The 69,631-nt window shown below is 38.1% G+C and overlaps 8 protein-coding genes and 2 long non-coding RNA genes across 16 annotated transcripts; 4 read left to right on the top strand and 6 right to left on the bottom strand.

Moving 5' to 3' along the window:
- The first annotated feature begins 8,453 nt into the window (after positions 1-8,453).
- On the top strand, positions 8,454-12,705 carry LOC122053334 (KH domain-containing protein SPIN1-like). 2 transcript variants are annotated; one of them, XM_042615351.1, is made up of 7 exons: positions 8,456-8,714; positions 8,796-8,884; positions 9,445-9,596; positions 11,495-11,611; positions 11,684-11,800; positions 11,998-12,141; positions 12,233-12,705. In XM_042615351.1, the coding sequence occupies exons 1-7, from the start codon at positions 8,635-8,637 to the stop codon at positions 12,374-12,376; spliced, it is 843 nt and encodes a 280-aa protein (XP_042471285.1). In that variant the 5' UTR covers positions 8,456-8,634; the 3' UTR covers positions 12,377-12,705. The 2 variants fall into 2 exon arrangements, with proteins under 2 accessions (XP_042471283.1, XP_042471285.1); XM_042615349.1 differs by having other exon boundaries at positions 8,454-8,884.
- Positions 12,706-21,363: 8,658 nt separating this feature from the next.
- LOC122053327 (probable inactive receptor kinase At5g58300) lies at positions 21,364-26,244 on the top strand. Of its 2 annotated transcripts, none has more exons than XM_042615340.1 (3): positions 21,364-21,854; positions 22,998-24,335; positions 25,282-26,244. In XM_042615340.1, the coding sequence occupies exons 2-3, from the start codon at positions 23,084-23,086 to the stop codon at positions 25,944-25,946; spliced, it is 1,917 nt and encodes a 638-aa protein (XP_042471274.1). In that variant the 5' UTR covers positions 21,364-21,854; positions 22,998-23,083; the 3' UTR covers positions 25,947-26,244. The 2 variants fall into 2 exon arrangements, with proteins under 2 accessions (XP_042471274.1, XP_042471275.1); XM_042615341.1 differs by lacking the exon at positions 21,364-21,854 and adding an exon at positions 21,893-22,306.
- Positions 26,245-27,790: 1,546 nt separating this feature from the next.
- On the bottom strand, positions 27,791-28,513 carry LOC122053337 (non-specific lipid-transfer protein 1-like). Its single transcript, XM_042615354.1, has 2 exons — positions 28,116-28,513; positions 27,791-28,030 (listed from the first exon to the last, which is right to left on the bottom strand). Exons 1-2 carry the CDS (start codon positions 28,454-28,456, stop codon positions 28,021-28,023), a joined length of 351 nt encoding a protein of 116 aa, XP_042471288.1. The 5' UTR covers positions 28,457-28,513; the 3' UTR covers positions 27,791-28,020.
- Positions 28,514-30,960: 2,447 nt separating this feature from the next.
- On the bottom strand, positions 30,961-36,426 carry LOC122053333 (prosaposin-like). Of its 2 annotated transcripts, XM_042615347.1 has the most exons (8): positions 36,380-36,426; positions 36,127-36,282; positions 35,916-35,968; positions 33,985-34,095; positions 32,339-32,535; positions 31,993-32,190; positions 31,527-31,586; positions 30,961-31,357 (listed from the first exon to the last, which is right to left on the bottom strand). In XM_042615347.1, the coding sequence occupies exons 1-8, from the start codon at positions 36,409-36,411 to the stop codon at positions 31,193-31,195; spliced, it is 972 nt and encodes a 323-aa protein (XP_042471281.1). In that variant the 5' UTR covers positions 36,412-36,426; the 3' UTR covers positions 30,961-31,192. The 2 variants fall into 2 exon arrangements, with proteins under 2 accessions (XP_042471281.1, XP_042471282.1); XM_042615348.1 differs by lacking the exons at positions 35,916-35,968; positions 36,380-36,426 and having other exon boundaries at positions 36,127-36,265.
- On the bottom strand, positions 34,776-35,909 carry LOC122053338. The gene is made up of 2 exons (XR_006132186.1): positions 34,874-35,909; positions 34,776-34,822 (listed from the first exon to the last, which is right to left on the bottom strand). It is a non-coding gene; the product is annotated as an uncharacterized LOC122053338 (long non-coding RNA).
- A 2,245-nt stretch (positions 36,427-38,671) lies between the features above and the next one.
- Positions 38,672-40,717, bottom strand: LOC122053330 (protein NUCLEAR FUSION DEFECTIVE 4-like). Its single transcript, XM_042615344.1, has 2 exons — positions 39,395-40,717; positions 38,672-39,301 (listed from the first exon to the last, which is right to left on the bottom strand). The coding sequence occupies exons 1-2, from the start codon at positions 40,567-40,569 to the stop codon at positions 38,884-38,886; spliced, it is 1,593 nt and encodes a 530-aa protein (XP_042471278.1). The 5' UTR covers positions 40,570-40,717; the 3' UTR covers positions 38,672-38,883.
- A 137-nt stretch (positions 40,718-40,854) lies between these two features.
- LOC122050883 lies at positions 40,855-43,699 on the bottom strand. The gene is made up of 11 exons (XM_042611751.1): positions 43,418-43,699; positions 43,204-43,317; positions 43,053-43,111; positions 42,913-42,982; positions 42,795-42,837; positions 41,993-42,100; positions 41,866-41,921; positions 41,716-41,779; positions 41,550-41,641; positions 41,246-41,467; positions 40,855-41,129 (listed from the first exon to the last, which is right to left on the bottom strand). The coding sequence occupies exons 1-11, from the start codon at positions 43,697-43,699 to the stop codon at positions 40,989-40,991; spliced, it is 1,251 nt and encodes a 416-aa protein (XP_042467685.1). The 3' UTR covers positions 40,855-40,988.
- Positions 43,700-43,831: 132 nt separating this feature from the next.
- Positions 43,832-47,943, top strand: LOC122053339. Of its 4 annotated transcripts, XR_006132190.1 has the most exons (3): positions 43,832-43,927; positions 44,089-45,286; positions 47,649-47,943. It is a non-coding gene; the product is annotated as an uncharacterized LOC122053339 (long non-coding RNA). The 4 variants fall into 4 exon arrangements; XR_006132187.1 differs by having other exon boundaries at positions 43,843-45,286; XR_006132188.1 differs by having other exon boundaries at positions 43,843-45,286; positions 47,607-47,943.
- Positions 47,944-49,299: 1,356 nt separating this feature from the next.
- LOC122053329 (probable WRKY transcription factor 26) lies at positions 49,300-51,647 on the top strand. The gene is made up of 5 exons (XM_042615343.1): positions 49,300-49,634; positions 49,710-49,880; positions 49,958-50,514; positions 50,619-50,780; positions 50,886-51,647. The coding sequence occupies exons 1-5, from the start codon at positions 49,383-49,385 to the stop codon at positions 51,376-51,378; spliced, it is 1,635 nt and encodes a 544-aa protein (XP_042471277.1). The 5' UTR covers positions 49,300-49,382; the 3' UTR covers positions 51,379-51,647.
- A 293-nt stretch (positions 51,648-51,940) lies between these two features.
- Positions 51,941-52,702, bottom strand: LOC122053336 (LOB domain-containing protein 12-like). The gene is made up of 2 exons (XM_042615353.1): positions 52,509-52,702; positions 51,941-52,411 (listed from the first exon to the last, which is right to left on the bottom strand). The coding sequence occupies exons 1-2, from the start codon at positions 52,671-52,673 to the stop codon at positions 52,154-52,156; spliced, it is 423 nt and encodes a 140-aa protein (XP_042471287.1). The 5' UTR covers positions 52,674-52,702; the 3' UTR covers positions 51,941-52,153.
- Between the last annotated feature and the right edge of the window lie 16,929 nt (positions 52,703-69,631).

Below are 69,631 nucleotides of genomic sequence, written 5' to 3'. Positions count from 1 at the left end.
CGCTTAATGATGATTTCTCTCTCCCCTTTGCTGGTATTTGCAAGCGATTCCCGGAGCCCTTCAGCGGAAGTCTTACTCTCAGTCAACCTCCACGCCAGTTCACTGGTGGTCCACGGCTCATTGCTTCCAAACAAGATCAAATTTGGCGGCGTCTTTGGGAACCTCTCCACCCGATTTGGATTGTGAAGATGGACGACATTGACAAGTTTACAACTGTTACTTTGTAGTAAGAAGATCTAGATATGTTAATGATGGCCAAAGCACAAGTATTGGCACAAAAGCAATAAGTGACTGAACTACCCCTGTCGAAGGCATCAACAACATCGTTTGAAGGGCCACAGGTCACCGATAGAAGATCCAAGACAAGGCAGCAGGTTAAGTTCCTCAAGGCCTTGTTCTGAAGGCTCGTAGAGGACTCAGCCAAAGACAAGAGGTCCCAAGCCTCCTTCGCTACGGATTCGCCTTCCCACAATCCTAGGCGAAGAAAAACTTCTACCGCTAACGATCCCGCTAAGGGGCCAAGTGTGCCCTTCAATCATGAGATTTTTGAAGACAAGTTATCAAACATTTTTGACCTCCATCGATCAGAGAATATGGAGGTTCCATCGATCTTTAAGACAATCTTCGGTGATTTGAAAATGTCACATTGTTGCACCAGTATATGGATGAAGTGAAGTGCTGAGCATTTTTAACCACTTTATCCGGTTCAACACAGAGGTGGTTCGACTGGCTCTCTAACGACTCCATTACTTCAAAGATTTCAAGAGGACCTTCTTGTATCATTTTACCAGCAATCGAAGGTACCATAAAATCAACCTGAGTCTCTTTGCCCTCAAGAAGGGAGCAAAGAAATCCTTGAAGGCGTACATAAATTGGTTTAATAAGGTGGCTTAGGATGTTCCCTCCACCGTCTCTAAAATACTAGTGAGTGCATTTTCTCAGGGACTCATTGATAAAATTTTTTCCCATTCTTCCGTGAGAAACTCCCGTAGGATTTTGATAGTCTGTTGGGACGAACTTGTTGGTGCAATATCCCTAGGTCAAAGCTGACCTAGTTGACTAAGCTTGAGTTGACTCAAACTTGAGTCTTGATGTTTGAGTTTCGATATTTGGGTGCAATCGTCCGATTGGAGAGATGGTTGATACAATTCCATGTGGTCAAGGACTGACTAATTTGATGTGAAAAAGAGTTAAGTAGGTTAAGATTGATCAGATACTTGACTGGGAAAGTCCTAACTGGATATTAGGCAAGGGAAAATCCTGGTGAGTGAGGCCAGGTGAAAGACCTAGTGAGTGAAGCTAGGCAGTTGAAAAATCCTGGTGAGTGAAGCCAGGTGAAAGACCTACTGAGTGAAGCTAGGTAGATGAAAGTCCCGGTGAGTGAAGCTGGGCAATGAGAAAATCCTGATGAGTGAAACCAGGTGAAAACCCTAGTGAGTGAAACTAGGTGAAAGTCCTGGTGAGTGAAACCAGGTGAAAACCCTAGCAAGTGAAGTTAGGTGAAAGTCCTGGTGAGTGAAGCCAGACAGATGGAAAATCCTGGTAAGTGAAGTCAGGCAGATGGAAAGTCCTAGTGAGTGAAGCTAGGCAGATGGAAAGACCTGGTGAGTGAAGCTAGGCACGTGGAGATCCAGGTGGGTCAAGATTGACCGGACAACTGATGTTGGGAAGCCCAAGTAGGTCAAAGGATTAACTGGATACTTGGCACAAGGAAATCCAGATGAGTCAAGGGTGACCGGATATCTGGTGAAAGTCCAAGTGGGTCATGGAGGACCGAATACTTGGCACGAGACGATAAGTCCAAGTGGGTCAAGGTTGATCAGACACTTGGCACGAGGAGAAAAGTCTGAGTGGGTCAAAGGGTTGACCGGACACATGATGAAGAAGTCCCGATAGGTCAAGGTTGACCGGATGCTAGGCATGAGGAGTTCCAACAGGTCAAGTGGACCCGATGTTAGAATTGAGGACCTTAGACTTGAGTTAAGTAAGTCAAAGGGAAGTCAATTGATCAACCGATCGATTGAAGGTGTGATGCGAAGAAGGCTGGCCCAATCGATCAATCGATCAATTAGGAAGTGAAATCACGAGCACAAAATGCTCCCCAATCGATTGGGGTAAATTTTCTCGCGCAGACGCGAGAGCACAAAAGAATTGGCTGAATCGATCAGCCGATCGATTCAAGTCTCCCAAATTGATCAGCCAATCGATTGAGATTCGATCGTTGTGCAGGATGCAAGCCATGGACGGCTGCGATGGCTGGGATGTGACGTGGTAAATGAAGGCCAATCGATTGGGAGCAGCAGGAGTGCACAGTATATAGCCGTTTCGAGCATTTTTTTCAATAGCTTTCACGTGCGATTCTTCTCGATTCTTCACGCGATTTCTCCACTGCTCACAACCAGTTCTTGGAGGCCCTTGGGGACAAGTGCTGGTGCACTTCCAATGTTCAAGAGGCAACAACAAGCGACAAGTAAGCAAGAAGAGAGGAGTTTTCATTTGTATTTATTGTATTTTTCTTCTTGTGTTGAGTTGTTGTATGTGTGAGTGTTGTACGAGATTTCTCCACTTCCAGTAATTACCGAGAAAAAGTATTTTTATTAGTGGAGTGAGTGTCGTGTGTAAATCCTTAGATTAGTCATCTTTTCTTGAGGTGGATATCAAGTAAATCTACTTGTTACTGTTGTGAGTGTGTTTTCTTGTTCTTTATTCTGTTGCACATCATCGAAGAAGCACATTACCGAAGTGCGACGAGCTATTCATCCCCTCCTCTAGCTACAAATCGATCCTAACAGAACTGTCAAATACATTGATATGAAAGAAACTCATGCTACTTGGAAGAAGGAAACACCTAGTCTAACCCCCTCCTCCCCCCTTGTGACATGAAGAATCATACCGAACCTTCTCCTCGTGGCTCAAGAAGAAAGAATAGTACAACATGTGGAAGTGATGCAAATATCTAGAAAGGACGACTGTCTCCCTAAATTGTTCCAAAGCATATCAAATATCTAACATTGAGTCTCAGTGTAGCTGGTCAGTTGGCCAATATGGGATCGCTATCGAGCAACCTCTCTATTAGTGCAATTAGCCTCTAGGATTCGATGTTTGACAATTTAATTAACCGCCATTTATATAATTAAAAATTAATAATTAATTAAATAATCCTAAATTAATTATTTTAAACAATTAATTAATCAAATCAATCCTAAATTAAGTTAATCAATTGAATTAAGTAAATAATAATGAATCAATTTAAATTTAATCAAAATAATAATTAATCTAATAATTATTTCATCCCAAAAATTAATTTAATTTTAACTTAACTATTAATCCAAAAATAATTATAATTTATGTATTAATCCAACTTAATTAAGTTCACTTAATTCAAACTTCATAATTCGAAATTAATTAACTTAATTTTAACTTAATTAATAATAATTTGATATTAATTTAAAATTTTAATTAATTTCAGGAATAATTAATTTAAACAACTGTTAATTTAATCTAGAATGAATTAATGCTTATATTGAATAATTTTATTTTCACTATATTGATACAAAATAAATTAATCAAACTTAAAAATTCTAAGTTAAATCCTTAATTTAAACTATTTTAATTGAATCCGAACTTAAATAACTTAATTCAAAATTTTGACTTAATTAATCAAATGAATTTTACTCCATCGGAAATCAGTTTAATCCGAAATAAATTTAATTAATTTTTAACTTGATTAAATCAAAAATTGATTTTAAGTTTATCTAAATTTAACTTTAATTGATAATTCTTAATTAAATAATAATTTAGATTTTGATCAGATCGACTTTCATTAGATTAACATAATCCTTGACTTTGCCAAATAAAACACCTATCAAATCAATCTAAATAAATTAATTAATAAAAATTTAAATTTAATTAATTCAGAAAATTTAAAATTAAATAAATTCATCAAATCCAAATAAATTAATAAAATCTTTAAAAAAATAGAAATAAATAATAATTTAATTAATCCAAAAATTAAGATAAATTTGAATTTTGAAACTTAAATAGTTAATCAAGATAATCTAAATTCAAAAAATGACCAAGTTAAAATAAAACTAGATAAAATTATTTATAACCTTAATTTAATTATTAATCAAGATAAACTTAAAGATATAAATTTAAAAGATCAAATAAATTCTAATTCAAATATCAAAAATTCATATTTAAATAATAAAATTTTTACACTAAATCTTGAAATTAATAAAAATTAAAATATATCAAATTGGGTGACATATTTATGGGTTTGCATAAAATATATATAGAAATCAAATTGAAAACTGTTAGACTTGATTGACCATGTATAACTGTGGTAAACATGTATATATTTAATTAATTTTTATATTAATAAATATTATGTCATTCAGATTAATCTTTTATTCTTTAATTTAGAATAGTTAGATAAAGACAGTAGGCTTGCTTGACACTTACCTAATCTAGTACCAAGATGAGACGAGATGATAGTTAGGGAAACTTGGTCTAAGGAGTTAAGTAGGGTAAGATATATCCTACTTGGTCTAATTAACTAAGTGAAACTAATCGAAACTATCTCACTAGATTCTGGACTAGTTAGATCAGAGTTTTTTTAAGAGGAAGGTTAAGTGTATAATTTGTTTTAAAGACTTTCTCTAGAGTGATCATTGCTTCGATATATAAGAAGACTTTTGTGATTCGTCATTGTTTGCAAGTTAATTTTTGAAATGTGTACTTAACTTACTAATTATTAAATCTAAATTTAACTCAAATGTTAATCAATTATTAGAATTGAATGTAGAATAAGATGGATTATATTTAAAAATGTAGAATGAATGAGATGTTAAGAAAAATAATTAAAAATATTTTAATTTTCAAAACTTGTATGATTAAATGATTTAAAAACATATATTTTTTAAAATAATTAGTTGACCAACACTTAAATACAAAATCTCTTGGTCAACACTAAATTTCTAGATCTTTAAGACACATAAGTAGATCATCCTTATTGATAATAAAGAAAATTAGGGTGTCTCAAGTTAAGTGGGAGGGAGTGTTTAACATTTTGAAAATGCTTTTGGTCTTTGAAATAAATAAGGGTTTTTGAAAAATCATTGGTTCCTGGAAAATTTTGTTAGTATTATATATGACACATAGAAAGTTTTCCTTATGGTTATCGAAGATTCCTAAGGGTATATGTCAAGTTGAGGAAGAATTCTAATTGAAAAATAGGGAAGGGTCCTTAGTGAGGTTCATAGGTCAATGAGCCAGCATGAAGGGCAGTCAAAGTCGAAAGCAGGTGAAAGGTTAAGTAGCTAGCCTAGCAGGGCCACCTTCTCTCGATCAGCTATAGTCAATCGAACAAGTCCTCAGGGGCCTAGCTCCTCAACCATGTCGGACACCTATGGGGCTCTGCTCCCCACCTTGTCTCGATCGGCTAAGGTCGATCGGACAGACTCTCAAGGAGCCCCATTCTCTAGCTCTACTGGACACTCACAGCCTCCACTCCCAATTCTCTCCTAATTGGCTAAGTTGATCGGATAAACTCTTAAGGGACCCCACTCCTCGGTTCCGTCGGACACTCACGGGGCTCCGCTCTTTGTTCTCTCTTGATTGGCCAAGTCGATCGGACAAGCTCTCAAATGGTCTCACTCCTCAGCTTTGTTGGACACTCAGGGGGCTCCGCTCCCCATTCTCTCCTAACCGGGTAAGTCAGTTGGATAGGTTCTTAAGGGGCCCCACTCCTCATCTCTGTGGGGGCACTCACTAGGTTCTACTCTCCATTCTCTCCTGATCAGCTAAGGCCAATCAAGCAGGCTCTCAAGGGGCTAGCGTTGTAATTTGCTAGTTGCCTCTAAAGCTCTATTAAAATGTGGAATCGCCACATCAGCGGCCCCCTAGAGCCGGTCCCACGGATATGGAAGAAGGTAAATGCAGGTATACAATTACAATTCATTTAGGCCTCCTAAGAAAGTGAGCTCCCTATGCTGGGCCTATTTTCTAACTATCAGCCCAATAGGTCTCCTAGTTTATGGGCTCATTTTGCTATTAATACAATACGTGAGTTTGTTAAAGAGTCAGAAAATCATATTTGTGTATAGATACACAATACATCCTTCTATACTCATGATGTGACTATTAGATACGGTAGAAGCATGATGATTAGACAAGTTGTCTGGCAGTGAACTGATGTCTCATTTTATGCGAAAATTGTGAGAGATATTATAAAAGGGATTCTTCTCTACTGGTATAGGTACACACGCGCATAATCTCATACTTTCTTCTATTGACATTACTACTTTGCTCCCTTCGCTTCTAATTTGATCGTCAGAGTAGCTGCGTCAGAGACCCCTCACTGCCCTCTTACTGACGATTTTTCTCCCCCTTTAATAGTATTTGTATGCAATTTCCAGAACCCTTCAGTGGAAGTCGGTCACCATGTTAATTCATCGGTGTTTCATAGTTCACAAAAGCGGAATTAATAATCCAATTATCTGGTCTGAAAATAGATTATTTATTATAATCTATAAACTAATAATTTCATTTTTTTTCTAGAATTCGTCACTAAATGCTATAATATATTGAAAAAATGATTTTAGTTTAAATGCCAATAAATGCCGATGCTTGATTATTCTTATTGTAAACTAGTCCTCAATATAAAGTATCCATTTTGGCCGTAGAGCATCCCATCCTGCAGGGCTTCGCTTCACTGCTCGACGCTACTGACTCCTTAAAATACACCCCAAAGAATGGCAAATGTTTTCATCCGAGAAGACAGTTATATTCTGCTCATATTTTTTTAAATATACGGCAATTGCCCAAACTCTGAAATAGCTATTTTGCAGCACTGTTCGTGTTGTACGTAGGCAGACAAAGATGACACACACCATGACAACTCCCCTCCTCTCCAAATCCCCTCCTTGGCTTTGACGAATAAAATTAAATATATATGCTGAATCCCTCCAAAATGTATACAACTTTCAGCAAAGTTGTTCCTTTGTCATGGATTCAAGCCAACTCCAGGCACAACCCATCCATCTTGAATATCCCCATGAAACAGCAGAGCCCTCACCTTACCTCACCGCACCTCACCTCACGTGTGCCATCCTCGTGCGCTGCACGCCGAACTAAGTAGCCATTAACAATGCCATCAAGATTCGGAGCCCCCAGTGTTAGAGAGCAGAGAGCTGTCTGGTTGTTTGTTTGTTTGTTTGTAATGGACTTCCCACTCCCCACCAACTGCTATGGATTCACACAAATTTAACTTTATTGGAGGGGGGCAATGGTGGCACATGTGCGAGGCCGAGGAGGTTTGAGAAAAGGAGGGAGCTTTTGTGGGCGAACCCCTACACATCTGTCCCTTGCCCATCTCAACGTGCCTTGCCATGTGCTTTTTATATTACTTCTCCAGGGAATCCTATGCTCCACCAATATCTACTCTTACTCTACACTGCCACTGTCCTTCCTTCCTCACTCCAATTATATTATTTATCAGCTTGTTCTCGCACTGCACCAGCTTTAATGCGTTCCTCTCTGGTCTAATTTGCCATAATTTCTCTATTAAACACATTGGAGTATCTATCTGAACTACTACGTCTACGTACGCGAGCTCGGATTCTTAAACTCAGCTGCGTGTTAATATGTAATTAAAAGAAATACTCGCAACAGTTGTTTGATTATGATTTATGAATTATTGGTGGCAGAGATGCATGATACTTTAAGGAACTGAGCAGGTCTACTGTTTACCGATGTGATATGTTCCTAAGTAATCAAAACTTGCTTGACTCGGCGATCATATACTGATATACAGCGTACGATTTGGGCCTAATACTCTGCAATTTTTACTTTCCTCGAGATGGGAAGAAAAGGCTAACAAGGAAGGTGTGATGTTAATTATTGATTGCTTCATGGGCGATGTCATGTCCCTGCACCTGCAGCCGCTTTAGCCAAAGTCTTTCATTCTCATGTGAAAACAATAAAAACTCTCGTCGATGAGCCCAACCATCTTCTTGGCCATTGACTCCGTCAAGTCTCGCAAGACTACTCCGTCCATTAACCATTTCACATATGTCTCCCAAAAGGGTGCATCTGATATCGTATACAAAGTTGGAGTCCCTTCAAAGTCAGCAGCAAGATTCTGCTCTCCTCTTTTCCAGACGATGGACACATCAACCAAATATATGCAAGGTATTGAGTCAATAAACTCTACAAAATTAATTTCATGTTCCGGGACCATTCTGACAAACTCATGTGTTCTATCGAGACTCTATGGATGATCTCTAGCTACTGAGATTGAGATTCCATTATAGTATTGTAGCACCATCCCAAGTTATTAATTTTAGCACAATGAAAAGATAAATTACACTACTTTTTAATCTAAATGACAAGCTTTCAGCAGTATGCCTCTCTTCCCGTATCCATGCACCTATTTATACCTGCTCGGTTCCTCAGAAGCATCCACAGGACCGCTCTATAATCTCTCTCCTAAGCCTCTTTTTACTCCCTGCTATATATTTCTTCTGTGAGTCATAGCGCTGTCCTCGCACCGATAAAGGGGGCTGAGGTCTGAAGCCTTCTTCCGGTGCCCAAAGCTGGGCGCTCTCTAATTTCTCTTTGCTCTCCACCAGCATGTCTGGCTTATACGGCCACGGCTTCTCCCCTGCCAGAGTTGTCTCCCCACAGATAAGAAGCACAACGGACGTCGACAGGTATAGCAGCAGATTTCTCCCATTTCTTGTCCAAATATTTGGGCTTTGTGATGATTTAGACTCTTCTTATCGCTGTAACAGTCACTACCTAGCGGAGCTGTTAGCAGAACATCAAAAGCTGGGACCTTTCATGCAGGTTCTTCCTATATGTAGCCGCTTAGTGAATCAAGGTTAGGAGTTTTTTTAGGGTTCATAAGGTTTTCAGTTTCGATCATCAACTCGTGATGTGTCTGTTCATCTTCCCCTGTTATACAAGAATTTCAGGACAGGACCTCTCTTCAGTCGATACACACTTCTTGTTGTAGAGTTGATGCTTCTTTAATCTTGTTCTTACATATGCCTTCCTCTTTAGGTTCTTTTTATGATTTATAGCTTATACATATGTATTTACACTTTTGTATGAACTACTACTGTCTTCAATTTTCCAATCACTACATTAGTCATCTATGCATTTCATGTTTCCTTTGGTATTGGATTGTATAGTTTACTGGGAGAAATTTTTATGAATACCATTTCTTGTTGTAAATTATGGATTTTTTTGTTGCCAATAGGTAATTGTCTATCATTTATATTATGATAATTCTTTTTACTACCGAGTGCCAACAAATGGTAGATTGGTAGAGATCATCATGTAAGGCGATCTATTATTTTTTCTTTTCAAGTATGAGTGAGCCATGTATGTTGGATGCTATTTGTCTCACATAGTGTTCCAACAATAATTTGCTTGCAGAGATAATGCGAGTCTCAGGTACGCTTCATGTTCAAGGTTTTGATGACAATAACCAGCTGCGGCATAGAAGTCCCAGTCCCATGGCTATTTCTACCCTTATTTCTAATGCCAGGGTGCCTGGTTATGGTGGCTGGGTTGGATCTCCACAGGAGGTAGCAATGTGTGAATTGTCGTAGTCAATTTAGAATAGACAATGATTTTTCTTTACACAATGATGTGTTGGATCCTGAGTAGGTAATCTATCTCTCTTGTTTGATTATTTGGAAATGTGTTTTAATTTAACAATTTTGTTTGAAAGATTTGATTGAACAGAATTAGTCACTTGAATGCATCTAGAGAAAATTTGGTACATCAGCATAGTTAGGAAACACTACTATAGATCAACTATATGTATGGACAAACTCTATTAACATCTAGGCCGAAGTTGTCTCATGACCGAAGATGATCTAGCCTGTTTTCTCAGGCCTGATTTTTGGCATTTCCAAGTCAGCAACTAATTTGCCATGAGTACAATAGTGTAGAGAGAGAGACTTCAAGTTTTTGATGAAGATGATACAACATCCGAGGAGCCAAAGAAAATGCCACTAAGCTTCTCTACAGCATAAAATCTAATACCGAGGCCTGATAAAGAAGTACAGGATCTAGTACCTGTAAAATCTAATTGACTGATAGGAATGCCTCACTCTCTGCAGCATAAAAACATCTTCAAAGTGACACATGCTGCACAATCACAATGCCAGAATTGTGAAGTACAGGATCTGGTTACTGAAATGGAAGAACTGGCTGCACAAAAATCATGAATTACTGCATTTAGTCAGTGGTTGTCAATTCCTACTGCTTAGAAGAGAAATATCCCCTATCCATAATTGGCCGCCACATAGGCCTAGGTCTTGAAACATTGAGCCACTGGCAAAGGTAAACCTTGTTAAGCATTTGATACAATGAATTCTAAGATTGAGGGTGCCACTTTGAAAGTTGTTGCCAAGGTCAAACATTGAACCACTAGCAAAGGTAAACCTAGTTAAGCATTTGATACAATGAATGCCAAGATTGAGCGCTTTGAAAGATGTTGCCAAGGTCTCTCATAGCTCTTGCAATATATTGGTCGTTGACATATAATGTCCTAGGCTGCTAGATTTCTAAGCAAACACAAATCTCAGACCCATGACGCAGAAGGAACAGATTGGTATTATTTGAACCCTTGGCCTCCTGCTCTAATAGTAGGTTGATATTAATTAGCTAACCACTTATCTGAATTAATTGGCTAACCACTAATCACCATGGGGCTAAACACTGCTCTACTTTGAAAAGAAGACCCACCCAATATTCTCTAATTCAACATCTTTGCAGATAATTATTGTCTGATTTTTAGTCTATACTAATGTTCTGTTAAAAAGGGTGGACACTCTGACATTTATCCAAAGCTAGTTTGGAAATGAACTTGGTTGAGTTGAGACAACCGGTTAATTGTTTATGTAGGCTAATCATCAATAGAGTAATTATTAATTTCTTAGTATATCTACATCAAATTGCTAGACGTGGAACATCTTGTAAGAAAAGATTTACACTAATTCAGTATTTCCTTCCTTTTTTCCCCTATTTGAATGCATGCTTCCTTTTTTATAATGTCCTTGGTGTTAGGAGTCCCTGGAAAACAGATCTGATTAACTAAGCAATATATATAGTTAGCAATTGGATTCATTCATATGGACATACAATGGCTATTTAATATATTACTTCATTTCTTCAATGACAATTGTCTTGATATTTTCTAAATTCCCACAAGTGTTCCAAGTTAAGAAAACTTAGTTGTGAGTGTTTTTAAATCATATTAAGAATCCTCATTAAATTACAGAGAATGGGTTAACAACTGTGAATTATCACTAACATAGTCTGGTAAGGTAAAATGTTCCCTTTTTGCAAGAAATAGAGGAAGCCTTGATATATTCGTTAAACTTTCTAGGTGTTTTGGTTGCTAACTGCCATAATGATTGAAATTGAATATTTTCTCCCTACCTAGCATTGAGAATTACAATTAATCCTTGATAAGAGAATAGGTTTTCCTCAAGAAGTTGCCGTGGATTGGCGAGTACCAACTACATCTCCAAGTTCCTCCACCTTAAAGAAAATTTTGCGTTTAGAAATTCCAGTCGATGCTTATCCTAGTGTATGTCTTTTACCCTATACATCTTTTGTTCTGTTCTTTGAACTGTTGCTCACCCTTTTATATGGCATTTAGTTCAATTTTGTTGGGCGTCTTCTCGGGCCAAGGGGAAATTCCCTGAAAAGAATTGAAGCGTCAACAGGATGCCGCATTTATATAAGAGGAAGTGGCTCAATAAAAGATCCTGTTCAGGTAACAAAAAGTTTGATAACTTCTTATATAGCATTATCTAATGTCCACCTTTCTGGAACTATAAAATAAAAAGCATGCAATATAAAGCATGCTATGAAATATTAGTTTCATCTTGTTGTTTTAAAATCTAATTTGTCTGTGAACGATGGTCATCTCACTACAACAGTATTAAACCTTGAGCTAATGTTCTTTCGAAGGAGAATAAATTGAGAGGAAGATCAGGTTATGAACACTTGAATGATCCATTGCATATCTTGATTGAGGCTGAGTTGCCTGCGAATGTCATTGATAGAAGATTGAGAGATGCACAGGAAATTATAGAAGAGTTACTAAAACCAGTTGTGAGTATTTCTAAGTAACTTGAGCATTCCTTATCTATCCACAGATGAGCATATAAAAGAGACTCATTGAACCGTATAACTATTATCACAGGACGAGTCACAGGATTTCTACAAAAGACAGCAGCTCCGAGAATTAGCAATGCTAAATTCTAGTCTAAGAGAGGTCAGCCCTCGTCCAAATGGCAGTGTTTCTCCTTTCAACAACGGGATGAAACGAGCAAAAATGGGACAGTAGAATTATATGATGTTTCCCAGGGGTTATTTTCATCAAACGCTAGCTCTGTTGGTATCTCATCAAATCCCTTCTAAAGATTAGCTTCTGAAATGGAGTTGTACTGTGACGTGCATGCTTATGTTGATCTAGCCACAGTTCTCTTTCAAAAGAGAGAAGGTTTTGCCGAAGCACTTATGGTGTTGCTGTCCATGTTCAGTAAAGCTGAGTTAAATGTGATGTAAACCAGGAACATTCATTTTATTCATTTTCGCTTGTCGACTTTGATCGACTGATACTGTGCCTCTTGACTGATGAACAAATGAACAATGCTCTGAGGTTGAATGCTTTCATGTTTTAGTGTCAGAGAAGGTACATCTGATTGTTTCCTCTTCTGTTGATGAGCAGTGGGATTTGTTTAGCAAAGAAGCAGACTGGAAGATACAAAGGTGATACTAATTCAAAGTTGGGCGAATAGAATCAGTATTGGTATCAATCTCAGTCTCGATCTTTGTCTCAGCTAACTTCGGTATCAGTATCGTTTATTGTTTTCAGCTCTCCTCTATTTTATGCTGAGTTATGGAGATGAATTTTCTGCTTCCAATTGGTATATATATAATTTAAAATTAAAAAAAAAATCTACAATAGAAAGTTACTAATTATAGAAATTCCTTAACTTCATTACAAAAATCGAAGACGAACAAACAGAGCGGGAAAATGAACGGTAGATGATTTGGTAGCACGAGCGTGATATAATCACAACCCTCGATCAGAGACAATCCCTCGGCCGCACGCAAAGCGTGTGAGATATATCTTTAAAATCCCCTCGCTTGTGGATGGTCAATCACAATCGGTGCGTCCGGAATCCATGAGCACTATCAATCGGGAACTCCTCAAACCTTCTTGTGTCCGTCGCGTTTCATCGTCACTGCAATGCCATCGCCGATGTTTTGCACCCCGATGCCGATTCCGATTCAAGCGTATCCCACCTCAGCCAATTGAGAGGCCAGACGCCACCTGCAATGTGAGTGGTAAAAGCCTAAAACTTTCACTTCAGTGATTTACGTGCAATGTTTGATATTTTCACTATACTTTCATAGTTGAAACCATCCCGTTCTGATTTAAGTATTTAAGGATTAGGGGTTTGGAAAATTCAATATCTCTTGCAAATGAGATGCAGGCTACAAATCGATACTTTTACTTTTTTTAAGGAGACTCTTCCATTTAAATTGCTGAAATAGAGTATTTTTTTCTCTCTTATAATCCATTATCCATCAAAAGACCAAGCAAGCATTGAGATGGAAATAGTCCCTGGTTTCAACATGTATGATGAGGTGGGGTCGGTGATAGTTTGATAACGGTTTTGTTGGATAAAATAATCTATTGCCAAGATTTTAAGAATTAATTGAATTTAAATACATCAAATTAAATTTAACTTATCCGTCGAGATGACCTGAATAGATAATCTTAAGCTATCAGCAGGGGTTGATTTTTACTAAGTGCTGAATGTAGACGAGTGACCGGCCGGGCAAGTGAGTGGACAGCCGAGCAAACTGAGCGAGCGGCTGGCCAAGTGATTGACCGGGCGAGTGAGCAAAGAGGCCGAGCGAGTGAGCGGTCGGATGAGCGAGTCGTAGACCAAGTGGCCGAGCGGCCGAACGACCAAGCGAATGAGCGGCCGAGTGAACTAGGCGAGCAACTGAGCGAGTGGCCGAGCAAACTGACCGAGTGAGCTGAATCCAAATGGGCGTGCAGCCGAGCGGAGAAGGGTCGGGCGAGCAGAGGCTGAATAGGCGTGTAGCCGAGCGGAGAAGTGGCCAAGCGAGCAGCGAACGGACGGGCGTGCAACTGAGCGAAGAAGGGGCTGGGCGACCAGAGGGCCGAGCGAACACAAAGGCCGACCAAGTTAGCGTCCAAGCGAACACAGAATTCGAGCGAGCGGATGGACTGAGGCCTGCGAGGATCGTAGTTTCCTTGAAACATATTCACCCCACCTTCGGCTGTGCTTCGAGGTTTCCTCGGGTCGTCTGTTTCCCAGGATACAACGGTGCACCGTAATTCCCACAAAGCACTAATGGTTATGGCAAACTGAGAGGTACTCGATTGCTATTACGGGCACTGCACTCCGCCGAGCAAGAGATGCACGACAGAAGAGAAGGTGAACGTAGGTGGAGAACTTCAACTTTTTGAGCGTGTAACCTTTTGTCTGTGGTCGCAACCTCCTTATATAAGTAGCAAAAAATTTATGTAGCAAAATGTTGGGCAGCGTTTATGATCGTTTAATGATCATTATTCGCCAGCTGTGAAATGCTAACGTTTCACTCGACTGCATTAATCTTTATTTTAATGCATCCGTTACACCCTTAAATAAGTTGCAAAAAGTTTATGTAACAAAATATTGGTTGTTCCACTTGGACAAATTTTGCTCTGATCGGTCTGGCATTCGGCGCGTGCAGGTCGTGCTCGCACACGAGTCAACTTGGTTCTGTGCAATCTGGGCCCAGGATTTGCATCCCCTGTGCATCCACATGCCACGTGTGATAGAGAGTCTCTCTCTATGCATTTGTTCACATCATCAATGCATGTGATATTGGGACACTTTGGAGTTAGAGGGGGGGGGGGGGGGGTGAATAGCTTGTCTCGGTCACTAGCTCGCTTCGTCGATGTTGATTTTGCAGCGGATAAACTCAAAGCAAGCTCTTAATGCTAACAAGTAGGATTTACTTAGTATCCACCTCAAGATGAGGTGACTAATCCAAGGATCCACGCTGAACACACTCTGCACTATGGAAACAACTTATTCTCGAAACAACCGGAGGTGGAGAAACCTCTACAACTCAAGAATAAGAAAATACAACTCGAAACAAGAAAACAAAACTTAAATACAAATCGAAAATGACTTGACACTTTGAACCTTGAATCCTCGAGTTTTTTTTTGCTTTGAATGCCTCTTGAAGATGGGAAATGCAGCTGCACTTTTCCTCCCAAAACTTCCAAGAACTGGCAGAGAAGATGGAGAAGAGATATCTGACATTTGAACTCATCGTTGCCTTTATATCTGTGCTTTTAGGGCGCATAATCAATTGGGTCTACTCCCAATCAATTGCCACGTCAGATCCTAGCGATCCCAGTCATCCAAACCTCGCAACCTGCACAACGGTCATATCTCAATCGATTGACCAATCGATTGGGGAGGCTTGAATTGATCGACCGATCAATTCAGAGCGCCTCTGTGCTCTTACTGTGCTTCGCAGAAATCTTCTCCCAATAGATTGACTAATCGATTGGGAAACTCACCGTTCGTCGTGAAGAAACGCTCTCAATCGATCACCTGATTGATTGAAAGCTTCAATTGATCACCGAATTTATTCACAACCTCACTATTCACTCCCAAACTCTCCCAATCAATTGACCAATTGATTGGGGAAGATCTTGATTGATTAGCCAATTGACCAAGACATTTTGCCTTGTTTCTTCGTCAACCAATTGGTTGGCTGATCAATTGACTCCCCCAATCGATTGGCCAATCGATTGGAAAGTAGCAAAATGTGTAGAGCTTGAAACGAGCTTCGTTTCACATCCGAGATCACCTCATTCCGATATCTGAGTCAAAAGTTATGACTTTCGAAAGTTTGCTACGTCTGAACTTCCTAGTTCCATACCAACTCCCTATTGGACTTATGACTACCAAGTGTTTGGTCAACCTTTGACTCATCTGGACTTTCTCTTTGCCAACTTCTTGTTTGACTTCCGATCACTAAGTGCGGTTCTCCTTGACCCACTTAGATTTTTCTCATGCCTGATTTTACTAATCATGAGTTTTTACCTAGCTTTACTCATCAGAATTTTCCCAACTGCCTAGTTTCACTCACTAGGACTTTCCAACTATCTGGCTTCACTTACCAGGATTTTTCATATGCCCGCCTTCACTCACCTGGTCTTTCACCTAACTTCACTCACTAAGATTTTTCATCTGCCTAGTTTCACTCACTAGGTCTTTCACTTGGCTTCACTCATCAGGACTTTCAACACCAAGTGTCCGGTCAACACTGACCCACTTGGATTTTCCTCTTCTGCCAACCTTTCTGTTGGACTTATCCTTGCCTAACCTCCAGTTAGGTCGGTCAACCTTGACTTACTTGACTCTTCTTCTTGTCAACCTGATCAAACATTGACCAGTTATGAATTGTTCCAACAATCTCTCCAAACGGACGATTGCACCTGCAATCTTTATACATTGTCAAACATCGAAATCCAAATCAAGACTTAAGCTTAGTCAACCTGGTCAACCTTGACCCATGGGATATTGATCAACATGTGAATCAATATAAACCAACTAATATGCCTTGAAACTCCCAATGTGAGACTAAAGTCTCATTCATAGTGAAGCTTCATGCCTCTTCCACCTCTTTTCCATTCACATATATCTAACAATTTTTGGGTATTCTTGTTATGACCAGGAAGAACCATCAAAACTTTAATCATTTTGGGTAATTCAGTGAACTATAATCCGATTAAAAGAAGGATCTTCAGTAATTGGTTTACCCTACTGAAATAAGTGTGATATGATACATTTTTTTTGAATAGATACGAAGTTTGCTCATTTAATATTTGATTTAGAAGTTGTATCTTAGTAATTGAGGTGATCTTAGCTCACTCAATAATGTGGACTTGTTGTTGGATAATCTGTTGTCAGAGATATTAGGGAAATCATAGAATTGAAATTACACAAAATCAATTTTAACTTATATGTTGAGATACCTGAGCGGATAGTCTCAGGCTGCCAGCGGGGCTGGTTTTGCCAAGCTTCCGATAGTCTAAGTTGCAGAGTCGATGCGGTGCGTAGCAGAATCGGGAGTCGATAGTCGAATTGAGAAGAGAATTTGCCGACTAAGATACCGAGGTCTGTGTTCAATGCAGTTTCCTTGAAACAGATTTGTCCCACCTCCGGCTGTGCTTCGAGGTTCTCTCGGGTTGTCTATGTCCCAGGATACAATGACAAAACCACGCACGCAACTAAGCACTGGTTGTTCGTGGCGAACCAATGATACACCTGAGTGCTATCACAAGTAGTTCAGCGAACGGATGCACGACTGAGAGAAAAGAATCGGGGAACAAATGTGGAGGAATTCTTTCGCTCTGCTAAGATCTAGCCTCTTACATATGAGCTTTCACCTTGTCTGCAATGAATGATCAAATTATGGTTATTTAATGTTGGGTTTAATATTGTCATTAATGGATTTAATATCTTTCTTAATGCTGAGATTACGGAATCATTATTAATCGGTTGAACATAATGTCGCCATTGATACTGAAACATTATGAAATCACCATTAATGAGTTTAATGTCGCTATTAATATCGAGATGTTACGGAATCACCATTAATTTCATATTAATGCTTCCGTTACACTCTTGAGCAAGTAGCAAAAAGAGATTTAGGTGGTAAAATATTAGTTTATTCACTTGGACAAATCTTATCTCGATCAGTCCGGCATTCAACGTGCGCATGTCGTACTCGTACACTAGTCAACCTTGGTTCAGTATAATCCGGACCCTAGATTTACATCACCCCTGCGCACTCATACGTGAGAGAGTCTCTCCCCATATATATGTTTATAACATTAATGCATGTGCCATAATTTAAAACAACAATAAAATCAAAAGACTTTTAATGTGGAACTAACAACTCATGCACAATAAAATCTCTTCGTCTTCACCTCTTTGTTCCATTCACATTTCCAACACTTGTAACATGTGACAAGCATAGATGTCTTAGAAAAAGCATCCATTACTAACAGAAGTATAGGACGGCATACTGAAACTACATCTATTGGAAGGAAGTAATAATTACAGAGCAAAAACTATGACTAGATAGTGAATTTTCACAAACAAACTAGTGCATGCTAAAATATAAAGTAATATTTGGTAAAGCATAATTATTCTATATGTTGATATATGCTAAGTGGCAGATTTTGGTAATACTTTGCTTGCCAAAATATATCATTATTTAGAGGGTGCTCAATTTCTTTTTGATAGTTAAATTTGTTGTTCTTCTCCATCTTGTTTGATCAAGTAGAAAGATCATATATTGGAAATTTGTATCTGATAGTTGAGCTTGGGGCAAAAAGGAAATATTCAGCAGTTCATCTCTATGTACAACAGAGGTCCTTGATATTATTTGATGTAGCCAATTATCTATCTTCTTTTGCTAGACGTCTGCACATAATTTCCTTGATTGGTACGTACATACATTCTTAAATTTTGTAAAGTAGAAAGACATTTTAAGTATATTCTGTGTTTTGTATTTTCGAGGAAGTTTGGTAAACTCATTTGCTACCTTATCACATTGTAACCATAATATTTAGGCGTTTTCTTCAACAATTAGCATCAGGAGGACAAGTTAAGTATTGTGGTGATTGTTACTCTTCTTTGTTTGTACAAGATTTGTGGTACGTTTTTGACATTAACAAATAGGAGATTCAGGAGACCATTGAGTTACCATTAAAATTTCATGAGATGTACAAGCAAATTGGTATAGATCCACTAAGAGGTGTGCTTATCTATTATACACTGGGTACAAGCAAAACCATGCTCACCAAGGTTGACTCATCATAAAATTGCTATTTTTTTTTTTAAAAAAGAGTTATTGGTTCTGAATTTGTTCATAAGCTTTTGGGTGATTGATCGTGCTTTTAGTATAATACTATAATAACAACAATCAATTTTTATCTCGTGAGGTTGATTGTGCTTTTAGTACAATCTAACAAAAACAAAATAATACATTTTTACAGTTTTTTTTGTGTCAATTTCTTGTGTGAATCAATTTATGCCAAAAATTATGGTTGACAAATTATTTAATTAGCAAATGGAATAGTTTTTCCTTGATTTTTGCTAGGTTTTTTTTTATATGCAATGGTGATGTGAGTTGTGAGTTATTAAATATTATTTTTTCTTCCCGTATTTAATGCTTCTCCATGTCATTCCTCATTGTTAAAAAGCTATAGATTTTTATGCAAATCAGAAAGTTAAGCAAGCTCAAGATTAGTTTATAATTGATGTTTGATTGTGCCTGAGGGTCGAGGCGATGAATGTTGAGGAATATGATGTTCTTGTTAATCGTTGGTGGACTCCAAGCTGGAGGATCTTACAATCACAACAGCGTCAGTGCCAAGTCAGGGAGGGGTTCCCTGGCGATGACCCTCTAACCATACCGTCTGTTGGTGGCACGAGTCCCACAAGGATATCGGCTAATCCTCTTTTTGTTTGTTAGTGGACCGAGCGAGCTGGCCGTTCAGCCAGCCCTCAGTCGTCCGGGTGGTTTGGCTTTTGGGTCGAGTGGAGTGACCGCTTGGTCGACATTCTATTGTCAGAGCTCCATTGTTGTGCCGAGCTATGTCTGAGTGACTGTTCGGCGGCGATCCCACTTCGCCGGTTCCGAGGTTCGATGTAAGTCCGAGCGAGCTGGTCGCTCGACGTATGCCTTGCCGGGGGCGTTGACCGATCGAGCGAGTGGGTTACCCGACCGACCAGCGATACAGGAACATTGACCGCCTAGATTTTAACTTCTATCGTGACAACGACCTTATGAGGAATGAGCCCTTATCACCAGATCAATGTCCTTGTGGCTTCTACTTAGTTTTTGCCATATAACGTATGACCTTCTTCTTTGAACTGGAACCTTGAGGCAAAACCTTTGCATTCAACATCCGAGAGTTATAATTAATTTTGTTATTTTGTCTCGCTAAAGAAAATGCTTCTGCAATTATACTCATAGATGAGGTTGTTGCTATCTCCAAAGGCCATTTCAATTCGCGAACTGGAGCTGACAGGGGAGTTCAGTGGATCCTCTCGGAGCTCTTGAATCAGGTACAATAAAAATCAACCACGAAGTGTCGACTCTACTTTGCTACCCCAAACTATCCTACTTTCTATTTTGTGACAGCATTGCTTGTTATGGCTCATGTATTGTCCTAGCTAGTTATTTAACTGTCTAAGCACGCGTTAATAAACTTAATTCCCTGGAATCCATACGAGGTATCTGCTTTCTTTCACAGGCACGAAGAATCATAAACACGCATTCCCTATAAGCTTTATAAGCTTTCACTTAGTTCTTGAAGAATCAAGAATCTTCAAACCACGATAGAACTCCAAGTGGGCCCTAGAATAAACACCGTTCTCGTAGCCACGTCGAGACGTGCTGCAGCAACTCATCATGATCTCACGTTTAAAGCGGATTCATAGTCGATTTTGGCCAACAACCGTGTTCGGTGAATTTATGTTGGTACCGTATTACTATGAAGCAGAAATATCATCAATAAGTTGTCTAGTAATTAGAAGCAAGTTCTTGTTTTGGTCTGCTGCTGGTTTGATTCTGGACTGGACCAGCAGCAAATTGAGTTGGCTACCTGTCCCGGGACGCAAGTAGGTGGATTTCAACTACTCAACCCACCATAATAACCAGTCCTGGGGATGGGTGCACTCATTAGTAGTGCACTGCTGGCAGTGGCGCCCGCCCATCTTCATCCGGGATCGTGCTATCCTACTTGACATGAGCCCAGACCTGAGTGACCCGTAGCTATACCAGCCTAAGTCTGGGCCATTGGACTGCTGCTACTCTACTAGCACCCTCATCTCACTGGACTAGAATGGCAGATCAGTTTATATCCCACGTTAAACGTACAGAATGTTGTTAACGTTATTCCCGGCTCTTTACCCTGTCTGGCTTGCTACGTCAAACAGTGAGTAAATACCAGGAGCGTATGGATAGAGTGTAGGGGAAGTTATTGCTCGGATGGGGGCCACGCTACTCTCATTCAGCATATTTATTTTTTTATTTTATTTTATTTATCTTTTTTTATTCATCCCTTTTTAAGATCTTAGATGGTTAAACTGAAAACATATTATTTCAAGGGCCTCATCTAAAATATATAAAAAATAAAAATATAAAAATATAAAAATAATTATACTTGAAGGGTTCTTTGGCAAGTTTTTTGCTTCATGCTATTGCTGCTGCCCATAAGTTATGCTTGAGTATAAGCACACTGTCGGCGTTGGATCCCCGGCCCTTTTGTTGCGGGAGAAAGAGGGTGCGGTTGGCCGAGAACAGCACTGACGGGAGAGCTTCAATGGAGCTTGATGTGGTTTCGGTGTGCGATCTCGGGATATGGGAAGGGGAGGAACTCTGATTCCCTCTCGGTGTTTCGACGGGGCTGTTTAGGCGTGGTCTTGAAGCAATGCCCTTGTTTTCCTCCAGTGGTCTCTCGGTTTTCGCACACCCAGCTTCGATTTCAGCTCCTCCGTTTCTTAGTGGAACGCCGTAAGTTCGCCGGAGGTTGATCTTGGTCTGTTGGATGTAGCGGAAGTTTTGGAGATTTGAGGACGAATTCGTTGTTGAACGAACGCCTTCGAGTTCCCGACGGATTTTAGATTCGAGTGGAGAAGTTTAATGATTGGGTTCGATTACAGATCTGTCCCTCCGGAGCTCCGAGTTCTTACACTCTGGTGAGTAATATCCAAGTGTCGTTGACTATTTTGCACTTTACTAAAATCGACTTTATCTTGTTTTTCTGCGGAAGAACTTCTTGCGGATTTCCTCTGCATGGATGATGATTGCTTAGAAAACATAATTAATGAGAATAATGAGACCTTATTATACTCAATGAAGTTGAATCGGGTAAGATTTGAGATTATAGATTAATATTTTAAGTTGCTCTGTGGGTTCTTAATTAAGTACCTACTTCTGGTTTTCTTGTCACTGTGTAATAATTTGTTTAGTGCTTTAATTGGTGGGTCTGGTGTGAGCCAGGCTGGGCATGTAATGCCAACCATTAATTACTATAGTGTTGGCTTCCTTCTCCATAGCTCCATGCTTTTCTCTTCGGTTGGTGAAGAGGTTAAGCAGAGAAGAGAAAAGAGGAATGTGCTTCTGCGTTGCTTTGATAAGGGTATTAAAAGTACGGAGCTTTTTTCTTTTGATCAAGTATCTTTTGTTTTTTTTCCTAATGTCCATTCCAGTGTACTTGATTTTCATGTTTCCTCTGAACATTGAGTAGGCTTCCTCTGGGGATTTCGTTGTTTCCTCTTGTTCTCATGACCACTAAATCAAACATTGACTCTGAAGGTGTTTTTTTACATGCTTGTTCAGAAGTGATGGAGCTTTGTATCATGGTCTAATTCTGGAAATGATTGTGGCATCTTAGCAGTTAATGCAGAAAATTTTGAAAAAAACATATGGAATGAAAAAAAGATGAACATTAATTTATAGTTGAGAGATGGTTGGCACTTGCTGTAGTCCCCTTCTGAACAATGACCGGGATACAACTGGTTGTTGTGGTCATTAAACAACTTGCAGAAATAGCAAATGCTTTCCAGAAAATAGATACAATTTATGCTAGTAATATTACGTTGAATGGCATTAATATCATAGAGATCCTAATTCGTGTGCACATTGACTTGGTAGTCATATATTAGTCTTTTAAATGCAATTGCAGTCAATCATGGTCTGTTACTTCTAACATTTGGTCAGAAATCTTGTTCTGTTCTTTCTACTTTTCCTTTGAATAATGTTTGATGAAAAAAGAAATTAATTTTATTCTACTTATTTCAAGTGTATGATTCTCATATCTTTTTCCCCCTTCAATGCAGAAGGACAGAAGAACTCCATAAACTTGACTACTCAGTTTACTTGTGGGATGCTATGTTTTCCCTTTCCCTAACCTAGTATTTTTCTAATGGACCGATTTATGATTTTTATATCAATTCCTTTATCTTTTCTTGTACTTTCCCTACCATTTGCCATTGCTGATTTAAGGTCTGATGAGCAGGCACTTATAGACTTTGCTAATTCTGTCCCTCATGGCCGTAATCTAAACTGGACTTCTCATAATCCAATTTGTTCCTCGTGGGTTGGAGTAAGATGCACACCTGATAATACTCGCGTGCGTAGTCTCCGGCTGCCAGCCATTGGGCTTTTTGGCACAATCCCCCCAAATACTCTTAGTAGACTTGATGCCCTTGAAGTCTTAAGTCTTCGTTCTAACCGCCTAATCGTACATCTTCCTCCCGATGTTCCATCCATTCCTTCGTTGCATTCTTTGTTCCTTCAACATAACAATTTATCTGGAATTATACCATCTTCACTATCTTCCAACCTGACATTTCTGGATCTTTCCTACAATTCCTTTGCAGGAGAAATTCCACCCACTATCCAGAACCTTAATCATCTTAGTGCATTGCTTCTTGAGAATAACTCATTGTCTGGACCCATCCCGAATCTTCAACTTCCCAGGCTTAGGCATCTGAATCTGAGTAATAACAACCTTAGCGGCCCCATACCATTATCCCTCCAAACGTTCACAGCTGAGTCTTTTCTGGGTAATCCTTTTCTCTGTGGATCTCCTTTATCACCTTGCTCTGGAGTATCTCCTCCAGTATCCCCTGCAAGACGAAAAAGAAGCTTTTGGCAAAAATTGAGCACAGGTGCCATTATTGGAATTGCTGCTGGTGGAGCAGTACTTCTGCTTCTACTCGTCATTGTAGTCTTCTTGTGCTTCTTCAGGAGGAAACGTGGGGATGGTGACAGAGAATCAAAAGGAAAGGGATCTCTTGGTGCAAGGAGTGAAAAACCTGAGGAGTACAGCAGCAGTGTCCAAGAGGCAGAGAAGAATAAGTTGAGTTTCTTTGAGGGATGTGCGTACAACTTTGACTTGGAAGATCTATTAAGAGCTTCTGCAGAGGTTCTTGGCAAAGGAAATTATGGGACCACATATAAAGCTGTTCTAGAAGATGGTACAACTGTTGTTGTGAAGAGGTTGAAGGAAGTAATCATTGGAAAGAGAGAGTTTGAGCAACAAATGGAATTGCTTGGAAGGGTCAAGCCTCACCCTAATGTAGTTCCTCTTCGAGCTTATTATTACTCCAAAGATGAGAAGCTTCTCATTTATGATTATGTTCCTTCTGGCAACTTCTCCTCCTTGTTACATGGTATGTTGCTCAAATTCCTGTCTCTGGGCTGGTAGTTCCTGTTCATTCAATAAAACCACTGGACACATTGAATCTGAGAATAATGCTATTCCAAACATGCGTAATTAGTGGAATAAGCAATGGCTTTTGTCTTGGATGAAAGTATTCAACATTTTATTTTGTTTTCCAAATCTTCATTTAGAGAATTTAATTTTTCATGAAGTAAAGCTACTAGTTAATATATTCCTTTATCAACTCTGATTAAGCTAATAAGTCTTGCATTATTTAGTACTAGTAAATTTAGCATCAGTTGATCTACAGGTAGTGTGTTTCCTGTTATTTGAATTTGAGTTGTGGCATAGGGTGAACAAGTAATTTGTCTATAGTATATTAACCAGAGTAGTTTCAATGCACGTAGATGATAAATAAGGAAAACGAGAAAAACTAGTTTAAGATCGTATGACAATGTACAAAGACAACTAATAGATATATAGTTAAATGTTGTTGGTTGTGTGAGTGTAGAGAGGTATAGAAGACTATTTAATCTACATTAGATTGAAAGTGAGCTTTATGTAGAATTTAGTGACCGAATAAGATTCATATCACTGATGCTATATAATTATAGAGTTGAGACTCCTTTATTAACATTCTTATATGCAAAAATAATTGGGTTTAATGTCCTGTGGGCCACATTTTATTTATGATACAACATTCAAAATTTAAGTTCAACTGATACCGTGTAGTATAACTAATTCAAAGAAACAAACTTAAAATTTCATAAATGTCGTAAAATTACAAGTCAACTCCTAATTGGGACGACAGTGTGGGCATGAATCTTGTAGTATCTTTTATTTAACTTTGTATAAGGATATATCATTATTCACTAGGAATATCAAACCATTTGGTCTTTTTGATTTGTTAAGTATATTTTTTTATAGGAACTTCTAATCTTTTGTTTTATTGGCAGGAAGTAAGGGTGCTGGAAAGACTCCGTTAGACTGGGAGTCCAGAGTAAAGATTTCTCTTGGAGCTGCTCGTGGTATAGCACATATTCATGCCGAAGGTGGTGCAAAATTTATCCATGGAGACGTCAAATCCAATAACATACTACTGACTCAGCAACTTGATGCCTGTGTATCGGATTATGGCCTCGCTCCATTCATGAACACTTCAGCAACCCCATCCAGAGTTGTCGTGGGCTACCGTGCACCCGAAGTCATTGAAACCAAAAGATACTCTCAGAAATCTGATGTCTATAGCTTTGGTGTGTTGTTACTGGAGATGCTCACTGGAAAAGCTCCACTTCAATCTCCTGGTCGTGATGATGTTGTTGATCTACCGAGATGGGTTCAATCCGTGGTCCGAGAAGAGTGGACTGCTGAAGTATTTGATGTGGATTTGATTAAGCATCAGAATGTCGAGGATGAGATGGTTCAAATGCTCCAAATTGCCATGGCATGTGCTTCAAAAGTTCCAGATCAGCGACCGAAAATGGACGAAGTGATTAGAATGATTGAGGGCATTCATAACTCTGACTCAGAGAACCGACCATCCTCCGAGAAGTCAAAAGATGACAACAATGTCCAAACCCCACAAGCAGAGACAGAAACTGAGACAGAGATCACAAGTTAACTCATTTAGACCTTCTGGCTAGGTATTTAGTTCTGTAAGTTCTTTGTTCTTCTAATTCGATATTGATGTGTGAAGTTTATTGTGGAGGATGTTTAGGCATAACCATCTAGTTATGCTCAAGAAGTCCATTGGTTTCGGAATTAATTGTGGTTCACGATGTCATTGTTTTTTAGCTATTCTATTTATCAATTCCAAGCCATGAAATGTAAACATGATGTTGATTTTATGTGCGTTGCTGAGGCAAACACACTTGACAAAAAGAACATAATCTTTGGAACAGAACAGTGGAGATTTTCTATTGGGGTGGTCGTTTATGGTGAGTTTGATTAAATCTCTATCTCAGGACAGATAAAATAGAAGCAAATATTTCCCCTTTTTTGATTTCTTGTTCCCATCGAAATTTGTATTCGATCAGAAGATCATTTTTTGTTTCCTAATTGTGAGATTTTCTCTGCGTTGGTGAATTAGAGGAGCATTTGATCGATATCGAGTTGGGCGGTGGATTGAGTGGGAGAAGATGGTAAATCACTAGCATTTGCACGAGAATAGGTGCGATTTCGGTGTGGCTTTCGTTTCTCCTTCGCGACTCTTGTCGTGGAAGATCCGTGGCGGGAGACGGACTGCTCGAGGGTCACGTTGCCGATTCATTGAAAGCCCAAAACTGGAGCATTTGGCGTCTTTCTCCTCGTCGACATTGGAGGTCAGTCAGTAAGTTCATCTTAGTAGACAAAATCTATACGTACGTTTGAAATGATTTAATTTGTAATTGTTTTTTCAGATATGCTGCAAACGCTGTTCTATCCATATGTGTTTCCTACTGTTAACTGTTTCCTTTTGGGATTATAATCATATTTTGTTGTTGGAATTTCCCATGTTGCACCATTGTAATCGAGTAATTGTTCTTGAATAAACTTTGATCCTGAATCAGTGTATGGAGATCGAGTAATTGTTCTTCAATCAGTGAATTAATATCCTTTTGTGAAGTCTGAAATCCGTAGAAACTCATGCACTGCTGTAAATATATAATACTTCCATTTGCTTGCTGAGTGAACTGGGCAAGATCTTTAAACCTGTAGTTTTGGTTCTTCTCCAAGAAATTTTACTCTGTTTGAATTCGTAAACTATATGAAAACTTTGAGTAGGAAATTAATAGGCTATTTGTCTTAGTCTTGAAGTAACAATTCGCCCAGCAAATTAATTGGATATTTGTCTTTAGTCTTGAATTCTAAATCTAATGATACATGTCCAAAGTAAATTGTGGTACCACGGCATGCAGATGACTCCGTCACTGCAAAAGAATGGATTACACAAAATACAGGACTGCTGCCTTGATGCTGAGAACAAAGAGGAACCTTCGACAACAATGGCAGACTGAAAGGAACTTTGAACAACAGTAATGATGAATCTGAAGATTTCTGATCAAATTCTAAATACTGTGAGTATGTTGTTTAGAGCTGCAAATGAGAGTGGAAGGATAGGATTTGATGGGATCATGTAAATGACCAAATCTGTTATGAAGAATAAGTACTCAAAAGATTGCTGAAGTTAAATCACTTGGCGAGCTCATCATTTTTTTTATATGTTGTAAATGTCGATCCGCGAGGTTCATTGTTGAGCAAGGGAACTAAGAAGGAAACAGTTTGTTAATTGTTCTCTAAAATAGAACAAGATGCTTATGCTGCTTGTTTTTTGGCATGTTTCATTATGCATACATATTGTATTTTAAGTGATCTGAATCTGGTTGATATCATAGATCCGAAAATTAGATGGATGATTCCTGTCCATCATATTGTATGTTTGTGCTCTGAGTTCTGAAAGGTATTGTTGTGATTCTCTCTATGTACTTGTCAAATTATTATAGTGCAGATATTATTAAGTAGCAGGACATTAAATGAGATCTTAACAGTGATGACTGCTGCTTACAGAAGCCCCATATGATAAAACTGCACTAGATCACAGTAAACTTTCACAGCAACACACTCGATTGAAAGGAAGCACTTCACCTCTACTTTACTTAATTAAAATTAAACTCGATCATTATTTTCTCCATGCTCAGTGCTCACTTCACTTCATTTCAGTTGATCCTGTCAAAAGGAACATGTATTAGATTTGCATTGTCCATATTTCTTTAAATCATAGATAAATCTCGTGAAATTAATCAAAACTTGCCGAGAGCAGTCGGCGTTGGGGTTGATGGGGTACGGCACGGCGACGTTGCACTTTGCCGGGATGCCGGAGATTAGTCCGGGCTGGATGCCCTGAACGCCGGCAGCCGTCCGCATGAGGCAGTTGCAGGTGGTCTGCCGGTCCTCCCTGCTCTTGGCTGCGGCGTTCAGCGACCGCACGCCGTTGCAGCAGCTGCCGGTGAGGGGCTGAATGCCCTGGACGTATCCCAGGCAAGGGAACAGGTACGACACCACTTGGGTGCAGGTGATCTGCGCTTCCACCGTCATGGCGGCGCCCAGGAGGATAGCGACGGCGATGAGACCGACGACCGGACGGCGAGCCATTGACGCAATTATATTCCTTACAATGAACGTTCTGCAAGGTGGTCAAGGCAAGTAGGCAATGACTCCGTATTTATAGGGACGTAGCTGGAGATGATTCAGTAAAGGATTAACAGGAGGGTGGTTGGATGCTGAATCCATTGCATTAGATACTTTGCCGGAAAGACTTTAGGCCAGCGGCGATGTAGGGTAAATTAATCAATGAATGGTTAAAGAAAGGCAGTAAAAGTTGGATTTTTTTTTTTTATCCAGCTTTTTGGACAGATTAATTAATGCTGAAGTAGTGTTATAATAATCCCATTGTACGCGATTGCATTTTGGACGATCGAAGCAGTAAAAGTTGGAACTTTGAAGCATTGCAGGGTAACATAAATATGAAGCATCTACCGCAGTACGTAGAGTTTAATGAATTGTGGTGGGTAGTGTTATTAATGGCGCACCGATTTAATGGTTCGGGAGAGTGCAGGTCTGCAGGAGCCTCATTTCACTGCTGGGACATCGTAGTGAGCTGTGGTCATTATGCATCGGCATTCGGGATTTTAGTCGCCGATGAAGTTAATACCGTTATAATTAGGATTGTAAATGAATCAAACGTTTATGAGTAATTTTGATGTTTGACTTGATAAGATTTTGTTTATGTTCGTTCAATATAAAAGGGTAGTCTGGTGCACGAAACTCCCGTCATGCGGGGTTCCGGAGAAGGATTCATTGTACGCAGTCTTACTTTGCTTTTTGTAAGAGGTTGTTTCTAGGATTCGAACCCGTGACCTTTTGCTCACATGACAACAACATTACCATTCGTTCAATATACACGAGATTAATTAAACAAATAAGCTTAAACATCTCGTTAAACTAAACAAACAAATTTGAACACCTACATGTTTAACTCGTTAACGTTCGTAAACAACGTTCATGAACAATATTCATTAATAAAATTCTTTTAAATATGTAATAAATAATAAAATAAAATAAATAAACAAATAAATTTTAATTAACAAACTCAATAACAAATCAAACAACTAAAAGTTTCAAACAAGTTTGAATTGAGAGCTTGATAACATCTAAACGAATCAAACTCAAACTAAGCTCAAGTCAAGTTCAAACCAAGCTCAAACCAAGCTTGAATTGAGAGCTCGATAACACTTAAATAAACCAAGCTCAAGCCAAGTTTGAATTGAGAGTTCGATAACATCTAAATGAACCAAACTCAAGCCAAGTTTCAAACAAGCTTAAGATCATAAAAAATAAATCAAGCCAAGTTTGAACACTCATCTCAAAAGCTTGGTTCATTTTAAGCTCGATTTGACTTGATTCAGTTATCTTATCAAACAAATTTAAACACCCCAAAATTCAACTCGATTCGACTCGTTTACGGCCTACTTATACTTTGGTTTAATCATTCTTCAAGACGTTTGCATAGCGTTTGAGACAAGTATCCATGTTGCCATAATGTCAGCCCGAAGATCAAGAGTCCAAACGAAGAAAATTGGAAGTACGAGACCTCAACAGGCTACACTATTATTCCCTCTCTTTGAGGATAAGCTAAACTAAATTATAACTGTATGTATTCTTCGTCTCCTCCATCCTCCCCTCTGTTAGTGCTTGTCGTCGTCGATTCCCGGGTCCGGCCCGGAGGGCGGCTGTTTCCCCCTTGGAAGAAAGTTGAGCAACAGCGGCTTGTAGTACTCCACCAGCAACTGCTTTTCCGGTATCGGCCGCGGCGGCGGGACCGCTGCTTCTCCCTCGCTCGGCAAAGCAATGTTTAAACTCGGATCGCCGGAGAGGATTCCGTCCAAGGACCGAGAAGAAGGTAGCTGCGGAGGGATGAGCAAGAGGAGGAGGAGGAATCCAAAAAGTGAGAATTGCGCCATGATTAGTTGTGATCAGGAGCAGAGGAAAACAGAGGAGGGGGAGGAGTTTATACGGAGCAGGGGAGGAAATTGAATCAGAGCAGAGTTTGACTTTTACAATTCTTCGTATGGCTTCTCGACTCGCACTCGTCAAAAATCTGGTGGAGCAGTTTGAAACTATGCAACCGATTTTTATTTTTTTCAAAGGAAATTGGATGGTTTTTTGCAGTGAAGTCAACAAACAGAGGTGTGGGAGGTGGTGGCAGTTGGATATATTTTAACAAAGTCAACGCATGCTGCACCGGCAACAAATGGAGTGTTCTTAGAAAACCTTCATTTTCCACAATTTTAAGGCCGTTTGTCAATGTGCATTAGGTAATATTTTACGACCTCTCAAATGGCAACGGCAACAGCAACAGCTGCGATACTATTGAAAATTCCTAGACTTGTTTCTGATTTCAAACCAGTGGTGTCGTCTTATTTGACTCCATGGAATGCAAAATGTTCTCCATGGACTTAGAAACGATCTCAGGAGCAAGGATGCTAAGAATGAAATTGCTAAAGCTAGCTTGATTGATATACTACATAATGTTCAGACTTCAGACTCCAAACCTTTGTTTTTTCAAAAATAATATAGTTTCAACTTAAACACGGACAGAAGCAAAGCAATCCATACAGCCTTTTGATTGATATACTACATGATGTTGTGTTGGCACTAGAGTACAAAAACTTGTAGTTGATGGACACAAATTGTTCACTGTGAGAGTTGATCACTCACTGACTGGGCAACAAACGTAGAGATGGATATAGACGGGCAAACCTTAAAGTTTACATACGTTGCACAATACAAGTTCGACAACTTCCAATTGTTTCTGCCGCATTCATCGCATTACATTGAGGCAACTACAGGTGGTTCTTCTGATACAGCATCATTGATGAGTTCAGCTTTCTCGGTCTTGCATGCATGAATGGCAGTGCAAATATCTGTATCTTCGAGGAACTTTTCACCATTGACGAGGATCAGAGGGCCATAGTGGAGGACCAGCTTCTTGCACTGTTTAGTGAGGATGAGAAAGGAAACATCAGATCAGAAACAAGCAGAGATTTTGATCCATTAGATTTTCAGCAACAGATGCAAGTGCCATTTCAGCACGAAATTATTTAGAGTTATTCAGTAATTAAACATTGTTGATTTCTATTATAAAAATGCTCAAAAAGATTACCTGTTGAACGTATTGCTCCACCTCGTTGCATTCCTTTAGAAGCATCTTAATTACCTCGAACTGTGTATTTCATTAAGTGGATATTGGGTCAGCATTTGCAAATAACTGTGGCCCATGTTTGATTAGTTTAACATATGGCTGAAGTTGCAAGAACACTAAAACAAATCATGGAAAATGTTTTCATTGGAAAAAACAAATAACTTGCGATGGGTGACTACGGGAAAAAAAAGTTTACTGCAATGAAACCAAAGATGTAATCTCAGGGCATGTTGCAGCAGGGAAAAACATGACGAGTCAAATCCAAATGTTGATAAAACATGTGTATTAATAAAACTGATGCTGCATAAAAGTACTGCAATGACGAAAACAAACAAACAAATGCAGTTCTAATATAAAATACAGGGTAGATTGAAATAAATACACATGAAGATAGACGAGCAAAAATGGCACAAAAAACAATGCCTACCTGTGCATCAGAATCTTTCAGCTTAACTAGTACTTTAGCAATAACATCATGGCAAATTGTGCAAGAATTTTCAGTTTTTAGTAAGCTGATGGAAGCCATTGCCTCACAAAGATTGAACTTTGTGCAGAACTCCTCTGGATGTATCTTGGAGATCTCAGCAAAGAAAAGTGCTGAATAATAGTCAATTAGCAGAAGGCACTGCAAGAAAATTTTACAAGTGAAGGATGTAACAAAGTGTAGAACGGAATTATTTTATGTACATACTGAGAAACTATTGATTGCAACAGAATTCTGTAAAAAGGGAAAAACAAATAAACAACCGTGATTTTACTGATGTAAAAAATACCTGCTCCTCAAAAGGTTTCATCTCAGAACACGCTTGATGAAGGGTCTCAATTATCTCAGTTTGAGTTTTGTTTTTACTGAGATACTGAGCAGCCTGTGATGCAAAGTTTTCACACAGCGTGCACAATTGTTCATTCCTTTTGACTCCCTTAAATGTTCTGATTGGGTTTTCAATTAGCTCAAAGTCAACTTCTGTAACTGGAATGATCAAGATGATGTTACAATGTATAACCAATTTAACTTAGAATATTAAAGCATATGACAGTAGGTTCACAAAACAGTAGAAATTACTTTTGGAAGTCCAATAATGTCATGGTCAAGGGGTGCTATTGCTCATAACTTGATACAAAAAGGAGGAAAAATAAATTACCAGACTAACATGTAAGATCTGAATCAAATTGCTTTAAGCAATGAAGATTTCAAAAGATTGTCAAACACAATAACAGATAATCAGACCTTACTAGGCTATTGTTCTCTTTGAAAGATCTCCCACTTATGAATCCATTATTTAACAATTCAAATTAAAAAAATGATAAAATGGGCGTCCATATATAAATATCCAGATAATAGCATTTAGAATCTGTTGAGTCTTTTTCACATTTCTTATCGGCAAAGTCACAGATCAAACCCCATTTGTTGCAGCATATACCCGTCTGATTGATTAAATGGAGTTCTTAAAATCTATAAGTAAACAGTTACATCAATAATAACTTTTTGAGAAATTCAATAATGCAAAGAGACTGACAAGCAGAAAAACTTGATTTGCAAGGAAAAAAGGTCTAGCCTGCTGTTACCGGTACAGCTACAATTCATGTGTTTAATTTACATCTTTTATTTAGTTTTAAATCATTATCTTCTAAATTTATTTCCACAATCAAAATTTAACATTATTCTAACTCAACAACAATTGACTAAACAGAGTCATCAACAAATAAGACAAAATTGAAGTTCATCCTCACAATTTGGCATGGCCTTAAGTGGAACCAAAACAATAGTACAAAGAAAAACATACATCACGACTTAATCTTCAGTCAAACATTTTTGCAAAATATCTTATCTCGACACAATTTCTAAAATCCTTTTAACACTTTACTCTTTATTAAACATTTACCAGAAAAGCTTCTGCTTACATTATCATGCATTTCTCAATCTTCAAACTACATGAAATTATTGAACTACTCAAGCTACCTCTTGGCCCAGCAAGTTATTTCATATTGCAAAAGAAATGGCATAATTTTTTTCTTCAAATGGACACTTCAGGATCTTCTTAGAGTGCAGATATCATGGATCTATATTGGGACTTTAACTTGGTCCACTGAAACTAGCATGTGACCTAAAGTTTGCAATTTCAAGTAGGTATTGCCCACAAAATTTTCAACATGAAATAGAGCAAATTAAAACAATACAATTTCAGAGGTGAGCAAATCAATTAGAAATGTTTTATCACCTGGAATCAACAAGATCAATTGATGATATCTGCTGTCCTCCATAATAAATTTGTATGAATATTACGAATGTAACATTAAGTAGATGCAACAACTATGCTAATTCATTTTTCTCACTAAAAAAATTGTGCATAACAAAATTGTAATTTAAGAGCAATAGCCATTATGGAATAAAGGAACAACAAGTATTATTATTACATACCCAAGACATCAAGTTCTGCCAAACTTCTAGCATCAGCATTTGCCCAGCCAATAACAAGAATAAGAACGAGGAAGAACCACCCTCTTGAACCCATTGAACCTTGTAAGTAAACTAATCAAGGATTTGAGCAGAGTCAACATTTATAAAATGGTGCATTCTTTAAAAGGAAGCATCCTCTATATACAACTTCACTACAAGTCTAATTGCACTATTGATTTGTAGTCAGCTATATCAGAAAAACAAAAATGGTAAATAGAAGCATTGATGTAGGTGAACATTTGCCTCATAATAAAATTGCTTTGTCGTGACTTGAAAACTACACTACATATCACAAAATCAATCTATTTTTATTCATGTTAACAAGGATAATCAAGTAGTAGCAAAGAACTGATGGACTTGCTGCTTCCTCTCAGTTATTTACACCAGCAGCATGCCTATTCATTATATGATTTGAAAGGAAAAACACTAATAGAGATTTGTAATAAGGAATCAAGCTTATGTGTTTTTTTTTTTTTCAAAATTCATGTAACTCCCAGTATCATCACACAAAAAGTCGATTCATAAAACTGAGTCTAACTTACAAAATGAAGCTATCAGATGTTTGTTATCCAAGTACTAATAATGGCTAGAGTTCAAAATTATGAACCCAGAATATTGTTAGTAATGGTCTGTCAAAACACCACCAAAAAGACAACTTCCCTCCCTTCATGCCCTAATATCTCTTCACAATGACAATGACATACTATTGTCTTTCTAGCTCCTTCCCATATATAGCTCCGCCATCTCATTCATGTAGGTTGTCATATATTAGCCCACTCCTACTTCTACTTATCATAACCTCTTTCTACCATCCTCCCTTATCATTTCCTTGTTCCTTCTTTCTTCTCACCTCTTTCTACCATCCTCCCTTATCATTTCCTTGTTCCTTCTTTCTTCTCATTAACACTACTCCATATAAATGAGGTTAATGATATAAAATAAACATACGGAAAAGAAGGAATTTATATATTTTGAATGTATTAGTCCACTCCTCCTCCACATTGGCCTAGTTACTTGAGCAAGTGAGGTTGAAGGAATTATTTGCGACATGGAAAAAAGGTACCATAATTCAGTCTTCAACAGCAACATCATTGTCATCCTTATCACTATTATCAAGCCACATGAGATCTATGTAAGGATATTTAATTATTAATATCCAGATCAATTAAATAATTTTTCATCACATTAACTAAGATTTTCTTAAGTTTAAAATACCCCAACTTCCCAACAATACTAATCAAAATCAAGCTAATACATGGATACTCAAAATTAGCTAACAATGTAAGCTCAAACTCGTTCTTTTTATGGAGGGAAACAATTGCTTTTCATTGATTTGGATGCACTTTAGAGAAGGCATTGTCTTGTTAATATAATGAAACAAAATCTGTATTATTAAGCAACAATCAATCAGTTTGTTATGTTAATAGCAAAGAATAAAAGGAAGCAAAAAGAAGCCATTAACTGTTTAATTTGAGAATTACAGGAGAGTATGTAGTGTCTAGAAACTTCAGTGTATAGTAGTGCACTAGACAATTGAGGAGCTTAATGAGCTTTGATATAGGTTAACACCTTATGAGCACAAGATAGAGATCTTATGATTCCATTAGAATAAGACAAGGCACGGAAGAAGAGACGAGAGAATCAAAAAACCATGCAGCTATCCATCACATGAAATTGTGTTAGAATTCAATAGAAAGAAACGACAGTATATATTTCACAGGCTAAAATTTCGAATGTAAGGCATTTGTTGAATACCAAACCTAAATTTGCTTCCGATTCAATTGAACCAATTTCACTAGCTAAAATTTCAAATACAAACTACCAACTGAGTCAGCTTATATCCAAATCAGCAAAAGACAGAATCAAGATCTCGAATTGAGCAGAGCGGTTACTTATCATTCTCGTAACTTGATCAAAATTGCACTTTTTAGATGCATCCAATTTTCTGTTTAAGCAAAACATGCAATGCTGTAAATCTAAAGCGAAATAAAACTCAATCGCTCGTCTTCGAAACACATAGAAGTGAAGAAGAAGATACAAAAACAGGGACGCTACTGAAGAGAAATCCACAAGAGGAAATTTCTAGTGGACAATACTACTTACAGCCTCAGATCTCCTCCCCGATTCGCGTTCTTGACGAGGAGCGTGGAAGATCCAAGGAGGAGAGGAGACGGCCTCGGGCCCTCGGCTAAATGATTGCGAACAAGGAGACGAAAGGGCATCTGCTGATAGGCCAAAATGTCCTGATCTGGTATTTTACTGCGGACACCGTTCATCTGTAGCTTAATTCCTTGCTTATTTGGACAGATATAGTAAATAGAAAGTATAAAACTAATTAATATCAATGTATATTTACTGAGAATAATGAAGTCGAGAATTTGATTTCATGGAACTTCTTCATTTTATTTTCATCTATAGATTAGAGAGGAATTGTGGGGAAGGAAATTTAATCCTCAATGTATTGCTTCCATTATTTTTTTCTCACCCATTAACACAACATGAAAGAAAGTAATGTAAAAAATAAATAAATTAATATCATCCAATCTATTTATCTCCGTACGAATTTTAGTAAATATTAAAGAAACAAAGATTTAACAATTTCGAAGCTTTAACACCCTCAAACTTGACTAAGTAGTTAAGCATGTATGGTAGCTTGTAGGACCGTAAATGAACAAAGATTAATTATGTTCGTTCAATATACATAGCTTATTAAGTTAATAAACAAGTTTGGTAAGAGCTTATTTATGTTCGTTGAATATATATAAGATTAATTAAACAAATAAGTTTGAACAACTTGTTAAGTTAAATAAACAAGCTTAAACACATGTATTCAACTCGTTAACGTTCATGAACAACGTTCATGAATAATGTTCGTGAACAACATTTATGAACAATATTCATGAATCATATTCATTAATAAAACTCTTTTCAATATGCTAAATAAATAATAAAATAAAATAAAATAAATTTAAATTACCAAGCTCAATAACCAATCAAACAACTAAAAGTTCAAACAATCAAATAAGCTTCAATTAAGAGCTTAATATCTAAATGAACAAAGCTCGAACCAAGCTCAAGTCAAGCTCGAACCAAGCTCAAGCAAAGCTTGAATTGAGAGCTTGACAACATCTAAACGAACCAAGCTCAAGCCAAGTTTCAAATAAGCTCAAGCTCAAAAAAAATAAACCAAGCCAAGCTTGAACACTCATTTCAAAAGCTTGGTTCATTTTAAACTCGGCTCGGTTACCTTATCAAACGACCTTGAACACCTCAAACCTCAACTTGGCTCGGCTCAACTTGTTTACAACCCTAGTAGCTTGGAGGTTGCCATGAATAATAGTAGCTTGGAGGTTGCCATGAATGCGTTGCTGGAGCTCAGTGTTCTTCATGGCTCCATGTGCATTAGTTGATGTAGGCTTGTCATCCACATGCACTTCGACGTCTTCGATCGGATACCATTAAACACCTCGCAGTCATGATTACACTGCCATTTAGCTAGCTACCAAACATGGCCATGATATAACATCACTCAAGTTTAAAGTCCCAATCAATAACACTCAACCACTTAACAGTTCAAAGAGGGAAAACAAGTTAGAGGTAATCTGTACACATATATATATCGATTCAACTAGGATTGATTGAGATTAATTAATTAAAACTGATTAATTTTCAGTTGAATTGTCACGTTCATGGCCTTAGTTTAGGATTTTCAACACTTAATTTCGTAGCCAATTTGTACACTTTTTTTCTCTATCAATCAATCTTACAACAACTGTTATTTATGCTAAGGCATTTCGTCGAGCACCTTCCGGGAGACGTTGCTTTTGAATTCTCGCAGGAATTGAATGCCTCCGACTTTTAGCTTTTTATGTTGGCGTAGGCGTCATTCCCACAACACTACAGCTGCAACTCCACTGGGGCTCGAATCATCATTTCCCACCGCAGCTACAAATATCCGATTGCAAGTGGCGACTCCAATCCACGAACCCGATTTGTGGTTTCTTTTGGACAAAACAACAAGCAGGCTGTGCGCACTGAGTTCGTTCTTATTCCGCGCTCTACGCTCAGCAGCATGTCACGCTGACTTTGTCTGCTTCAAACCGTTTTTATTTTTTTTTAATATCTATCCCGACCGGAGTGGATTTTAACCCGCGAGTGCGACTCCACTCATCCGGTTCAATTGCTCTTACCGGAGATGACAGGTCCAAACTTGCCATCGAAGGCCGGCGTTAAATGAGTAAGACGTCAGCATTACGTCAGGATGACTTCATTGTTCCGTAAAAATATATGAAAATATTTTTATTCAGAAATTCGTTTCATGGCATGGGCAAGGCCTCAATTATTCCAATCAAATATATGAATTTTTATTAATTATTGCCTCAATATTATGTCATGCTGACATGATACTTTTTGGTTGATATATATGTTCAGTATGTCTTTTATACCATACTGAGAAACAGAGATATATTTGGATCGAGGTAGATGCAAAATCATAGATTCGCATGCATCGCCTAATCATCATTTATATCGATTAAGTTGTGAATTTCTGATGGACACTAAATGCACCAACCTAGCTAGAATATTAATGATAGCCATTATGATCCAACCAATTCATGGAGGTTGAAGTTATAGATCTAGCAGATACAACTCAACAAGACAACCGCTTCATAATTTATTGTAGATCTGAGTAGAACAATACAGAAACAGTATTCGGTAACTGCATGGATGACTGACTTTGCTTCATGTTAAAATCAAGAGCAAGATTGCGTCGGCTGTCATTCACTCTCTTAAGCTTGCAATAATATGAGCAATCTATGAGGATAAAGTTAAGATCATATATGTATAATGTATGATTTGATATTAGTTATCAGCAAATTTTCTAGTTCTCATGTACAAAATTGTGCAGAGAAGTGATCCCACGGAGCAAATGGCGCCCCAGAGGACGAAGGTTCTGCCATAGCAAGCGGTGCCCCTGCAACTATGGCTCCCTTCTTCGACTCCTCTTTGATAAAGAAGGGCCGCGAGGTACCCGAACACGAAGGAGCCCAGAGGAATGTTGGCGACGACGATGTTGTGGTTGATGCTGAAGTGTTTGGTCCCGAACAGCTCGGTGGTCGCAGAGACAGCGATCGAAGTGATCGCGCCGGTGAATGCTCCGATGATGGCGGTGCTCATGTACAGTGACAGCCTACTCGAGTTGAATAGGACGAAGAAGGCTACTGCCATTGGGGCCATGAGAATTGCCATGGATGCGGGTCTTGAAATCATGCAACTTCTTCTGAAATTAATAATATAATAATATAATCAGTATAATGGTTGATGGAAAACATGATCGTGAATCGATTTTGGAATGAATGAATGAACAACTCACTTGGAGGAGTAGTAGTCGAGCAGAAACGGAAAGAGACGGCCGAAGAATCCGAAGGAGGAGGACAAGGAGACCAAGGTGGAGGTCTCTTCTCGTTGAAGTCCACGGGACTCGGCGATCTGACCCAAGTTGTTGAGGAAGACCAAGCCAAGAGTTGCGCTGAACAAGTAGCTGAAAAAGTACAACCAAAAATTCAACTCCCTAAGAATTTGAACTCCCCCAAGTCCCTCTGCCTCTTCCACGTTATGGGCTTCCATGTCGTCCTCTTGTTTCACTTGCAGTTCCTCGCCTCTCTCCCCTGTTTCGACGTCGTCGAGATCATGAATTCTATTCTCCTTCTTGTTCCTGCGCGTTTCTTCCATGACGTCCTTCAGTTTCACGACCAGTGGCACCGCCAAAGGCGAGGCTAATAGAATACCGAGGCTCAGAGCGTACTCTCTGGTGAAGGCGCCCTGGGAAGTCGATCTGACGGTGCCAATTATGGCGGAAACGCCGGTCGCAAATGTGACTACGAACATTGCTATGAATCCGAGACTCGAATTGGCCGACACACTTTTTCCTGGAAGAACGAACCTCATGAACGGTGCAACGACGAGAGCAACTAGAACAGGGGCGACGGAATTGAGGAGGAGGTAGTGCTTGGCCTTGTGGTGCGACTTGTGGTGGAACATTGCGCCGGCCATGACAGTGAACACCTTGGCACTCAGGCCGACGTAGCTCGTGGAGAGGCCGACCACGACACGGCGACTATCGGCGGTGAAGTTCTTGATGCACACGAGGTAGCATGCCGTGTTGATCCAGCAAATGCCGTTGCCGCCAACCGCCGTGAGCAGGAAGATGTGGGCGTAGGAGAACTTGGGGTGGTCGAGGAAGAGGAACTGCAGGCCGTATCCGAGCAGACCGAGGGCGGCCCCAATTGCGGCGACGGACCAGGGAGGGAGGTAGACTGAAGCGAGGCCGGAGAACCAGCCAAAGAGCTTCCCAGCATCGGAGGCGAAGGCGAGGAAGTTGATGCCGACTTGGGAGATGGACTTGAGGTCCTTGAGCTCCGACGAGTAGACCGGGAAGTCAGTGTTGGGTCCGTTGAAGGTCTGGAGCCAGATAGTGGCGATCAAACTCAGCCATTGAAGTGAAGGAGAAGGAGAAGCCATGGTTGCGGAATGAATGTGGAAGGTCATGTAGTTGGGTGGTGGTGTATTTATGGGATGAATTCAGTGAAATCTTGACACGTGGTTTCTTTTTCAGTTGAGCCTGTTACATTATAATTGTCATAATCATGACAGTCATTAAAGGAAGATCCTTCAGTACTGCAAGCTTAAACAAATGCTGCCCTCGCATAGTCTCCTAAATATTTAGGATTTGATTTACCAGTCGGTGTGACATTAAAACCCTCTTCACGAAGAAATCGTGTCTGCAGGATGTTTTATCAAACACAGATTCTTAAAATTCTGAAGGCAAAAGGATTGAACTCATATTGCATGCCGACCATCTCAATACTTTTTGGAGAAACTTTTGTTAGCATCAAACTAAGCATTACCATGTCTAATTTCAAGGAAGCAGCTTGCTGTAGTAGAAAGTGCTAGAACTCATAACAAAGCTATATAGCATTTACTAGAGAATCTACGTCTGGAGTCACCACCACACGCTTGCCAGGCTCTCCCAAGACGCAGCAGTGCTTCTCTTTGACATTAATTGCCGCAACCTGTTGGGCGAAATCACATTTTACTCCAGGATATACCTGCACAAAGTTTCCAAGTGTCACTAAAATAAACAGAAAGTGAAGATTTAATAGAGAGCAAGAAGAATGACTGATGACTAATAAGAACGAAGAGAGCATGGAGTTTGTGCACTGACATCAAAGAAGGAATCTCCCAACTTCATCTTCATTTTTCCGCTTCGGTGCACCATTATTTTGCCAATGAGCCCTTCAGGGAGATCTTCCAACTTGCATCCATTAGTAAATTGCTTTTCCAACTTGCCAGTGCTTCTGCCAGCCCCATCAGCAGCAGGTTTCTTGACTGATGGAAGAGTTGGAGGAAACTGGAAAAGAAACATCTGTTTTGCCGCACTCTTTTCCTGCTATCAGACATAATTTTAGGTCAAAGTAATGGGTGAATTAACCTTGTACGGTTATACCAGTAGAGGAGAAGATACAAACCATCAACCCAAGCTCTTCTGCTGGACTAATTTTGCTACAATTCAATGCTACAGGTGCTGAGGCTTCTCCAAACTCCTCTTTATCGAGAATTTCTGGAATAAATCAGATGTTACTTACAGAAATGCTCACAATCTATGTTGCTTTAAGAAAACAGCATCATGTTTACCTGGATTTCCTGAATAAGGCCTCCTTAATGGTAGGGTAACCGGATAATATGAGTTTTCATAATCCTAGGACCTCAATGTGAATTACTGAATTAAAGAACTTAGAAAAATTATAGTTTGTAGTATAAATGCAATTTCATACAGTTACTAACCCAGGGATCGACATAGTGACTTTTTATTTTTGGAATTATTTCACCATCATCAATGTCTGAAGAAAAGGAGAAATGTCAGACTAACATGCCATAGCCGGCCCTGATGAAACCAAATACCAGTTACTACCTTGAATCTCATTTCTTTCAGCCTGGTTTACTTTGGCCTTGCCTTTTGGAAACGATCTTGCAAATTTGGAATCAACATGTCCAAATGCAACTTCTGTTTGAGCAACTGCTACATGAAGAGATCACCAAACTTGTTTTAAAAGAATAATGAACTTTTAAAAAAATGGACAAATTTCAAAAGTTTAACAAACTTGCAAAAATTTTAAAACAAACCCTAACAGTAAGCCCCAAACTTTGAATAGCACATTGACATACCACAGTCTAGGTAGTTGAAATAGACCAAAGATAGTTTTAGGAGATTAATCATCCCATATTAAACACTTTATAAATTAATCCATGCAATTCCTTTATGTTGAAATTGAGTCAAAAAGAAAGGAAAGCATAAGCATAAGTTTTATGCATTTCATTTGTTTATCCTATCAAAATTTTAAAGAAGAGGAAATCATTCCAATCCCGTGAATCCAATTTGGAGTCGAATTCCTCTTCTTTCTTTTCTCCCCAAGAAGATACCAAAAATAAGGAAATAAAAATATTGTTTCTTCTCGTTTCCTTTGCTTTCTGCTTCTTTCCTTTCCTTCCTTTTCTCCATGTCCAAAGTAAAGGGACAATCCATCCCAGAAAGTAATAAAAGACTTGCTTGCACAGACTAAAAAGTCAAAACAATTATCATATCTAACATATTTTTAAATGATAAAAAATATAGAACACAAAATGTGATACTGAAATCAGACTTTTTGGAACAAGGGACAATTTGCTTCTTACTTTTTGCAACAATCAACTAAGTTCAAGCAAGCTGCTCTTACCTTTCCTATCGCTTGACAATGTCTTCTGTAGTAACCCACTGCCCTGTTCAACAGAACTACAAGTCATCAAGGACAATAGGTTCTTTTAAAAATTAAAGGCGCAACGCAAAAAATTTACCATGGTTGCTCTCTGAATTTTTAAAACCAGTTCTTTGCCGACAACCTCATGATAACTCTCAGATGGCTCCCTAAGGTTTGACAAGATATGAGTTCCAAATACCAGACCCATGGAACCAAAGATGACAGAATAAAACTTACTCGTTAGCTACAGTTCGTTTTCGTGCCTTCCGAGAAGGTATTTTTGGTACAAATTTCAGCTATAACAACAAAGAAGCAACGATCAAACAAACTCAGGAAACGAACAAAGTTGCCCTTTAGAAGAATACAATAAGGGCTCGCAAAAGCAAACCTTTTTTGGAGATTGAGAATTTGAACTTCCGCCCTCTCCTTTCCTCATGTTTTCTGCTTGGAAATTTCTACGCACATTTAACAGAACAAGAAAATTGGACTTCCCACAATCTTCCTGGGAGCATAAAAAAATTTACAAACAAAAGAAGAGCAGTTAGGTATAGTATTACAAGAAGAAAATTGATGGCTTAGCGATGCTGAAGAAGTAAACCGACTTTCCCAGTGCAAAATGGCCGGAGAAGCACAGCCACGAAACTGCGACTGCGGTGAACGGCGACAAGACTCCAAAGATCCGGCGAGAGATGAGAGACGGGAGAGAGCGAGGAGGAAGGGAAGGTTTCAAGTTCTATCCAAATTCCAAGTGGTCCACCGATCGGAAGACGAGGTGAGAAAATATCTCCGGGAATCGAGTCAGAAGCTTTTTTGCTGAACTTCCCTTTCTGCCCTCCTTCTTCCCATAATTTTCGAAGTTTCGAGGAGCATAAAACAATTTCCATAATCATAAGAGTTTAAAATAATAAGTTTTTGAAAACGGAGGGCAAATTTAAATTATTTGAATACTCTAAGGGGCTAAATCGAAAATAGAAATGTCGTCACCTCTATAAAAGAGCCGACGTTCCTTCTCCAGTATGTCAGATGGGTCGTCGCCGACAACGAGCGCTGCCCGCCCGCCTGCCTGCCTGCCTGCCTGTGGCGGCCGAACAAAACGAAATTTGCCTAAAGAGGTTTCTTTTCATCCTTTGTCTGTTTCGATTAGGTCCTCTCACTCAAGATAAAGATTAAATCTTGCCGTAGTTTTTGTTTCGCGGGTATAAATTTTTTTGCATGGATTGTCTTTGGGCCGGAAAGGCGGAAAGCTCTGATTCTTCAAGTGCGCTTCTTGCAGTTCTTGCAAGATGAACAAGGGTCCAAAGCTTGATATTGCAATGGATCGAGCTCCTGGACATGGAGCAACTTCATGAATGTGATCCTGATGACAGATGGTACTCGCTAGTGCTTTAATAACTTTGTAAACAAGGATGTTCTGTTCTGCTCACTGCTCAGACAATATAATTCGTGGAGAAAATGAGAAATGCTCGGTTTGTGCCAAGTGCATCGGTATATAGCTATAAGCCATGTGATCAGTATACCCGTCAGCGAATGCGTAGCAGATGGTGTGCATATTATTTGCTAACGCTGATGAGAATGGAGGGCAGAAATCATGAAGTCATCATAGTAAGATTATCGCTGGTTTCGTTTTGGTAAATAATTTTTATGAAGCAGATGAATTGTTTGATGAAATTCTTCAGAGGGGTCCCCCCGGGTCCTGTTACTTTGCTACTTATAAGACCTATACAAATGGCCTCCATAATAAGCAAGTGTATCTTTATCAAACTCGTCAAATGCTATTCTGCATGAAGGAGCTGGTTCCAGCCTTGATTTATAGAACTTCAACACTTTGATGGGATGATTACGAAGCAATGGAACTCATGCAGGAGGTTTGCAGGAAGAGCCTTCAAGTGAATTCTCATATGAAATCTAGGGTTATTCTCAAGAAGGTGGAGGAAGTACAACATCTAAAAAAAAGATAGCACAGTCCACGAAACTCCCGCTAATGCAGGAAAGGGTTATTGTACACAGCCTTAACCTACTTTGCAAGAGATTGTTTCCGAGACTCAAACCCCCCGTGACCTCTAGGTCACACAGTAATAACTTTACAGGTGGAGAAAGTTCAATAACTATTGACAAAACATGGCAAACAAGGGCCTTTGACATGGTATTTTTCCAACGTTGTTTTGTCAAGACTTCTCTACTTTGAGGCACAACTGAAATGCATTAGGAGTTGTTCAGCTTCCAACGTACTAAATCTTGTACGCTTTTGCTGGTTGGGCTCTAAGTGTCTGTCATGAACCCTTGGTTGCCTTGACATCATTTTAGAACCTTCACTCAAATTGTATGCCATTTAAAGTTTACTGAATGTGAAGCTGAAGATGGAGTCAGTATATGCAAAAAAATAATTTTCACCGCCAACTGCCACAAACCTGCAGATGGAAGTGATGAGAATTTTTGCTTTGAATAGCTGGATTGAAAGTGTCACCCTCAAGGTACGTTCCTGATCGTCTTCATTTGTCTCAGCTGGCTGGTAAACATGGCAATCCAATTTTTGGTCCAATATATGCATTTAATTTTGTTTGTCAATTCAATCTTCACTTTTGAGAGGCAATGATGGTTTAACCATTTAAATACATGCAAGAGCCTAATATTATCTGGTTCCATGTGCTGATCAAATACTTGATGGTGGTCTGGTTACCAACCATAAGCTCACAAAAATTAGGTATGCTATATGAAGATATAAACTCACTGGAACAATTGTTCTTGAGTTTAGATTTCTCCAAGTATATTATTGACTAAGATTTAGATTTTCTTTCTTGTGTTTATGATACCTGGCATGATGATTAATTAGACTCATATCCATCTACTTTGATGGATACTTCAAGCATATATGAAAAATACACTCCATTATGTATATATCTGTGTTGGGCTAAGAATATCGTACATCCTCTTGAAGAATCATTTAAAAGAAGAAGAATCAGTTAAAAGCATATTTGTTTTTGTGCTTGGACAGTTAGATCCATTTCAGTCTCTTATGAATTACTCAAAGTCTACATGATATATTGAACAGTGTTCCCATTGTTGGCAATTGAATTCCTATGATCTCAATCTCACCATTAACCCGCGATTCAACTATAGTTATCATAAGTTTTTTCATATTCATGAATTGACAATACAATGATAGGTCACCTCTGTCATCATGTCCTTCTCATTGTTCCAAAATATAAGATGAAGTAATACCACTTCAAGTAAAGGAATCACATTGTGAGTGATTTTTTTTTTTTTTCTATTTCCTATTTATATAGTATGACAATGACAAATTTAAGCATCTCATTCTTGAAAAATACCAATTCTACATATCATTTAGTTAATCTTGTTGGCAATCTCTTTGATCTTCCTCCAATCGACAAACGCAAAATTCATCTTTTCTGCAAAAATGATCAAATCAAGTCTGGCATATTCTCCTCTAGTTAACCACCATAATTGATATATTCAATGCTGAAGATAATGAGTCATTATAATTCCTTTAGGTTATATGGGCGTAGAATATAGTTAACAGAAAATTTACAGAAACAATTTCTTATGATATCACCAATGGCCAAAATATTGGGGCAAATAGCATGCTGTAGATCTGCATGTCGGTTTGCAAACAGTCAAAATTAATTCCTGTTGGATCTTGTAGCATAAGGGGACCTTATGCAGAAATCACATGCAGCCCCTGCATGCTTACTATGTTCAAAATATCATGTCAAAAAATTAGATAAAAAGCCACATACAAAAGGCCAAAAAGCTAGCTTAGAACAATTTCTAAAACAAATTTCAGAAGCAATTCAGACGATTATGTTTACTGAAAAACTTACTCCCTAAATTACTTTCTGAACCTTTTCTCTTGAGAAAATTCCAAGTCTTTCAATGTATAATTCAATAGAGGCCATATGGATAAATTAGAGATCAGAGAGAGAATCAGGCCAAATAGAAACAAAGATTAGCTAGGAATTGAAGATGAGAGAAGCATAATCATCTTAAAATAACCATCTTACCGATGTGAAGGTGGCAGTGTTTTTATCTGGTTTCAAAAATCAGTAAACTACTTTTCTCTTCACTTAATTTTCAGGAGGGTTGAGCATGATGGAGAAGATGAGCACATGAAGAACTTTCCATGAATAATCAATATTTTGTGATCAATGCATACCAAAAAGAAAAAAAAAATGGTGACGGTAGAAAGTAATGCACGTGCCCTGCTTCTCCATCCCGCTCAACTCACCTTCTTCCAATGCAAGAACCAGTCATCATCCCTCACTTCTATTTATACTGCTTCAGTTTGTAATTTAAACCCTTTTTATTAACCAACTATAATTATTGGTCCTGTTACCTTCTCCCTCTTGTTTTTTACTTCTTTGCATCTTGTCCCTGTAAAAGATGCACACCTATGTTGCTTGGTTAAGATCGAACACTTGTAGGTCCCAGACCCGCAAAGTTTGTCAAATAATTGATTACTGTATCCACCCCTTTTGTCACTGAAAAAATATAAAGCTAAATGATTGATGACTCAATTTTCCTCTCAACATTGAATAGCTAGGCAGCATGATCAGATATATGAAAGCAATATGATCTTGAGGTGCTTGCTTTGTCACTACTGTATATAAACATTCCATGATGTGTGGGTTTTTGTAACTCAAATATTTCATTGTGAACAGAACTTTTCCTTGAAACAACCATGAGCTAGCAGCACCTATAATATTTACTATATTCCCTTTTTTTTCTCTCTTTTATTCCTTTTCACCATTGAATAATGTAGGTCTGGTTTGCTAGGTGAAGTTGATGAATGAACAGTGGCGTGTTTAATTTTTTTAGTGAAACAGAGCGAGGAGGAGTGGATTTGGTGTCGAGGAAGATGAAAGGGACCAGACAGCTAAATGCTCAGGCAAAGTCATGATTGTTGTTTTCAGATGAAAAAAAGAAGGGAAATTATGTTGAGAAATTGTATAATGAAACTGACATCGAATGCTGGAATTGGATACTAGTTATGAACTGGTGGTGTTATCATTTGGCCAATGTGCCACCTTAAAGTCTTGTGATAAACATTGTTGTGCATTTATTTCCTTTTAAACCCAACACTAGTTGGATTTTATTTATTTCATTGTTTGCTCAATTATAGTGTACAGATTGTCATTGTCTTATGACGCAATGGATAACTATTAGTTCCGTTAATTCATGTACGAATATCAAAAGTGACTATTGAATTTGTTGATTCGTGAATGAATACCGGAAACGGTATTTTAAATCCTATTGATTCCGTAGAATGACAGGGAGATAGACAATTAAACTCAACGTTTGGGTGGAAATAGTATGACCGTAAGTTTTTATTAATAAAAATAAGACATTTATATAGACTTCAATCATAATTCATAATTATGAAAAAAGAAAGAAATACTAATAAAAAAAAATTCTAAACATATAAAATGTCCTAAACGTATAAAAGATACGAATTAATTTTAAAAAAAATCACATTTTTTGTTCCAGCATCATCTTGCCACAATTTTCTTGTCTGAAAATAGTTAATGGGGTCCCATTAGCATCATTCAAGAGAATTTCATCATTACATACCAACCATCACATGCTGCTTAATTAACTGCTGAGTGGATTGTTCTAATTAATCCGGTGCTGAAAATTTTCAGGCGTATTTTTCTTTGAGAAATGAAGAGACGAATGTTCATCTGTTCGTACAAGAACAGAATCATATTCATTGGAGGGTATGGTGTGTCAAGAAGCCACCTAATTAAGGAGCCCTCTAAAATTTATATACTTCCTTTTCCTTTGTTTGTGGGCAGAAATTTGAGCTACTTTTAGTGAGTCAGTTTAACCTGTTGAAATTTCAGCTCGAGGAGATAAATAAATTTATCTAGCTACCAATAATCAATAATTAAAATTTTATTTTATTAGATTAGTTGCCTATATGAATTTTTATACGTTAAAAAATTATTTTATATTTATTTTATTCAATAATTTTTTTTAAAAAATATATAATTGTTTATAATATATATAATCAATAATTCCCATTATTTGTCCCGTTTCAGAGTCGACTTTGACCTTTTTCTATATATATATATAAAATACAATTTTATAATATATTCAAACCTTTATGATCAGTTGACGTGGCAGTTTGTCACAACCAGAAGCAAATTACGTGCACTAGGAGGACATTTTGGTCATTTCATCTATCTTGAACAAGTCCAAGAGTGGGATACCGCACTTAAAAAATTACTTTACTCATTCACGTACCCTTCGCCCACGAATCGACCCGCCTCCTATTCACCAATCCATCGTTGGGTAAAGGAATGGACGAGGAGAGAGACTTTACGAAGAGAGGGCTTAGCCGTAGTCAAAGTCAGACCAAAATAATTGACTAGTCAACGGTCAAATTTTCCAACCCCCATTCCCGATCTTCGAAGCAGCAACCTTCGCTTCCCTTCTTCTTCCTCTGCTTATATTACGCGACCCTTCTGGTCTTCTTTCTTTATCCTCTCCATGCACAGGAAAGCTCATCGGCAGCATAGTTGAACCTCCCTTCTTCACTATAATCTACTCATGGCTTCCTCCACAGCGACCAGTGAAGCGTCATCCAGCTCCCGGTTTATAGAAGCCTTCTCCTTCGCCTCCGGGGAGGACTACGCCTTCCAAGGATTCTCGGACAGCTATGGAAACGAGGATGATCGAAGGACTGGTCCTCTTTCTCTGCATCTATCAGCTCCTCCGCTTTCGCCTTCCTCCTACTTCGCCATCCCCGCCGGCCTTAGCCCCACCGGCTTCTTGGACTCCCCTGATCTCCTCTCATTTAATGTAACAGCACCAATCTGCACTTGGCTTGTTTGTGCTCTTGCGAATTATGGTTTTAATTCCTTTGAATTATAATAGGTGTTTCCATCTCCTACGTCTGGATCGCTGCTTTCTTCACAAGCTTTCAATTGGAGACCCACTGGTTCCGACTGTCAGCAAGGAATAAAGGATGAGGTCAAGTCCAACTCTGAGTTTTCTTTCCAAATTCAAGCCAGTAATGAAAATAATCGAGCATCTTCCTTCCAAAAGGTGTGAATTAATCCCTTTCTTTTACTTCTTCCTGATTCATCAATTGCCTAATCCTTAGTTTGTTCATACGCTTGTAGGAGGCGGCCATTGGAGGAGAAGGACGACAACAACAAGAGCAGCAATCATGGTTCCAGCAACAACAATTCAGAAACACTAACATCGAAGCTGAATCCATGGCTCCAACCCAAACAAAATACGACGAGAGAAGGGGATCGAACCAGCACGCAGCTGTTCAGACCCTGCAGAAGGGCTCAGATGATGGTTACAACTGGAGAAAGTACGGGCAGAAGCAGGTCAAGGGAAGTGAGAATCCGCGAAGCTACTACAAGTGCACCTACCCGAATTGCCCCACCAAGAAGAAGGTGGAGAGGTCTTTGGATGGGCAAGTAACAGAGATCGTGTACAAAGGCACACACAACCACCCGAAACCTCAGTCGAAGAGGAACTCAGCCTTCTCTCAAGCTTCTCGGCCTTCTGGACTCACTGAAACCGTCAATGATCACCCAACAATCGAAGCAGTCGCGACACCTGAGAACTCCTCAATCTCTTTTGGCGACGATGAAGTGGATGTGGGCTCTCATAATAGACCGGGTGTTGACGAATTCGATGAAGATGAATCCGACGCTAAGAGATGGTAACATTTTGTGCGCGCCTGTTTATTTCTAATAGCTTAAATAAACCATTGGAGCATATCATGGGAGATGGTCTAATGTAGTAATGTCTCATTTCTATTTTCAGGAAGCAGGAAAAAGACAGTGATGTATCTGGTTCAGCTAACAGGACTACTCTCAAAGAGCCGAGGGTGGTGGTTCAGACCATGAGTGACATTGATATACTTGATGACGGATTTAGGTGGAGAAAATATGGCCAGAAGGTCGTCAAAGGGAACCCTAATGCAAGGTGAGCATTGATTCCGATCGCCCATAGCTTCTCTTCACAATATTAATTGTCAAATATATATGAGATCATGCCTCAACGAAGAGTATATGTGACATAATTCTGTAGGAGCTACTACAAATGCACCACCAGTGGCTGCCCAGTAAGGAAGCATGTGGAGAGAGCGTCCCATGATCAGAGGGCAGTGATCACTACCTACGAGGGCAAGCACAACCATGATGTCCCGGCAGCTCGTGGAAGCGGAGCACAGCTGGTCAACAGGCCTAACATAATTAACTATAGCAACATTAACAACGATAACAATAACAATAACTTTTCTGTGGCTATACGACCATCGGCGACCACGAATAATCATAATCGACTCTTGACAAACTCTACCTTGAACACCAAACTTGAAGTGTCGCAGAACCAATCTTCCTTTAGTACTCTTGACATGATTAAGAGTTCAGGGAGCTACGGGCTCTCTGATTATGATAGTTCACTAAACTCTTCCTACAGGAATTTGCAGCAGCAGCAGCAGCAACAGACACAAATAGAAAGTGTTTTCTCCAAAACAAAGGGAGAACAAAGAGATGAGTCAATCTTCATGTCTTTGAACTGATTGTGTCGTAGTGGTTAAACCAGAGTGACATGATACTAGATTTGTTCAATTCGTTTTACTGTTTGAGGCCTTTTGAGCAACAGCCCGGCCTTTTTGTGTATGTCTGTACTAATTACACCAATTAGAAATTAGAATAGTGGCTAGAGAAGACAAAGGAATTTGGACAAGAACAATCTGTATTTTCAATTGTTTTTATTACAGAACAGAAAAAAAAAGCACAAGTTGGCATCTGCTTATATATAATTAATAAGTCTTGAGTTTCCCGACTAGTTCAATTAGTAAAAGCATTGGAAGTTGTTGTGAATCTGTCTCCATCCGAATAAGAGTAGTTAAGAATTTGATAACTATTTTTCAGAAAAAGAATAATTCTCAAGAAACTTTAAGTCAAACTTTCACAAGTTGCCCATAAGCAAAAAAATCTTCAATCAGGTGCCTACTCTTGTTTTATTAGCTAAAACACTTGGATTTGTGTCTGTCAAAGTGTGGAAGGCCATTACTTTTCTTTTTTGTACTTTGTGGAGATTTTTTTTTATTGATTGAGATAGAACAAGGTAAGCCCATCTAACATGCAAACCTTCACTTCATGTCTTCCACATGCAACAGTTGACACATCACATCGCAGAACGAAATTAAAGAAAAGGGAAGGAAAAAAAACTATCTATCTCTAAACAATCACCAGACTCCCATTACCACAAACAGATCACGCGCAGAGAGACTCTCTCTCTCTCGGTTCCTGAGCTACATGATTGATGGAGGAAGAGTTGTTGACGAACTTTCAGGAAAAATCGATAAGGAACTTGCTTTCATGAGTTTCTTGTTGGTTACTGGGCAAAGAGGAGGAGGAGCATTCTTGCTGCATTTGGACGCACAGAATCTCTGCTTGAGCCATTGCAAGCTGCATCTGTAGCTGAGACACCTGATTTTGAAGGTAAGAAATGGCACCGACGCACCCGTAAACCGGGTCCTTCATCCTCGCGCTAGCCTCGTAGACTAAACTACTGGCTGCATCTGCTCTGTGATGAACTGGGAGCTCCTACAAATGTAAGATCGATCATAAAGTTAATGTTTTAAAGTTGATTAGCCAAATTAATCGCAAATTAAGCACCGACTGTGTTGAGAGGAATTGAGACCTGAAGCATCTTGTTGACGTTACTGGCACCGAACACCTTGTGCACAATGTAGAACTTGTGGGGTTGATCAGAAGGGAAGTAGGCGGCAAAGATGCAATCTTTGGCGCATCGCCTGCGCAGCAATTTGCAGGCGGCGCAAGGTGAACTGCTGCCCCTCCCAGCCATCAGAAGAAGGAGAGGTAGGAGCAGAGGTGATCAGTGATGGCTGATTTATAAAGCTTGATCAAGAGCACACTAGCCAGTACGCAACCATGTTGACTAAGTCCAGTAATAAAATATGGAAATTTATTCAATATTTTAGACGGTGACGGTGGATTTTTCATGGCTCGAAATCTTCAGCATATAAAGTCAAGGACTTGGATGGAATTAAACTATAGATCTACTGAAGATTAAGGTCACTAGTTAGCTAGCTAGCTGCTTGTATGTTTGATATTTTAACCGATCGACTTGCAATCTTCCTCACAAAGTAAATAAGAAGTGATTCCAGCTCCGCTCCGGCCGGCTTAGTTGACCTGCAAATTGACAATTGTAGCAACAATTGTAATTACCAAGAATTGGACTCGGAAATCCAAAACGAAGCTCATTTTCCAGCGTGCTTAAGCTTGGAAATGAGCAAATTAAACAACAATGTTCAGACTTAGATGAGAGCGAAGAGGGGAACTCATCACTGATTTGACTTTGTGGAATCTCATCTTTCAATAAATAAGGACTTTGTCTTGCATGTTATTACTGACATGGTTATCAGTTATATAGAACAGTTGTCAATCAATGTGAAGTGCAAATATAAAGAATGAATATTTATGTCGAAGACAATTCCACACGTCACGTCGATCTCTTGTTTAGAACTAGTTCGACGGATTTTATTATGAACATAAAGAATAGTTTGGTGGTTGTCTGCGGATGAGCAAAAATTAAAACAAGCAACAAATCTAGAAAGCAACGAGTAGCAAACAAAACCCATCAGACTTTTAAAGACATCATTAAAAAGAGCTGGAAAAAAAATTGTAAGCTAATATATTCAGTGTGCATTTTAAAATAAAGTTTGTGAGTGATCGACTTTGCTTTTTATGGCTCTGTTCATGGGAGAACAAACAAAATTATGAATTTATTGAAATAAAATAGATTTAAATCTCAAAACATTCAAAAAAAAGTATATATATATATATATGGGAGAGAAAAAGGATATTCTTTGAGAATAAAACAGGCATATGAAAATCAAGACATATATTTTTGAAATATCAAAAAGAGTTATTAGGTTTAAAAAAACAACACGCATAATTAAAAATATAATTATAAAACTATCTGAAATAAATAAAATTAAAGTAATTTAAGATCAAAAGTGGATATTTTCTTTAAAAAATGAATAAAAATAATCTTAGATTATTAAGAATCATGGCCCCATTAAAATTAGGCCTAGACACATACCTTTATACAAAAATTATAAATTTATAATTTATAAATCACTTTAAAGTCTTGCTTGAGAAATATACTTTCAATACGCACCTTTTATGTTTGTGCTCGCGTAGGCAATTAGATGACAGAGCATAATTTTTTTAGTAATCAACAAATAATTTTTGGAAATTTTAAAGTTATTTTGGTAGTTAATTATAATCACATCAGATAGAATAAAATTTAGAATTCATATAAAAATTATTCGCCATATTATTTTGCATTAATAATAGGTGCATTAATTATATATAAAAAAATAGCCAGGTTTAATGTTCTTTTTAGTAAAATTTTATTTCTAAAAAATGAAAATCCAAATTGGAAACAAAATTAATTGCCAGTCTGTTGGCGCGTTCCTTCCGTTCTAAGATTTCCTCCCCCACTCGCAGATTATAAATTCGACTAATCACCATCGACATTAAGGCACAAATAAAATTAAAAAACCTTGGCGATCGAAATGGCTTCCAAGCAGCACTGCTTTCTCCTCCTCCTCTTCGTCGCCTTTCTTCTCTCCTCTTCCCTTGTGCTGGCCAAATCTGCAGGTACTGCAACATACGTACACATTTGTCATTGAATATGTCCATCTATATATCTCAAGATATTTGATTGTATATATGTCACTGATGCATATTCTTTCTTGATCTGCAGATGATGGAGTACTGGCAAATGAAGAATGTAAGTAGAGCTATTACTCTCAGATTTAATTTCTGGAGTAATTATATTAATTAAGCAGCCGGAATTAATATTAATTGTTGAAATTTGCAGCTTGCGACAAGACCGGTTGCAAGCACGTAGACGACTGCGTCGATGTCTGTGGTGCGTTTCCGGTGGTCAGCTGCAGATCTGGCGTCTGCTGCTGTGGTCCGTCTCTTTGAAATTAAATTAGCTGTAAGAAAGGGGACGATGTCGAATAATCCTTCCTTCTTTCAAATGATTAATAAATGGATTTGATTTTCGATCTCCAGTTTAATTTCCTAACTCATGATATCATGATCCAGGCTGAGACAAAAATTCTGCGTTCGTTTAATTATAAATACTTTATAATGATACTTATTAAAAAATGCTCCGACTTATGGATATTATTATACATCTCATTACTTCTTATTAAATTAATGTTCGAATAGGAAAGCATAACATATGCGATATCAAATACTGGAAATGATTAACAGTGGAGTTAATTATCTGCCAAAACTTTTCAAATGATGAAATAAATAAATACTAATAATACTTATGATAACCTATTAGTCATGACCATAAGTGTTACTGCCATACTGGCAGTCTGGCATGGACCCGCACAGTCAAATCGGGAGAGGTAATTGACCCTATCAAAAAAAATCCGCGATGAAATTAGTTTTAATGACAAAATTATAGCGATGGAATATATTTAATGACAAAATTAAATTTGTGTCACTAATGTAGCGATAAAAACATTATTTTTGTCACTAATTCTAAATCAAAATTAGGGTTCACAGCTGCATTTCTTCACTCATGCTCTCTCCTCTTCCTTCCCATTGATCTCCAACGTCCTCCTCGGCACACATGTGATCTCACCTCCAACACCCAGGTAATCCAGCTCTCTACTCCTAGCTACCGTGCTCACGATTCTGCCGTGGCTAGCCTTGTCTTGTGCTCGCGAGGCCACCGCGACCGGCCTTGCGTTGTGCTTGCGTCCTCATCCCTAGCCGCGGCCAAGTTGCTCGCGGCCCCTCTGGTCGTGAGCTTGGCCGACCTCTGCCAAGTTGCTAGCGGTCCCCCTAGCCGCAAGCTCTGCGGCCACAAGCACGACGAGCTACCTCAGCAAGCTCTGCCGCGGGCTCAGCTAGGCCTGCCTATTAGCTTGGCCATTCGCAAGTATGGCCAGCCGTGAGTTCAGCTTCGACTGCGAGCTTGGCCTGCCAAGAGCTTGGTATTTATCAGGCAGGTATGATACTCTGGAAAAGATCGTTGTTTGTAAGCACACTTTTATTTGATTGTTGACTTTATAATGTCTGTGCATGCTTCTCTTTTTTTGCGTTGTTTGTGTAAGCTTTAGCGTTTTCTTTGGAGAGACTCTAGTTTTTTTTTTTGCACCCGTTTTAAAAATATCAAGAATTTATTGACGGTTATTTAATGAGTTAATTAAGCTTAAGTTTAAATTATATGCATGCTTGGTTTCTTATTTTTACACATTTAATAATGTTACAAATTTTATTCTATGTATATGAACAAAATTTGGATGTACAATAAATTAGAAAATGGAGTTACCGAGATGAATATTTTGCTGAAGTTAAAAAGTTTGTAAACTTTATTAAAAGTCATCCATAATGTATGAAAGATATTGAGTTACATTATTTATGTAATCATTCCAAATATAGAAATATATTATTTCATGATGAGACTACCATGAAAGAACATATATATAGAAATAGTTTCGTTCTAAATTATTACAACTAATATTATCACAGAGAATCTTATTTGATTTATCCAATTTGAACTTCGGTTGTTTCTTCATCTGACACAACTGCTCTAGGTGAATCATCATCTAATAATAGCAGTGACTCTGATAGGGAGGATACTATTAAATGCGCCTAAGTGTTTACCATTATTTGATACTTATTAGTTCATTAATTAGGATTGTGCCCCTTCAGATGGAGAAGATCACACATACCTAAATAATTTCTTATAATCATCCATAGAGGAAGTTTGATCTAGTGATCTGCAAACAAACTCATCCGATATGGAGGAAGACACTTAAAGCCAACGCGCAAGTTTGAATGCATCACTTACAAACCAGTAATAGAGACCGTGAAATTTATTTAAATAACCTCACTCCCACTTAATTTTTTAAATTGAGGAATTTTAATATGCACACATATCACAACACACATAAAACCACCAGTATCACAGCACATAAAACCAGCATATAAAGGTAATAAATATGAAAATAAAATTTCCAACTATTATGACCTCATTCATCGTTGTCCTCCAATATGCCGCCAATGGATCAAGTCGTCGTGTCTATCTTGCTTCTTTCTTCGCCGCATCTCCGGTCCTCAAAATAGCACCACGTATAGCAAGGATACAAGGCGCAACAACAAAATTAAAAATTTATATTTATCGATCCTATATTCCACAAAGGAATTTTCATGTAATCTACATCGAACAGAATGTAAAAAATAATACAACAACCAGCTGTATTTAATTATTATAATCATGCACAACACAAAACAACCTCGACATGTCCGAGGGTTCAAATCACACACAAACACAAAAGGCCACAATAGTTGGAACTAGGACGCTTGTAACCACAGAGTTAATCTTTCTTACACATCCTACTATTATCCTGCCTAAATTTATGTATGAACAGTGCATAATTTAACCAAAAACCAATCACACAGAGCCAGAAATCTCGCTCTGATACCACTTGAAGGCGCTGAAATTCCGTTCTGTTTTGATTTCCCTATACAAAAATTGTACAAGTATAAAACTTTTCCTAGTAACCCACATGTTCGATTAGACATGTGTTTGATCAATCAAGCAAGTTCTTGACGGATCAAAGCACACCTTGATCGAAGCACAAGATCGTTGGCCTCTTGTGTTGGTATTTAAAATCGATACAAAGCAAACTAAACTAATTATGTAACGGAATTAACTAGTTGTACCTTTCCTTTGTAGCCAAAGACCTCTTGATCTTCTGCTATATTTTTCTCTTCTTCTTAGACGTCGTGTGGGTGACGATCTACCAAGACAACAAATACCCTTCTTCTCTTCTTTGTTTCCAAACCGCCGACCATCAAGGAGGCTCTAGGATGGGGTGCCTTCTTCTCTTCTTCCTTCTCCTCCAAGCCGCTGCCCACCAAGGAACCTAAGCAAGAGGCGCCGACCCCTAGTAAGGAAAGGGAAGGTGCCGACCCTAGCAAGGTGGAGTGGAGGCGCCGACCCCTAGCAAGGTGGAGGAGGTGCCGACCCTTAGCAAGGTGGAGGAGGCACCGACCCTAGGAAAAGAGAGGAGGTGGCGCCAGCCTAGGAAAAGAGAAGGTGGCACCGGCCCTAGGAGGAAGTGGAGAAAAACCAAAAACTTAACTTGGATGGGTGGATGCGAGACTTTATATAGAGGCTACAACAGAGACCTAAAGGAGGAATTGGTCTAGGCCTTCTGATGGGCTTGGGCTTCTTGTGTTCGGCTCGAATACTCAACTCAAGTCCATCAATAATAACTCATACCACTAAAGGGTTATTATTGAACTAACACACCAATTCCATATTACAATATGGGTTCTTTCTTATCATGAGTGCGTTAATCTCCCTGTGTTTAAGATATTGTATGTCAATTAATTAAATGAGTTACTAACAACTCAATTAATTAATATCTGATTCCAAGATTAGTACCACTCAACTTTATTATCACGCCGGACTACGTCCACCTACAGCGTCTACATGATAATTCTTATAAGCTCCTCAAGGGGACATCATCAGCCTAAATAATTAGAACACAGATTCATTCTATAATCAATGATACACCATCTAAATAGTATTATTTCCCAATTTATCGGGCCTATTGATTTAACGAATAAATCTTACCAATTGATAAGTTAAAGAAATAAATACCAAGTATACGTGCTTGTTATTATATAGGGATTAAGAGGACGCACTTCATAATAACAGAGGTTCTGTTCTTTATGTAGTCAGTATAAATCAAACAACTTCAAACGGTCCTGCTCAATACACACATAGTGTACTAGTATAATTTTATAGTTAAGACAGACTAATACCAAATTACACTATAACCGTTTCAATGGTTTGTTCCAATCCATATTGGTTGTGAGCTACTATTTATAATTTATAAGGAACCGATAACATGATCTTCTATGTGACACCACATACCATGTTATCTATAATATAAATTAAATGGACAACTACATTATATATAAATATAAAATGCAAACATTTGACCAAAGTGATTCTCATTTCAAAATACTTCAAAATAAATGTTCATACAAAAGCTAGGCTTATAATATACATCCCAACAGAATAGACTGCACAATAAAAACAAATAATATCCCTTCTTGAACTTTACAGCTTTAATAAAACAAACACTTGCATAAAAAGAAATTGATTAATTAAATAAAGAAAAGAGGCACAAAAGAAGTTATTTGGTTTGCAACCAGGAGAATGCTAATCCAAAGAAGTTGAAGCTCAATAAACAATCTCCTTTAGGTGGAGAATCCTCTTACAGCAATTGAAACACTCAATTATAGAACAAAACTAAAGAAGAATCAATTACAACTATTGTTATGACCTCCTGGGACCAGGACTATATTCATAACCTCGGTCGGGGCGCCTAGAAGGATTCCAGGCGCTTGGAGGGGGGATAAAGTTTTATCCTCGTCGCAACGAGATGCGTTACATTGCATTTGGATAGGTTTTCTGGTCCAAGCGCTTGGACCAGTTTCGGGTGCTAGGATCGTGCTACTCGCATCCTCGACGATACTGAAACAAGGCGCCCTCGGGCCGTCCAGAGGGTCCGGGCGCCTGGAACAAAATGTCAACATTTTATTGACTTTTCAGTCTCGATCTTCTGCTCTAGTTCCGCTCACATTTGTCCGGGTCTTCACTTTGGTTCTAGTCGCTTGGATGATTTTAGCCATCCGAAATAGGGCTCACCCAAACCCATTTTTTGGCTTTCTCGAGCAACCTTCCACTCCGGCTTCTCATCCCTCGGAAACGCCGCATGCCTCCTTCTCATCCACCCGCGTACTCTTCCGTAGCACCTCATACCTCGGACGCTCCGAACCTATCGGCTCTCTCCCGTGCCATCCTTCTCGCTAGTTACGTCTTTCGTTCGACATCCTGTGTTCTTAAGTTCCTGCATACTTAGACACAGGGATTAAATACCAACAGGACCTACCCTGACTTGGTTTATTTTTATTAATATAAAAACTATCTTGGGGAACTAACAATCTCCCACTTTTTAATATGAACAACCAAAATTAAGTTAGGAAAAAATTACAAACAAATAACAGTTATAAATATTTGCAAGTACAAAAATTACTAAAAAAATTTGTACTATCGTCCCCCTAAACTTAATCATCATTAATCCCCTTTGATCACATTAAAAATAGGATACTTTAAAATGCTACTTGGAAAGTCTAAACTAAAAAATCTAAGGGAACATTCTAAAAAAAATTGGATCTATACAGTTTTTAAAAAACTTTGAAAAAATTGCTTTAAAAAATTGGATAGAGAGAAATGACTCTCGAGATAATTTCTAAATTCAAAAGTATGAAAAAAACATAAAGTAATAATGCAGTCAAAAAAATTTGAAATTTTTTTTTAACAGAGAATATGATATCCTTTTAGAGAAAAAAAAATAAATTTTGCTGAATAATTAAAAAATTTAACATTAATAAAAATTTAAAATATTTCCTACATATAAGTGATAAAATTATTTTTCTCGAAAAAATTAACTTCTAATTAATTTTTAATAGAAATTTTGACTAACACTTGAAAGCATTAGTTAACAATAAAATGCTTCACAGTTAGTAATTAAATATTTATTTCAGTAATTGGCTTCCAAGCTGTGACGAGGGACTTAGCGTTCTTGGTTATTAGAATAACAACCACTTTTAGACAAAGATTTTTAATGAAAGTAAATATTTAATTTTCTCTCAGTAAGCCACAAAAATAATTAATCTAAATATAACTTTGGAACCCAAAATAGATTCTTTCCTACTAAATTAATCAAAATTTCTTAGGAATATATTTCTGTAATATTTTTCTAATTTGACCCTTATAGTATTTAAAATGCCAATTTAAATCATTATATCGTCTAACATTTTGAATATGTGAGCATGCACGATCATTCAAATACTTTATAAATGATAAATATTGATATGGTATATGCGGTGTACTAAAAGTTTCGGTATTTTTCCTACCCCTAAGGATGAGGGCTTGTTGATCCTTCTTTATTTTTGACAAAGAATCATTTTCTATTTGAGGAATTATCTTCATTTTGAGAGTATTTCTCTACAATCTCCCATACATCTTGAGAACCATGCTTTCATTCTTAGATACCATGTCTCATAATTCTCCTTTATGAGATGAGGAAAATGAAAAGAAGAAACTCCATTGTTGGCCATCACTTGAGCACTTCAACCATACCATTTTATTGGAGAGAATGAAGATGAGGATCTTTATAGAGAGGAAGAGAATGAAGGAAAACTCAATAACAATTATTCTTAATTAATGTTCTTTTATTTTGAAAAGTACAAGGACATATTTATACATAAAAAAAACTCTTTAAAAGATACGTATAAAGATACTTTTTAAGAGACATTTCTCTTCGTAACTGGATGCTGAGAATATATTCTAGATGCTAAAAATATACTCTAGAGTTAATGAATAATATTCATTCATATCAAAGGTTAAATTGATTATTATTTCAACAAAACCATCGTATATATACTTTTGTTTTATTAGCTAAAACATTTGAAGAATTTGTATCTATCATAGTGTGGAAGGTCATTACTTTGCTTTTTAGTATTTTGTGGAGATTTTTTTTTTTTTTTGATTGATTGAGATAGAACAAGGTCAGTACAACTAACGTGCAAGCCTTCACTCCATGTCTTCCACATGCAACAGTTGACATTAAAATTGTGGAATCTCATCTTACTTTCAATAATAAAGAATTTATATATCTTGAATGTTATTGCTGACATGATCATCAGTTAAAGAACATTCAGAATGTGAAGTGCATGCAAATATAAAGAATTAATGTTTTGCGTCAAAGACAACTTCACGAGGTCACGTCGATCTCCTGTTCAGAACTAGCTTGGACATCGGATTTTATTATGAACACAAACTATGGTTGGGTTGTTGTCTGTTGGTGTACTAAAATTAAAACAAGCAACAAATTAATTTAGAAAACAACAAATGAAAGGGCATCATTTTAACTGAGAGAGTATAATTTTTAAATGAGAGATCATACTTTTTTAATAGATTGGATTTTTAAATGAGAGACTATAATTTTTTAAGTAAACAACAAATGAAAGGGCAGCATTTTAAATAATTTGAAAATATTTTTGAAATTTAAAATATATTTTGTCAGTTAATTATAATTATATATAGGGGGGGAGCCACCCTTGACTAGGGTGGACTCCAACCCCATCCATTTTTAAAAAATTATAATTAAAATTTTATTTCAGTCCTATTGTTTTTTATTTTATTCATATCATTCATAATAATTTTATTTTAGTATTTATTTTTCTTTATTGAATTGTCAAAAATTTTAAATAAATCTAAATATCTCCTTATTTGCTGTTTTACCTCCCTACATGTATTGCTCTATCTGTCGCACAAGCAGCCGACGCCGCAAGCCTTCTTTGTCCCTCCTCGTAGGTGTTTAGCCACAACTTGACTAGCACAATCATGACAAATTTTTTTCCTATTAGCACACTATAGTCCTCTCGGGACGATCTAGTGGCTAGCACATGAGGTACTGCCACTATGAAATCTGGGGTTCGAATCTCGGTATAGCTAAGGTAAATGTCTCCCTCATGTGTTAGTCACTATTCCAAAGGTTAGTAGCCACCCATGATTTACCTCCTCAGTGTTGACCCTGGGACGGGTTGACGGGAGCGTTGGGGCGAGCGAATCACCTTTTGCCACCTATTAGTAAGCTATATCTGTGGGACATTACTACAATCGTCATCCCTAGCCCTGCCATCGCTACCTTCCTCCTTGACAACCACGACATCATATTCATTGCTATCCTCGTTGATAGTTTTATCATCACTGCTCTCCTTGCAACAAACGACGTCAACTCCACCGTGTCATCATGACTCAATCGCAACGACCATTACTAGAACACTAATACCGATGATCAATCCCAGATAATTTTAAATATAGGTTTCACCCCTGATCACATTAAATAGGATAAAATTTAGCATCCTTCATAAATATAAACAAAAATTATTTCTTAGTCATATTATTTTACATTTCTTTAGTCATAATCGGTGCATTAGTTTAGTAATTGATATTCTTAAAAAATATATAAAATTAGAATGTGGATGAAAAAATAGCAAGGATGTATGTTCCTTTGCTTAAATTTTATTTCTAAAAAAAAAAAAAAAATCCAAATTGAAGTTGCAGCATTATAGCAAAATTGCATTAAAATTGGTTATATTGTAATTTGGTGAAATTGTACTTAGATGAAAGATTGTTATTATTATTTTTAGTAATTTTTATTTTTTTATTATTTAAATTATTTTTAGTATTTTAAGTAATTTTGATAATTTCTATCTTATATATATATATTTTGAGGGCAGATCCTCTGGACCGCAAAAAGCGGTCCAAGGGATGGTCCCTTGACTTGGATTGGCTCAAGGGATGGTCTCCATTCATAAAATAGGTGGGGACTATTCATTCTCACCAATCCAGATCAAGGGACCATCCCCTGGACCGCTTTTTGCGGTCTAGAGGATCTGGGCTGATATATTTTTAGATTTGAGGCCGTTTAAAAATTTTATGATTCTGAGTCTATTAATATATATATTTTTTATAATTTATTTTTACAAGATAAGAATTGTAGTTTGTATATTTTTTTCCTTCATTTGGTTGTAGAGTCTATATAAACATTTGTTTAGTTAGTTGAGAATTTAATCCTTGATTATTAAATAAAATTTACTCTTTTTTGATTGTTCCAGTTTGAAAATTCACTATAGAAATCCATCGTAGCATAAAGAACGATGATGTTGAGGTCTTCTCCTAGATTTCTTTCTGTAGTGCCATGATTTCCTGTGGTGAGTAGCAAATATCAAGTGATTCACTTGGAGGAGCCCCGACGAAACCACTACGATGTCTAAGTTAGCATAGATGTTTGATAATAATTAGAAGAAGATAGAATAATTAGAGAAAAACATAATTAGAGAATCCCCTTCTCAACTTCTCTTTCCCTTACTTTTATAGAGAGAAAACCCTAGAGACCCTTCTCATTAAGGGGTTATTAATGGGACTAGTCATTAAAGGATCATTAAGGGGTCTTGCTATAACCACCCTACCCTTTAATTTGAGTAACCGTTGCATGTCGGGAGCTCGAGAGGTGTGTGGATCGACAACTTGTATTGGCTTGGAAGTTGGACTATCATGGAAGATGGGATACTACCATGTAATCCCTACACTGACCCAATCCTGGAGAATGCGGAATGCCACTAGGACTCCCTATTGACTGGGTCAAGGACATGCCACATGGACCTTTACTTACCACCCACATCACAAGCATTCCCTTCGAGTATAGTTGAAGAAGGGCGTAGGCTGAATGACTAGACAAATATTCTGTTCAATGGTTGTTCGAGTCTATGTGGCTGAGTACCTTGAGGTAGAGTTGTGAAGACTTAGGAGAGAAATCAATCCACAACTAAGTACCAGTCGGAAATATAAGTGGCGATTTCGTCTCCAACAAAGGAAATGCTCAATCCATGACTATGCCCGAATTAGGAGAGAATAATGAACTTGATTGAAAAACTCTCAAATACCGATGGAGTGGGAGAGAAAATAACTCGATCTTCCACTATCCTCGAGTCGGGAGTATTGGTGCAGAAAGCACCAGACGATCAAACCTAAGTTTTGATTATGACAAAGGGTTCAAAGTTAAGTTGTCTTGTTGTTTAATAAGTTGAACTAAGTGTGCAGAAAATTCCTAAGTGATCTTAGACAAAAGTCTTAGTAGATTCTAGACAGATGGAAAGTCCTAGCTGTGGTTAGACATCAAAGTCCTGGTTCGGGGGACTGGGCAAAGCCTTGGAGGTCGAGGATGTTTGGTGAAATCCTAGAGTCGAGGACTCTAGGTGAAATCCTAGGGGTCACGGACACTGGGTGGAAGACTGAACATATTGGAATCGGACGTTCAGCATGGAGTCCTAGCATCTCGGACGCTGAGCAAAAGTCCAATTGGTATGGAGGACAAGTCTGGCAAAAGGTAATTCTTCTAAGAGGAGTAGGTGAGGACGCGCTCCTTGTTGAGGTAATAGTAGGTGTCGGTTGGACTTTGGATTTTTGAAAAATCTGAAAGTCAGAACCGGACAATCCGAAGACTATCAAATAGTTTTTATTAATCATTATATACTGTGCTAACTTTATTTTGCAAGGTATGTTTAGTATTTTGGACTAACGTATCTTGCAAGGAGCGAAAAGGACATAAAAGACTTGGATGAACAATGTTCAAGATACCTCTGGGGGCGTTGGAGGCGCCTCTGAAGGCTTGGCCGAAAGCTCGCGCGGAAAGGCACAAAAGCATCTTCCAAGCGTTTGAAGGCGCCTTGGATGCTGGATGGAAGATACCTTCCATGAGCTAAAGGCATCTTCGGGTGGATAAACAGCACATACAACGGAGGTTATTGACACACGAGCATTTAGGGATAACTATCCTAGCTGGAGGCACCTTCATTGGGGTTGCCTTCAACATCCCATAAAAGGATTCCTCGACTAGATGCTCAAGACAACGAATTCTTATGATCTCTTGATTGCACGCTGCTCCAAAGACAAATCCATGAAGCCGTAACACTGCTCCGATGACCAAAAGCTCCCATCTACAACTCTCTAAAGTCATCAGTATAGTTTATTATTATATCACTTAATCTATTCTATTGTAATTGATTGTACTTGTCTTTCTAATTTGACGGATTGATAGTGAATTGTCCAAAGTAAACACTCAACGAATATGAGCCTTGGAGTAGGAGTCGTCACAGACTCCAAACCAAGTAAAACTAACTCGTGTCATTGTTTTGTTTATCTCTTTATCTCCGATGCATTTTATTCTCTACTTTCCGAAATGTGTGAAAGTGACGAGTTCTATTTACCCCCCCCCCCCCCCCTCGTCTCGATCCTATAGGGAGAGAATAATATAGTCAATATCACAACTCCCGAATACCTGTAGAGTCAGAGAGAATAGCTTGATCCACGACTATGTTCGAGTGATTATAGAATAATAAGTTTGACCTCACGACTCCCGAATACCGATAGAGTTGGAGAGATAATAGCTCGATTAACAACTATATCTGAATCAGGAGAGAATAATAAGTTTGATCTCACAACTACCGAATCCTCGTGGAGTCGAAGAGAGAATAACTCGATCCACGACTATATCCAAGTCGGAAGAGAATAATAAAAGCTTGATCTCACGACTCTCAAGTACCGGTGGAGTCGAAAAGAGAATAGCTCGATCCGCGACTATGTTCTAATCAGGAAAGAATAATATGCTCGTTCGCACAATTTCTGAATACTTGTAGAGTTAGAGAGAAATAGTTCAATCCACGACTATGTTCGAGTTGGGAGACAATAATAAGTTTGATCTTACGACTTTCGAGTACCGGTGGAGTGGAAGAGAGAATAGTTCGATCCGCAACTATGTACGAGTCAAGAGAGTTTGAGCCCTAAAAAAAATATAGGTGATACGCCCTTGACCCTTACGTGAAGGAGAGGTTGCTAATATAGTCGATACGACCCCTACTATGCACGAGTCAGGGGAGTTTGAGCTCTGAAAAGGATATGATAATACGATACACACTCGATCATTGTGTGAATGGGAGGTTGCTCTCACATCCGGGATCTCAACCCCCGACTATGTTTGAATTGGGAGAGTTTAGACCCTGAAAAAGATATGGTGATACGATACACACTCGACCATTGTGTGAAGGGGAGGTTGCTATCGCAACCGGATTGGATTTGGGCCTCGACTATGTCTGAGTTGGGAGAGTTTGGCCCTGAAAAGGACATAGTGATATGATACGCGCTCGACCTTTGTGCGAAGGGGAGGTTGCTATCGCAATCGGGATCTCGACCCCCGACTAAGTCCAAACAAAGGAGTTTGGGCTCTGAAAATTAAGGATAATTACCAATGGAGATCCCTAGTCTGAGGCCAGGAGAAATAGTCGGCATTGACAATAAAGTACCTTCAAGTAAAGCTCGCTACTATCCAAGAAATAATAGCTCGATCTCTAGACTTCCGAATACCAATGGAATCGGGAGGGGGGCATATAATAATAAGTTTGATCCCAAGATTCCTAAATGTCCGTGGAGTCGGGGCTAGAATAAGTCGATATACGATTATGTTCAAATTAGGAGAGAATAATAATTGTCGATCTCAAGACTCCTAAGTCTCCGTGGAGTCGGAGAGAAAATAATTCGATCTGTGATTATGTCCGAATCGGAAGAGATACGTCGATGGACGCCTTTGCATGCCCGAGGCAAAGGGAGTCTTTGGAAGTACCTGGGAGTTTCTAGACTCCTGAGTATCCGTGGAGTCGGAGAGAAAATATTTTGATTCATGATTATGTCCGAGTCGGAAGAAATATGTTGATGGCCGCCTTTGCTCGAGATAAAGGGAGTCTTTGGAAGTATTTGGGAGTTTCTAGAGGTACTTCAAGAAGACATTAAATTTATGAAGCAATGATCTAAGTATCAGTAAATCGATAGATATGGAGTTAAGGTTAGCAAATTAACGATACGAAGATTTTGGGTATTGGCATCGATCATTATGATGCTTCCATCCATATCCCTGCAAATAAGTCTAATGCTTCTAGGAAAGCATGCAATAAATTAATATTTGCCTAGCATAAGGATTAGTTAAGAAAAGGAGTAGAAAGACTTAGAAGATTCTGGATGTGCTTTTCCGGCACATTGAAGGTCTTTGTGATGAAGGGAAAAAAAACTCGGGCTGTGACGTTTGACTTAACGATGTACAGAGCCACTTTAGATTTAAATGAAAATAAATTTTATTTAAATTAAAATCAAACTCAATATTTATATCAACGTTAACCATCTTCTTTTAATAAAAACTCTAACCCTTACTTAAATAATATAAAAAACAAGAAAAAATCGTAACAGATAAATCGTAAAAAAAAAAGTAAAACGAATTAATCTTGAAAAAAAATAAAATCTAAACTAACTTATTTTTTTAAAAAATAATCCTAAAAATGAAAGGAATAAAATTTATACTATTTTTTTTAAAAAAAAATTAATTCTAAAAATTTGAAACAAATAAAGGAAAAGTCAAAAGAATAAATCTAAAGTTTTGAAGACCTGATTTATTTATCTTTCGTCTCAGATTTAGAATAGAGTATAATCATGTCAGGAGGTTGCAAACTCATCATTTTTCTTGTAAATAGTTTTGATTGTCCTTCTTCTAGATCCAAAAGGAAGGCTAATAGTCTTATTTTCTTCTCGTAACAGATTGAAGGGAAATATAATCGTGTTAGATGATATGAGAAGATTGTATTCTTGGATACTCTGGATCACTTTGCCAGCGAAGCAGTCGTCATCGTTAGTGTTGATATACTTTTTCTAGCAGATTATGTGGCGGCAGGTGGAGTCTTTGTGAATGATTTCATTTGTAATAGTTACTGCTCGTAGCATTTGTTGGAGATGTAGCAGAACTCAATGGAACAAGCACATGACAAGGTGTTTCTGAAGCACGTTTCGCATCAAGTGATTCCCACTTCCAAATATAATGCTTGCAACACACAGCAACTAATGAAGCTGTGTCATATTCAAACAAGCTTAGATTTGACCATAACATAGTGAAGACCAGAGCTATTTAGAGTAAACCATCCATGAGAAATCCACAGAAAGAAATCCGACCATTTCGACAACAAGCCCCTAAAAAAGTATTCTATCTGCAATCTCCAACCAAAAGGCAACACCAATGCACATAACCCTCACCGGAGAAATCTAACTTGATCATCATGCTAATAGACCGGTAGATTCCATTAAAACCGGATCTGGAATTTTATATGAATTGTAGCTAGAATATCCAGACGAAAGTGAAAATAACGCTATATCAAACATGCAGCCTCAGTTTCACCAAGAAAAAAATAGCAGGGCAAAAGTAATTGAATGAAGAACTTTAGGCAATGATTTTCATGCATTTTCCAAGATACATGAATTGGAATTTCACGCTTCTCCAGGTTAATGCAAACAAGTGTAAACTATGAGCGCCAGATATGTAGGTAGAAAAATAATTAATATATTCGCTGCTACATGAATAAACTACCACATGATACAGGTGCATTATAAAAGTTAAGACCAAAGATGGAAATTGTAGCCATGCGATGTAGGAGACTTATCTTGCAACGGTAAACCCCGCGAAATTATCAGTTGATCCATATCTGAGCATGGTGTTTTAATTAGGGTCTTCCTCACCTGAAGTCAGGCAATGACTCCTAGCCTCCAGCCTATGCTAGTTTGGTTCAGACATTGCGTCGAACATCCTCTCAGCGGCCTTGTGGTGAGAGCCAGCAAATGAACATAAGATCCAAGCAACACTCAGTTTAATCATCATTAAAATGAACATTGGCCTCATGGCTTCCAAAGCAACACTCAGTTTTTGCCATCGTGGGCCGCCTTCTATTATTTTTGTTGATCATAAGATCCAGTTCTACAGGTACGCGTTTAATTAATCATTCAATTTAAGTACTAACTAATTATTAATTCATGTAGCTGATGATGAATCTTTTTGATCTGCAGATGAGGTTGCCGCATAAAAATTGAAGAATGCAAGACCGATGATGACTGCTTTCTGCCCTTCGTTCATGCTGGTTTTCCGGATGCTGGAAAGTGCTGTAGGATTAAGTCCATATGGTTGGGCTAAATCCAATTGAATTTACCTAGATGAACTTAATCTTCATGAAGTGGGCCCATACTTG

The sequence above is a fragment of the Zingiber officinale genome, chromosome 3A, assembly GCF_018446385.1.
Source record: "Zingiber officinale cultivar Zhangliang chromosome 3A, Zo_v1.1, whole genome shotgun sequence".
NCBI lineage: Eukaryota > Viridiplantae > Streptophyta > Magnoliopsida > Zingiberales > Zingiberaceae > Zingiber > Zingiber officinale.
This window is presented reverse-complemented; position numbering and strand designations above follow the sequence as displayed.

Bases quoted from the DNA above. Each gene is read 5' to 3' on its own strand.
- LOC122053337 (XM_042615354.1), bottom strand. From the start codon at position 28,456: ATGGCTCGCCGTCCGGTCGTCGGTCTCATCGCCGTCGCTATCCTCCTG.
- LOC122053333 (XM_042615347.1), bottom strand. From the start codon at position 36,411: ATGAAATCAAATTCTCGACTTCATTATTCTCA. The intron at 32,191-32,338 runs GTATTTTTTACA...ATTTTCTTGCAG, and splicing joins TGAAACCTTTTGAGGAGCAG to TGCCTTCTGCTAATTGACTA. The intron at 31,358-31,526 runs GTAATCTTTTTG...CTCACTAAACAG, and splicing joins TGGAGCAATACGTTCAACAG to TGCAAGAAGCTGGTCCTCCA.
- LOC122053334 (XM_042615349.1), top strand. From the start codon at position 8,635: ATGTCTGGCTTATACGGCCACGGCTTCTCCCCTGCCAGAGTTGTCTCC. The intron at 8,885-9,444 runs GTTAGGAGTTTT...ATTTGCTTGCAG, and splicing joins TAGCCGCTTAGTGAATCAAG to AGATAATGCGAGTCTCAGGT. The intron at 11,801-11,997 runs GTAACAAAAAGT...GTTCTTTCGAAG, and splicing joins CAATAAAAGATCCTGTTCAG to GAGAATAAATTGAGAGGAAG.
- LOC122053330 (XM_042615344.1), bottom strand. From the start codon at position 40,569: ATGACCTTCCACATTCATTCCGCAACCATGGCTTCTCCTTCTCCTTCA. The intron at 39,302-39,394 runs GTGAGTTGTTCA...TATTAATTTCAG, and splicing joins CTCGACTACTACTCCTCCAA to AAGAAGTTGCATGATTTCAA.
- LOC122050883 (XM_042611751.1), bottom strand. From the start codon at position 43,699: ATGGAAATTGTTTTATGCTCCTCGAAACTTCGAAAATTATGGGAAGAA. The intron at 43,318-43,417 runs GTCGGTTTACTT...TTATGCTCCCAG, and splicing joins GGCCATTTTGCACTGGGAAA to GAAGATTGTGGGAAGTCCAA. The intron at 42,101-42,794 runs GTAAGAGCAGCT...CTCTTCATGTAG, and splicing joins ATTGTCAAGCGATAGGAAAG to CAGTTGCTCAAACAGAAGTT.
- LOC122053327 (XM_042615340.1), top strand. From the start codon at position 23,084: ATGGACCGATTTATGATTTTTATATCAATTCCTTTATCTTTTCTTGTA. The intron at 24,336-25,281 runs GTATGTTGCTCA...TTTTATTGGCAG, and splicing joins CTTCTCCTCCTTGTTACATG to GAAGTAAGGGTGCTGGAAAG.
- LOC122053336 (XM_042615353.1), bottom strand. From the start codon at position 52,673: ATGGCTGGGAGGGGCAGCAGTTCACCTTGCGCCGCCTGCAAATTGCTG. The intron at 52,412-52,508 runs GTCTCAATTCCT...TTACATTTGTAG, and splicing joins ACGTCAACAAGATGCTTCAG to GAGCTCCCAGTTCATCACAG.
- LOC122053329 (XM_042615343.1), top strand. From the start codon at position 49,383: ATGGCTTCCTCCACAGCGACCAGTGAAGCGTCATCCAGCTCCCGGTTT. The intron at 49,635-49,709 runs GTAACAGCACCA...GAATTATAATAG, and splicing joins CTGATCTCCTCTCATTTAAT to GTGTTTCCATCTCCTACGTC. The intron at 50,781-50,885 runs GTGAGCATTGAT...ATAATTCTGTAG, and splicing joins AAAGGGAACCCTAATGCAAG to GAGCTACTACAAATGCACCA.